Below are 72,089 nucleotides of genomic sequence, written 5' to 3'. Positions count from 1 at the left end.
TTACCTTATATAGTTAATACAGGATCATAAAAAGTGGCACTGGAAAACATACAAAATTACTTCATTTTTATGAAGAAAACATTTAAAAATCATCTGAGGGTTGTTTATAATAATAGGTATAAAAAAATCAAGGGATCTGCCTGAGTCTGCCTCACAAGTGTTGGGACTAGAGGCAGGGAAATCTCTGTGAGTTCGAGGCCAGCCTGGTCCACAGAGTGAGTTCCAGGACAGCCAGGGCTACACAGAGAAATCTTGTTTTGAAACAAAACAAATAGCCAGGGGATAATTAGCACAGTTTGAGACCGTGGTTACTTTAGCAAGAGTGAAAGATGTAAGGATGTCATCAGGGTGGGTTACTGAGAGTCACAAAGAAGAGATTGTCATAACCTCTCTCTCTCTCTCTCTCTCTCTCTCTCTCTCTCTCTCTCTCTCTCTCTCTCCCCCACCCCCCATGCTAGGTATGTTCTCTGCCACTGACGTACCCAGACCTTCTATTAGGTTTAAAAAAAAAATAAAACAGCACAATAGAAAGAAATGAAAATGGTTCCTTTGATGAAGGGCAGCTGCAAACTAGCCCTTCACACAAATTCACCAGAAGATCAAAGACTGATTGAGGGTCTAAGAGATGACTCAGTAGGTAAATGTGCTTGCTACTAAGCCAAACAGTCTGAGTTCAATCCCTAGGACTTATGGCATAGAAAGAACCAAAAGATTTCCTCAGATAGAACAGTGGGATAGTCATGGTTTTAAAAAAGTGAAAGAGAACATTGAGCTAAGCATAATATCTCATATTAAATTAACATAAATAAAGCTTTATATTTGAGAGCTAATCTCAATAGGATATAATTTGTACACCAGCAGATTCATACAGAATGACCAATCATCAGACCTAACCCTGACCACACCATCCAGTGAGAAGAGAAATGGATATACAAGTTGAAGAGAGGAAGGCAGGCTGTACATGGGAGCTAATGGACTACCAAGAGGGAAATACAGGTAAAGAAGCAGCTCTCTTTTATCAGTGTTTGTCACCACACAAATCTAGATCTGTGAAAAACTGTATTGGCATAAGAAAGAACCCATGAAACAGAAATTGTAAACAGAACGTAGATGACAACAGTGTAGATCTACAACCTGAGTACAATAATATAGTACATTTACACTTCTTCATTAGCAACATGACTACCTAGACCCAGCTTGCATATTTTTATGGAGGTCATTGTAAATATATGTATATATTTCATTCAGTGAAAGAAGTTGCCATGTCATGGTGTTGTATACCATTATACCAGCACTCAAGAGACAGAAGAATGCAGATCTCTGTGAGTTTGAGGCCAGTCTGGTCTACAAAGTGAATTCCAGAATAGTCAGGGCTACATTAGAAACCTTGTCTTGAAAGAAACAAAAGGGTAAAAAGGGCTCCACATACCCAGTCTTACTAGGCAGCACTGGCACATGCCTTTAAAAACAGTACTTGGAAAACAGAGGCAGGTAGAGGTAGGCAGAACTCTGAGTTGTGGCAAACTTTGGTTACAAACTTCATGAGAGTTGGGACTACACAGAGAAAAACTGTCTCCAAATAATTTAATAAGCAAATAAAATATAAAGGTTTGCATTATTAAAGGGGGTGTCTTAGTGGTGGCTCAGTGTTTAAGGGTGCTTGCTGCTCTTCTGGAAGAACCAGGTTCAGTTCCCATGACCCATGTCAGGCTACTCACAACAAGGGGTTCTCAAATCTTCTTCTGGCCTCCACAGAAACCTATACACTTATGGCATTGAGTCAGAGACACACATACATACACATCAATAAGCACAGCAAAAATGAATCTTTCATTTTTTTATTATTTATTTTTTTAAAAAAGGATCTTTTTTCATTTTAAATACCAATCCCAGTTCCCACTCCCTCCCCTCTTCACACTTCCTCCACCACCACTCTTATGCCCATCCATTCCTCAGAGATGATAAGGCTTCCCATGGGGAGTCAACAAAGTCTATCACATTGCTTTGACGCAGGAACAAGGCTCTCCCCACTATATCTGGATTTAACAAGATATTCCTCCATAGGGAATGGGCTCCAAAAAGTCAGTTCAAGCGATAGGAATAAATCCTGGTCCCACTGCCAGTGGCCCCACAGACTGCCTCAGCCATATAACTGTCATCCACATTCAGAAGGCCTAGTTTGGTCCTATTCTGGTTCCATGGCTGTCAGTCCAGAGTCAGTGAGCTCCCGTTAGCTCAGGTAAGCTGCTTCAGTGGGTATCCCCATCATGGTCTTGACCCCTTTGTTCATATTATTGTTCCTCCCTCTCTTCCACTGGACAATAAGAGGAGAAGGTCAAGGAACAGGATGGTCGAGATGGGGAAAGGACAGAGACGGAGAGCAAGGAAAGAGATAACTTGATTGAGGGAGCCATTATGAGGCTAGCAAATAACCTGGCACTTGGGAAATTCCCAGGAATTTAAAAGGATGACCCCAGTAAGACCCTAGGCAATAGTGGAAAAGATGCCTGAACTGGTCTTCCCATGTAATCAGATTGATGATTGCCTTAATTGCTATCATAGAGTCTTCATCCAGCAACTAATGGAGGCAGATGCAGAAATCTTTCATTTTTTTAATTTAAAAAGGAAGTCACTTACCCGTCCATTTGTGAAGACAGAATAGGATTCCTTCACAATTACATTCTTGATCATGTCTGGATCTGTGATAGTTAACAGGGGTGTTGGACTATCAAACTACCTGTATTGGAAAATAAGTTCATTAACCTATAGTGATATTTTATAGATTGTTTTATAAATAAAGCTTTTCTGAAGACAGATGATAAAACTAATCTGCTAGAGGTAAGGCAGTATTGTTACACACCTTTAATCCCAGGATTTAGGAGACAGAGGCAGATGGATCTCTGTGAGTTCAAGACTTCCCTGGGCTACACAAAATAAATGCAGAAACAGATCCAGCTGGTAGTGGCTCATACCTTTAATCCCAGACCTAGGGAAGAATATAAACTGGACCGAGACAGGAAATCACTCTCCTTTTGTCTGAGTATTTCTTCGAGTTATGAGCTCTCTAGTGACTTAGCTGCTTTGCTTTTCTGATCTTCAGAATAAAGCCCAATATATGTCTTTAGATTATTATTATTCATGCTACATTTGGCACAAAACTCAAGTCCAAATGGATTAAAGACCTCAATATAAATCTGACCATACAGAACCTGATAGAAGAGAAACTGGGAAGTAGACTGAAACACATGGGCACATGAGATCACTTCCTACATATAACCCCAGTAGCACAGACAGTAAGAGCATCAATGAATAAATGGGACCTCCTGAAACTGAGAAGCTTCTGTGAAGCAAAGGACACTGTCATTGAGACAAAAACGCAACCTAATGAATGGAAGATTTTCACCAACCCTGCATCAGACAAAGGCCTGATCTCCAAAATATATAAAAAAAACTCAAGAAACTAGATATTAAATTCTGAAGAATCTAATTAAAAAGTGGGTATTGAACTGAACAGAGAATTCTCAACAGAAAACAAGAGCAAATGGTCAAAATATACTTAAGGTCATGTTAAACTTCCTTAGCAATTGGGGAAATGCAAATCAAAACAACTTTAAGAAACCATCTTACACCTGTCAGAATGACTAAAATCAAAAGCACCAATGATAGCTTATGCTGGAGAGGATGTTGAGTAAGGGGAACACTCACCCATTGCTGGTGGGAATGCTAACTTGTGCAACCACTTTGGAATGCAGTGTGGCATTTTCTCAGGAAACTGGAAATCAAGCTATGTCAGTATCCAGCAATTCCACCCTAGGGAATATACCCAAGAGTTTCCCAGTGCTACTTGACCTTTTTTATTTGCAGCTCTTAATATTTTTCTTTATTCTGTATGCTTTGTGTTTTTATTTTTACAAAAAAGCTAAATTATAAAATGGAAGAAAGAAAGCATCTTTAACAAATGGTGCTGACATAGCTAGATGTCAACCTGTAGAAGAATGAAATTAGATCCATATCTATCATCATGTACAAAACTCTAGTCCAAATGAATTAGGGACCTCAACATAAATCTGACCACACTGAACCTGATTAAAGAGAAAGTGGGAAATAGTCTGCAATATATGGGCACAGGAGACCACTTCCTATGTACAACCCCAGTAGCACAGACAGTAAAAGCAACAATAAATAAATGGGACCTCCTGAAACTGAGAAGTTTCTGTAATGCAAAGGACACTATCATTAAGACACTATAAATAAAGGGGGAAGAGGGCAAAAGACTGCTTTAACATGACACAAAGGATAACCAGAAGAGTTATATATTTCAATCCTTGAGACATCAAGTCATTATTTACTGATAAAACTTTTAATGTTTTGGGCAGGATACGCAGCAAATGTACCATAGACCAAATATTCTGTAGAAACCACTTCCTATGTCAAACATCCTATTTCAAAATTAAGGAGCAGGAATAGATTTGAACTTTGTGACCTTTGTTCAGGGTGGAGGAGATCCTCTGCAATGGGCTGTCTTAATGTCGAAAACGCAAAGTAACTACATACTAGGTGCTGCGTGAGTACCTTCTGCTGCTTCAGCCAATAGTCGCTGAAGCACGAGCCCCTGGTGCTGCGGGAGTGTCTTCCGCTCCGTCAGCCAATAGCCGCTGAAATACCAGCCCACTGGGACGTGGTATATTTCTCTTTTAAAAAGAGTCACAAGTCTCGGCTCAGGCCTCTTGGTTCCAGCGCTTGTTTCGGCTCCTGCTCCCGGCTCCGGCTCCAGCGACTAGGCTCCTTTCCTGACAGTTTATGGTGTATGTAAGTTTTACCCCCCAAAATAAATAACCCCTTAAAACATAACTGGTGTGGGATGGATTCGCCATTATTTGGCTCCCGGATGTGGGCCCTTTTCCCACCTTGTGGCGTGGGCCTAGCAGCCTGAGCACACACAGCACCTTGGCGGCCCCATGGCCTTTACAGTAAAGCCTGCACTGGATCCCAGCTCCATTCAATAGAATCAGGCCGGGGACTTTCAGGCTTCTGCAAATACCGTGGAACTCGGGCAAGTGGTAATTCTACCCCCACTCAGGCAGTGTATTCCCTGCAGCCCCGGCTGAGTTTGTCTTGCACTGCTAGCCTGAAAGTAACCTCTGGATTTGAGTGTATATATATTTCAGAATCTTTCCGGATCGGCGCCATTGCCACGTGGATTCAGGTGCATCCCCGCTTCCTACTGGCAGGCAAGGGTCATTACAGGTAAGATTTTTCTTTTCCGTTGAAAACAAATAAATAAATACAATTTGTTTTGATTGAATATGTCAAAAAATATTACTATTCAAAAATTCAATGGCCTTTTTAATTGCGCCATGGAGGATATCCTCCATGAGGTTTCTGATATTCCTCTTACTTGGTTATTCCTGGGATCTCTCGCTTTTCTGGTGTTTGGCTATTTTATCAGGAGGATACAGTCCTTACAGACTGAAACCACAATACTGAGGGCAGAGATTAAAACCTTAAGGACAATTCAGGCTGACACCAACCTCCTCAAAAAAGAGTTTGGAGTTTTCAAGCAGGAGACTAAATCAGAGTTTGGAGTTCTCAAGGAGGAGACTAGATCTTTCTCTGATATGACTCGGTCAACTGACCAAAATATCAAGAAGGTACAGTCTGATATTGCTTCTTAAGAAGGGAGCTTCACTGCTCTGGAGGAGGGGACAACCAAAATGACTCGTAACCTCCAGTCCATGACTGTAAGTGCTGAAACATTAGCTGAGAGGATTATAATCATTAAATGTGAAAATTGAACTTTATCAAAAGGGTATGATAGATTAATTGACAGGATTTCCATGCAAGAAGGCACAGTACATGCCATGAGGATTATGTCCAAGGAGGATATGGTATCTCTAACGGACAAGCTCCACACCTTAGAATTATCAATGAAGGCGATTTTGTCCAAGGAGGAAATGGTGTCTCTGATGGACAAGCACCATGCCTTAGAATTGTTAATGAAGGCTTTGCAGCATAATACTGGACAGGAGATTCAGGACTTACAGAAAGCAATGGTGATCAGATTTAATAAGATTGAGGAAATCATAGACTCTGATGAACAGGAGCAAAAGGTAGAAAGGCAACATTCACCTCAAAAAACTCTCAGTCTACATAGAGTTTTACCTGCCTTTCCAGTAATAACATCAGAAAAGATAACCGGCTCCAAAAATCCTAAGGTCATTAAAGAACATACATGGGAGCCTATACGTATGAATGATCTGAAAGAATTTAAACAAGCAATTGTGAATTATGGACTACATTCATCCTTTGGTAGGGAGATGTTAAAATCCTGGGCTCTGAGCATCAAAGCCACCCATCAAGATTGGAACCAGCTCACGTCAGCTGTCCTCGAGAAAGGACCTTTATGGCATTTCAAATGCCTATTCAAACAAGAGGCCAGACTTTTACAACAACAAGAATCAGTGAAAGGAATTGAGGTTTCTCTAGATCAAATTCTAGGAGAAGGACTTTACTCTGATCCTCAGGAACAAGCTCTTTATGATGAAAACATTTTATCCATATATGCTATAGCAGCTCTAAGGGCCTGGGACAGGGTTCAAGACTCAGGTCCGAGAGTAGAATCGTATATCAGGGTCAAACAGGGTCAGAGAGAACCCTTTAGTGACTTTTTACAAAGACTAACTAAGGCTGTACAAATAGGGATACCTGATCCAGAAGCAAGAAATATAGTAATTGAGTTTTTTGGCTTATGAGAATGCCAATGTAGAATGCAAAAGGATCCTGGGGCCTTTAAAGATCAGATCAGTGCCTTTGGATGAATGGGTTTTACATACGAGGAATGTTGATACATTTGATTATGGCAATGAAACATGGGTGCAAGAAGCAATTTCCAAAGGTATAAGGAGACATCAGATTACAAAATGCTTTCAATGTGGCAAAATGGGACACATGAAAAGGTACTGCAGACAATGGAATTCCAGGAATAATGCCTCTTCTAGGAATAACAGGAATAGGAGGACTCAGCCTTCAGGTTTATGTATGAGATGTGGAAAGGGCAGGCATTGGACGAATGAGTGTAGGTCAACAAGAGATAAACAGAGCAACCTGTTGCCTTTGGGAAACTCAATAGGGGGCCTCTCGAAGGCCCCCATGGCAAATGTGGTCCAGTCATTTCCGATTACTGCAGAGAACATGCCTCTTCAGGGAAATTAGAATGCCCCATGCCTGCTGTTAAAAGCAATAACAGCCTGAAGGATGAGTTAAATATGGTGAATGAATCAAGAAATCTAAGAGGACAAAGTAAACGGATATTCTGGCAGACATCTATCAATGAACAAAGACCATAGCTAAGAGTGTGTATAAATGGCAAATTTATTACTGGCTTACTGGACACAGGTGCGGATGTAAGTATCATTACACCAGAATCTTGGCATCCACATTGGCCTCTTCAAGAGGTAGATATTGAGTTCTTAGGAATTGGAACCCTATCTCGAGTAAGATCAAGAAAGAGATGGGTCAATTGTATAGATCCAGATGGACAAATAGGAAAACTAAGGCCATATGTAGCAAATATTGCAGTGAATTTATGGGGCCGTGACCTATTGCAGCAATGGAATACCCAAATTAACATTCCTGCTGCTTCCAGAGCCTATATTTATGAGGACAATATTACAAGATATTACAGATCATGGAAACCAGCCATTAGAGTTATACAAGAACACAACACAACTGATGGTCCTTCGGAGGTACCAACAGCCATGCCTCTACAATGGTTGACTGAGAAACCAATATGGACTAAACAGTGGCCTTTAGCTAAGGAAAAGTTACAGGCTTTAGAACAGCTGGTACAAGAGCAATTAGATGCTGGTCATATAGAAGAATCCACCAGCCCTTGGAACTCTCCTGTATTTGTTGTTAAGAAAAAATCAGGTAAATGGAGAATGTTGACAGATCTTAGAGCTATCAACAAGGTTATTCAACCTATGGGCCCTCTGCAATCTGGAATTCCTTTGCCCTCCCTGTTACCAAAGTGATGGCCTCTTATAGTTATTGATCTGAAAGATTGTTTCTTCACTATACCATTACAAGAAAAAGATAGAGAAAAGTTTGCCTTCACAGTGCCTATTTATAATAACTCTCAGCCTACAAGGAGGTACCAGTAGACCATCCTCCCACAGGGAATGTTAAACTCTCCCACCCTGTGTCAATATTTTGTAAGCCAACCATTGAAAATTATATGCAAACAATTTCCTAAGTCCATAATATACAACATAATTCAACTATATGAATGATATCCTGATATCTGATCAAAACAAAGACACCTTAGAAAGGCTGTTTGAAGAAGTAAAAATAGTATTACCTAAATGGGGATTGCAAATTGCTTCTGAAAAAATTCAGAGAGGAGATTCTGTTAATTATTTAGGTTATAAAATAGGTTTACAAAGAATTAAGACTCAAAAGGCACAAATCAGGAGAGACAGGTTGCGAACTCTTAATGACTTTCAAAGATTATTAGGAGACATTTCCAGTCTACGACCAGCTGTTGGGATAACACCTGATCTAATAATTCATTTAAACAAAACCTTAGATGGTAACAAAAATTTGAATAGTCTCAGAGAGTTGCTACGTGTCTCTTCCTGTTTTAGCCACACTACCCTTCATTTCACAAGACTCCAGTGGCTTCTATAGTCAGAACTTGAAGTAGGGGTTCATATTACTGTGCTTTATAGAGCTTGGGGTGTGGCCTGTGCTGCCTCAGGAGTGTACTCTGGAGTCCAAGGTTTAAATCCAGGTGAACAATCTGACTTCTGAGGTTCAATCTATCTGTTTTCCCACCTCAGGTTATATGACAGTCAGCAGCCTGTGCTGGCTATCACAGATCCAGAGATCATCAAAATAGTGCTGGTGAAAGAATGCTACTCCATCTTCACAAACCATCGGATAGGTGTTCTTTTTGAAGAGACATAAATCTTTACTATTGTCTTATTTTAAATAACGTTTGATTGCTGTGAAGAGACATCATGATCATGGCAACTCTTAATAAATAAAACATTTAATTGGGGCTGGCTTACAATTTCAGAAGTTTAGTCCATTGTCATCATGGTGGAAAGCATAGCAGCATGCAAACAGACATGATGCTGGAGAGGTAGCTGATAGTTCTACCTCCAGATTGACAGACGGTAAGAAGAAAGAAAGACTGGGCCTAGCTTGGACTTCTGAAACCTCAGGTCTCATCTCTTGTGACAGACCTCTTCCAACAAAGCTGCACCTCCTAATCTCTGTCAAGCAGTACCATTCCTTAATGACCAAGCATTCAAAACTATGAGCGTATGGGGACCATTCCTGTTCAAACCACCACAATTATCCACTTTTGTAAAGTAATGGTTTAAGATGTGTTACATTTGTTTATGATGTGGACCATTTGTTTAATGATGTTTAGATGTGTTGCATTCTTTTATGTTGCATTTGTGTAACTCTGTGAAGCTGTGTTATTTTGCCTGTTTAAAATACCTGATTGATCTTATACATAGCAAGGGACGAGAAAGGATAGTTAAGGATGGCAATCAGAGAAAATAAATAGAAGGAGAAAAAGAGATATAGAGAGATCAAGCAATGAGAATAGGAGGAGAGGAGGATGCTGGGGACCAGTCACTCAGTCACACAGCCAGACATGGAATAAGAAGGAGAGAAAAGATTTACAGAAATAGAGAAAGGTAAAAAGACCAGAGGCAAAAGATAAGTGGGATAATTTAAGAAAAGTTGGCAAGAGACAAGCCAAGCTAAGGTACAGCATTCATAAGAAAGAATAAGACGGGTGATGGTGACACTCACCTTTAATTCCAGCACTTGGGAGGCAGAAGCAGGCAGATCTCTGTGAGTTCAACAACAGCCTGTTCTACTGAGTAAGTTCCAACACACCCAGAGCTCAAAAATAAAGAGATAGAAAGAATTAGACTCCCTACATGTTTTTTATTTGGGATTTGGGTGATGGGCATCCCAAAAGAACAAAAAACCAAAAAGTAAAAAGACTAAAGAGTCAAAACAAACAGCAACAATTCACCACAAAAATTTATATTTAATTAAATTTTAAAGATTCACCACCATATGGGCTCAGGAAAGTTCTTGGTACTCTTCATGTTTTGCTCTTTTTTATTATATTATAAATATAATATAGTTCTGCTTTTTCTACTTTCCTTTCTGTTGTTTTGAAAATACACTCTGACCAAAAGCAAGTTAGCAGAGGAAAGGGTTCAGTAGCTGACACTTCCAAGCCACAGTCTATGACTGAACAAAGTCAGGACAGGAGCTCAAACAGGAGGCTTGAAACAAAAACCATGAAGAAAATCTACTCAGTGGCTTGTTCAGACTCACACTTAGCTAGTGTCCTTATAAAACACAAGGTCAACTGCCTAGGAATAGTTCTGCCCACAATGGACTGGTCCTTACTGCATCAATTCCTAGACAATTTAATCTCCTGCAGACGTGCCCACAGTCCAGTCTGATATGAGCAATTCCTCAGTCCTGGTCTGCCTCTCAAATGATTCTAGGCTGTGCCAAGTTGACAATTAAAGCTACCTAAGGCACAACTGCTATACCAAAAAACTGACATTAATATCATCCACAGCTTATTTCCATTGCTATGAGTTGTGTATGTATGTGTGTAGCTCTCTGAATATTGTCACTTATATAAATCTATGTGACAACCACACAGTAAAGACACAGCACTGTTTCTTCACACTTTACTAGCAACTGTGTTATAATAGCCATGGATCATCTGTCTTTTCTTCGTCCTGAAGTCTAATCCATTTTTCTTTTCATGGTTGTGCTTCTGGGGTCAAGTATGATTGTATTTTGTTTAGCACTCTTCTTTTAATAAGGTTTTATATGTCCCTGCCTCAACTTTCATCCTCTCAAGTGCTGCTATTGCAGACTTGTGCCACTCTACTTGGCATATGCAGCTCTGAGGATCAAGCCCAAGACTTTATGCATACTATGCAAGCATGCTGCCAACTGAGCTACATCCTCAGACATACCTAACATTCTATCTTTTTAAACAACATGTGCCTGTCATTTCTTACTTTGCAGTAATTATCTATGATGTGCTTGGAATTTGGGGTATAAAGTATGGAACTCCGGTAAAGCGTCATGTTGTGCCATCCATGTCCAGTCCTTTACCTGTTTTCTGAGGCAAACTTTTCCCTCCATAGAATTCTTTCTATAGAATTATCAAAACTTATTCAGGGACTGAAGAAATGACATAGTGGTTAAGACTACGGTTCAATTCCCAGAACCCACATGACAGTTCCCAACCATCTGTAACTCATGTTCCAGGGATCTAATGCTGTCTTCTGGCATCTGAAGCCACTGCACAGGTGTGGTGTACAAACACACATACAGATAAGCACACACAAAAAATATAAAAATAAAAAATCGACAAATTTTTAACATGTTGATTCTATTTGTATAATACATTTTCTCATGCTATATTTTCTTCCATTGAGCACAAAGTCTTTTTATACTCTAGGGCCACACTTTCTTGAGAATTGAATATTTAAATCATGTGAATATTTACAACATGATCTCAATTCTTTAAATCTTTGGGTTGACATGAGACAATAAACATTTTCTGTGTTCAATTTTCTAATGCATAACTATTGCGTTCTCTACACTTTTAGATTTATTTTGATTGCCACATGGAAATTTTTCTTTAACTGAAAGACTTGAATATACTTTGTTATACTAATATCTTTTTAAGTATAAATAACTTATAAAATGTCTGGACATGGTTGACTATTATGTACTATTCTTGAGATTTTTTCAATATAATTGCAGTTAAGTACAAACACAAATGATTTTGATTTGCTATTGTATCACAGAATAATTGCTAAACTCATTATTATTCCTATGAATTTCTCTGTGAGTTATTTGATATGTGGTACACAGACAATTATGTTGACTGAACATTAGAATAACTTTGCTTATTACTTTGGAATTCATATTCTTTCAAGCATTATTGCATTAGTTGGTACTTCTAGGGTGGTACTAAATAAGAGGTGACAATAGACTTTTTTTTGGTTTTTTGAGTCAGGGTTTCTCTGTATAGTTCTGGCTGTCCTAGAACTCACTGTATAGACTGGGCTGATATAGTAGACATTTTAAAGTTGCTACAGATCAAAGGATGAAACTTTCAAAATTTCACCATTAAGTGTGAAGTTAGTTGAAGAACTTTGTATCATTCTGTTTCATGAAGAGGTAGAAGTCTGTGTGTATGTCCTATCTTAGACTTTTGTCATGAAAGAACATTGAAAGTGTCCCTATTAGCACAAAATACAGTTCTGGGAGCCAGGTGTGGCTTTAATCTCAGTGCTTAAGAGGCAAAGGCAGGATGATCTCTGTAAGTTCAAGGCCAACCTGGTCTACATAGTGAGTTACAGGACAGACAGAGATTCATAGTGAGACTCTGGCACAAAATAAAACAAAACAAAACAAAACAACAACAAAAATTGTGTGTGTGTGTGTTGCATTGATCCAGTGTTCATAGATATACATGGTTAATGAACATTTTTAGCAGTGGATAGAATTAGTTTTTCTCATGCCCTTATATAGAAAATAGAGATAAAACAATTTCTATACCATGACATTATTTCTTGAAATATCAAATAAATATTTTATATCATCTATAGCTTTTTTAAGAACTCAGCTTCAAAGCATCCAATTGTTTGTACTGTTTACAGATATCAATGAGAAACTGACCTGAGCTACTACTTTGCCAAGGCCAGTTGCTGTCTGTCACTAATCTATTTTTGTCTGCATAGCTTTGAAGAATGCTATAGGTCTGTCCTATCTGTTCTTCTGTATTCTGAGAAGGTGACTTTCATTTAAAGTGAGACAGTCATAGAAAGATGTGAAGCAATACCAGGTGTATGGTGTCACCTCCATGTATAAGAATTACAGAAATATTAAAGAAGATTGTTGAGCATCTAGTAATGTCCAGACATTTAACAGTCAGAAATATTTGTTAAGTAGATTATGCTTGGTTAACAAAATTTATAGAATTGTGAAGATTACCATAACTTTAATATGATAAATATTCTTTCTGTTGGAACTCTAGCCTTTTGGGCCAGTGGGATTTATGAAAAAGGCCATCTCTATATACGTGGATGAAGGATGGAAGAGACTACGAACACTGCTGTCTCCAACATTCACCAGTGGAAAACTCAAGGAGGTGATGATGGAGAGGGCATTTACTGAAATGAATCTAGGGACAGGTAGAAAACTAGCCCATAGTTCTTTTCCAAGGATCGGTCCTGTGCATTAAAGTTCCTATAAGATGGTCTTTCATCTTCATACCCAGAGGATCCATTATAAAATTCACTGTAACATCCTGCTCATTGCTATGTTACTGGGAACAAGTTGTCTTTCTGGTACCTGAGTTTCCACATTTAGCTACAAATGTTGTGTTTTTTGCTTAGATGTTTCCCATAATTGGACAGTATGGAGATATGTTGGTGAAAAACTTGAGACGAGAAGAAGAGAAAGGGAAGGCTGTCACCGTGAAAGAGTAAGTGGTTGATGGCACTGCAAGCACTTAGCATCGCTCAACTATAGGAAAACGACATCCGCAAATCAACCACAGGCAAAGGTCCCATGTGTGAGTGTTATAGAAACCTTGACTCACTGCCGATGCAGCAGGAGGTTCTTACTGTGTGGCTCTCTGCCTAGGTAGCTTAGAAGTAAGAATTGCCTCAGATGCAGATGTTGATTCTCATGTCTCTATTTATTCAGCGTCCTTGGAGCTTATAGCATGGATGTGATCACTGGCACATCATTTGTAGTGAATGTTGATTCCCTCAACAACCCACAAGATCCCTTTGTGCTGAAAGCCAAGAAGATCTTAAAGTTTTCAGTTTTTGATACATTTCTTCTTTCTATAGGTATGTACACTATTTCTTCTCTTTTTTTTTTGTCCTGGATCTCCTTCTGTAGACTAGGCTGGCCTTGAACTCACAGATAATTTGCCTACCTCTGTCTACCTGTGTGCTGGGATTAAAGGTGTGTGTCACCACCACCCTGCTTCTTCTTTCTTTTTATTTCTTCCTTCTACACACCAATCAAAATAACACCATAACTGAGATATAAGTTCACATGTAAAATGTTCAACTATTTAAAATGTATAATTCAATTTTTCTTCACCATTGGGACATGTACCCTTCACCATTGTCAACCAGAAAAAGTGTTTTTCAAGCAAAACTACACCTTTTAATTTTCATCTCCCATTTCTCCTCACCATAAGAGATGTTCCATTAACTGTCTGATCCTATAGAACTGCCTATTCTGAGCATAACATCAAAACACAATACAAATATTTTATAGAATATATGGAATTTGGAAACTAGTTTCTATCATTTAACTTCATATATTCAACAGACCTGTTTGTTGCCACTCCTATGTTCCATCATATTCTAAACCATCTGATGACTTGACATTTTTTTCATGGTTTTTGAGTAGGAAATTGGTGTGGAATTAGTGACTTAGAGAATATTTTTATCTGGCATTTTGGGTAACTTAAATTTTTTCAAGAGATTTGTTTGTTTTGCTGCCAGTATGTCACAAGGGTTCCATTTTTCTCCACATTTCACCCACGTTGGGGGCCAGATGAAAATGGAAGTTACAAAATCATCCCGCACTAGCTCAGAACTGCATGTAATAAAGGGTTATTTATTTAGGAGTAGACTCAAAAATCACAGTCTTCTGCACAAACAGGGAACAGGAACCAAATCCAGAAGGCAGAAGAGAGAGTGGGCGCTTGCCTTACATAGGCATTTATAGTATAAATGGCCACACCTAAGTGAGCTGGTGTCTTAAAGGCTACTGGCTGAAGGAGTTCTTACAGCACCATCCCATCTGAAACTTCACTTTTTTTCTTTATGATTTTTTATTATTGCCATCTTAGGGTACATTTAGGAGTCAAACATTATGGGAGATTATTTAAAGTACTTTTTTAAAAAAAATTTATACATGAGTATATATTTTCATTATTTCTAGTATTCCCAATTCCACTCATGTCCCAAACTCCATAAATTCATGACTCTTCCCTTATAACTATAATGGTTATATATAGATATATGCACATGTATATATCCTACAGAATTCATTTCGTATTGCCCTTATATACATGCTTTTGGTTAACTACTTGGGATTGGATCACCTATCTGGGACTCATTCTTGGAGAAAAATCATTCTTTCTCCCAATAGTCATTAATTTCCTGTGGCTCTTCATCTAGACGTAAGAACTGTCAGGTGTTCTACATCTACATATTCATGTCAACCAGTGTTATCATTGCACGGATATTATTTAAACAAACATATTATTGAGATTTCATGGGTCCAGTTTTTATGTTGTGTCTGCAAGATGCAACCTCACTGCAGACATTCTCATATTTTGGTTTTATAGCCTTTCTACCCCCTCATACATGATTTTCCCTGAGTCTTAAATATAGAGTTTTCATTGTACACATATCAGCTGATGTTGGAAAAACCTTGGTCGCTTATTTTCTGCATTTATTTTTTCTCTGTAGTTCTGTTTCCATTCTTTACTCCAATAAATGAGTTACTAAGTCTCTCCATTTTTCCAAGACAATCAGTGAACCTTTTCAAAAAATTTGTAACAAGCGTGAAGAAAAATCGCCTTGATTAAAACCAGAAGGTAAATTTTGTTGCTGCTTTCATGGTGCTCAGGGTTTGGTCTTGGTGCTCAGGACTTATCAATGGAGCTCAGGATTTGGTCATGATGCTCAGAGTTTGGTCATGATACTCATGGTTTGGTCACAATGCTTGGGGGTTTTGGTCACAATGTTCAGGGTTTGGTAACAATGTTCAGTGTTTGGTCATGATGCTTGGAGTCTGGTGATAATGCTTGGGGGTTTGGTCACAATGTGCAGGGTTTGGTCACAATGCTCACGGTTTTGTTATGATGCTCAGGGTTTAATCACAATGCTCAGGGTTTGGTCGTGCATCAGGCTGTGAGTGTCTGATTTATGTACTTTACTCTGGGTTCTCTTAAAAATGAATAAAGAAAACTACGCTTAGAGTAATGTAATGTCTACATTTTAGGGAGAAGAAAAATATAGAAGATAGGTGACTCTATATGACAATGATTGAGAGAAACAGTTTCACATTTGTCAAAAAGAGTGAAATTGCTACGCTCTAAGATAAGTACTAATTAAGTAAAAACATTGCCACTGCACTTCATTGGAAGAAGTTAAAAAAAGAATTCATACTTAGAAAATATATCTACTACTGTTATTCTCCCCTTAAAGTTTATATCATCAAAGGAGTGTTTTTAATTTTAAACCTCTTATTTTGATATATTCTTCGAAAGAAGCATGGTCATACCTGGTGGAGACTGGCCTATTGTTAAATCTGAAAACCTCCAACTTCGTGTATAGATATTTTCTTGACAGTGAGATCAGAAGTCATTCACCCAGTAGGTAAATACTTTCTCTGAATAATCAATTTTCAGGCTGCTTACCTAGTTCTGCACTATGTGCCCTGGAAGGCACAAAAATGTTTTCTGAAGATTATGGAGAACGACACTTGTTATGAAACTTGTCATTGTAAAGTGTGTAGAGTGTGTGAGAGTCAGGAGATGCTCACCCAAAACTTGGCAGTGAGAGTAGAGATAGAATTAATCAAGGGTGCTGCTGACTGAGTACTGTGGTGAGAGAACAGAGAGAGTTGGCGTTTGGGGACTTTCCTGAGCAAGCATAATGAGAGAAGGATACAGCAGCTCTTTAGCCAGGAATCTACTCAAAAACCAGAGAAACTTATGTCAGGAGAATAAAGATCAAAAGCTGCATTTCTCCCAGGAAATATATTGTTCTCCAAGGCTTGATGACAGAGTCTTTAGTTTTCCTTTAAATTTTAAGTGTACAGGTGTTTTGCTCACCTGTATGCCTGTGCACTTCATGTGTGCAGTTCCTGTAGAGGCCAGAAGAGGGTGTAAGACCTCCCTCCCCCCTGGAACTGTAGTTACAAGTGTTTGTGATTCACCTTGTGGGTACTAGAAACTGAACTCAGGTCCTCAGCAAGAGCATTCAGTGCTCTTAACCACTGAGCAATTTCCTCACCCCATGGATGCTTATATTCATTGGTGACTCAACCCATACTTGTGGAATTTAGATAGCCATATTTTCAGAAGGAAAGTGAAGTTCTGAACCCTTGTTTCAAGTCTGACCTCTCAACTAAATATTTATCATTGACTTGTCTCGTTCTGCTTCCATACATGAGTGGATTTTCTTCAGCTAATGATGAACACTCAGAACTCAAATGGCAAAGAGTCGCAGAAAGGTAACCCAGGATATTTCACAGTGTGTGAATCAAGAAACCCAGAGAGAAGAGGGTATCAGAATATATCTATGGGGTGGTTCAGGATGGAAGCAATTCTAACAAATTTCAGAAAGAAGTTCACATTGATTATATCTATGGTGAACAAGGTAGCTTTATAGAAGTACACTGGTGTAAATGGACCAGAGCCTGTAGGACTGCCAGAAAGATATATTTTGTTCCCGGTAGTCCTCATTCTCTTCTGAAAGAGAAGAGTATGATTCTCAATTCCTTTCTATCCCACTAATTCTGTATCTATGCTGGGAATTTGCAAATCAAAGAACACTGTCCAGCAATGAGAGTAATCTCTGGGAGAGAGTGGTGCAATAGTGTTCAACAGCTTCATCTCCAATTTATTCTACTCTGTGTAAATAGCATCTGGGAAACTAGATACCCTGCTCTTCTTAATTCTTTTAACACCGTGATTTCTAATCTCTGTGAATACATTGTGATGAAAACTATTATTGTTATAGCTATAGAATAATGACTTTTCTATTACCATTTACTCTATGCTTACCAATTATTACCTAGTGTAAAGGAATGTCCTCTTCTTTACTTTCTAATTCTATCAATTATCTAAATTTTGTTCAGTTGTTTCTATCACTGTGATCTCATGCATTCCCTGTTATTTTCCTTTAACCACTAGTTACTTTGCATTAAATTATCTTATTCATATTCACTTAGGGCTGTTTTGTATGTCATGGTGTGTCCTCTCTGTTATTTTTTAGTTTTTCTGTGTGTGTGTGTGTGTTTGTTCATGCGTGCACATGTGCACATGCATGCAGGCTTACAAAGACCAGAGGAGAATGTTGGCATTCTGTCATGATACTCTCTGTATTATTCATTTGGTGCAGGGTCTCTAGATGCATGTGGATCTGTTCTGGCACCCAGTGACCCTCTTTGCTCCATTTTCCTTCCTTGATGGGGTTGCAAGAACACATGGTCACCTATTTATATGAGTTCTGGTGATTTGAACTCAGAACCTCCCATTGGCACAAAAGGAACTCTTACTCACTGAACCATCTCTCCAGACCTCTTTAATTTAAATTTATTATTATTATTAATCATTTGTGTGGGGGTATGAGGAAGTACACCTGCTATGTTGTGCATGTGGAGGTCACAGGGTAACTTGTAGAGTCAAGGTTTTCTATCCACCCTACATGGATACAGGAATCAAATTCAGTCCATCTGACTTGCTCAGCAAGTACCTTTATTCACTAAGCAATCTTACCAACCCTTATTTAATTTTTGATTCCTATAAGAGACCTTAATTTGTAGAGCAATTTCTGGTCATAAAAGAATTGGGAGGAAAACTAAAGATCTCCAATAAACTCCAGTGAGTACATGTAATGTCCACCACACTATCCATACCCCTTCACTTCAGAGGTTTGGAATTGTGTGCCTCTAATAAGCTCCTAGATGCTGCTGATCCATGGACCACATTTGAATTGCAGGAGTTTCCCTGTAGCCACATGTTATTCTTTGAGTCTCCTCTAAAGTGTTCAAGGATTCCTATTTTTTTTAAAGATTTATGTCCAGTTTATATGTATAAATGTTTGCATATATATATGTACCATTTGCATGCTGGTACCTATGAATGTCAAAAGAAGACATTGGATCATCTGGAACTGGAGTTACTGGCAATGTTGAACTGCCATGTGAAGAATGGGAATCAAATCCAGGTCCCCTGCAAGAGCATGAAGTACTCTTAACCACTGAGCAATCTCTCCAGCTCTCTCAAAGGTGTTTGGATGGAAAATTCCTGAATTTTCCTTCTGTGAATAATTGACATAACAGGCAAACTTTTGACACCTATATTTTAATGAAAATCAGTTAAATATTTTTCTTGGGTAGCAAAGGGATTCCATATTTTATTGGTAGCTACAGTATTTGAATTAGTTATTTATATTATTCCTCTGTCAAAATAATTGACAGAAGCAATTTAAGGAAGGGTTTTTTTTTGACTCACATTTTGAAGGTATGGTCCATCAGGGTGGAATAACCATGACAGCAGAAACTTGAGCCAGCTGGTCACACCGCATCCATTGTCAAAAAAACATGAACTCAGTACTCAGCTTGCTCTCTCCTTTTTATTAAGCCCAAGAGGCCAGCTTATGGAATGGTAACACAATTAAGATAGATCTTTCAGGAGTGACGAGGTGACTCAGCAGTCATGGATACTTGCTGCTCTTCCAGAGGACCTGAGCTTGTTTGCCAAGACTCATGATAGGCAGCTCACAATCACTTGTAACTCCAGCTCCAGGGACCTGACACCATTGTTTGGCCTGTGCATGCACACACTCACACAAATAAAAATGAAAATAAATACTTAGAAACAAGATAGGTATTTCCATGTCAGTTAACCTAAAAAGACAAACCATACAGGCCTATCAGGAAACAAGTTAATCTAGATAACAGCACAACATCATGCCTGGAAGCTCATCTTCTAGGTGACTCTAGATCTTGTCAAGTTGTCAATCACTGTCAAGTACTGCAATACTTTTGTTTATTATTATTATTATTATTATTATTATTTTTTAATTAAAAATTTCCACTTCCCTCCCTTCTCCTCCCCCATCCCTCCCCCCCTAATTCTCCAGGTCAAAGAGCAGTCAGGGTTCCCTACCCTATGGGAAGTCCAAGATCCTCCCCGTTCCCCCCAGGTCCAGGAAGTCTCCCACAAAGTCTCCCACAAGTCTCCCACAAAAACCGACCATGCAGTAGAATCAAAGCCCAGCGCCACTGTCCTTGGCTTCTCAGTCAGCCTCCACCATCAGCCACATTCAGAGAGTCCGGCTCGATCACATGCTCCATCTGTCCCATTCCAACTGGCCTTGGTGTTCTCCCATTAGATCTGTCCCACCATCTCAGTGGGTGACACATCCCTTGCGGTCCTGACTTACTTGCTCATGTTCTCCCTCCTTCTGCTCCTCATTAGGACCTTGGGAGATCAGTCCAGTGCTCCATTGTGGGTCTCAGCCTCTATCTCCATCCATCACCAGATGAAGGTTTCCTCTGGATGGAACTCCTCAGCACTGAAACAGAGAGAGCTGGTAGCCAAGGACACTGCAGACAAGAGGGCGATCGTGGGGTCAGGGCAGGGTCCAGCAGAACACAGAAGACCCTACAGCAGGAGCTGGGGGGGGCCTGTGCTCTCTTCCGGGACAGTCTGCCCCCGGATAGCACACACTCACCCCTCTGGATGGAACTCCTCCAGTACTTTTGTTTTTATTCCACACTATGATAATAGTATAGGTTAGAAAGAATTATTTCTCTTGAAATTGCCCAGTTGTGATGATATGAATTTGGCCTAATATTTCATCACCAATAATATAGATCTTACCTCAACCTGGATTAAAATAATTTGACCTTGGTACTGAGGAGATGACTAGCAGTTAAGAGCACTGTCTGCTCTTCCAGAGGACCTAGATTCAGTTCACAACACCTACACAACAGCTCATAGTCACCTGTCATTCCAGTCGTAAGGTATCTGGTGCCCTGTCCTAGCCTCTGTGGGCACCAGGGTTGCGTGCGGTACACTGACTTATGTACAGATAAAACACCCATAACCATAAAATTATATTTAAAAATAATTTAACCTTTTCCTGACATATCAGACAGACACCAGAGTGGAACTCAGCTCCAATGACCCTGTTGTGCTTTTCTCTGTTCTTCCCCAGACAATGAGAGGTGCCATTTGAATTTCTCTTAATATCAACTGTGATGTTCTGCTTTGGTCTTCCTTATCTACAATGTTCTTTTCCTCTTAGTTTTTTCTGATCTAGAAATGGAAGCACAATTTGCTGGCTATGACGCCACAAGCACGACCATTTCCTTCATCATGTATGAGCTGGCCACCCACCCTAATGTGCAGAAGAAACGTCAGGATGAGATTGACAGAGTTCTGCCTAATAAGGTGAGTGGATAGTACCCAGAGAGGGAGGGCAGATTTAAAGGACTAACAAGCACATGTAATGAGAATTTTTATGGAGGGCCATGTAATAGTTCTACAACTCAACAAGAGGCTAAGAGAAACAAAAGAGGGACAAAGGAGATGAATGCAACCCATAGAAATACACAATCTTTAATACAGTACTGGCTCTGATATATCTTTGTCTATTATGACAATAATTCTAAGTAAGAGACACCAAGATAACCTCTGTGACACTTGAGAAAAAGGAATAGTCCCTCAGTGTCTGAATAATTATTTCTGCTGATGTCCTCGGGGTGCAGTCCCTGATATTAGGCTGACCTTCACTGGTCTCAGCAGGCTGGTCTGTCACTACTCTCAATGGCTCTGTTGTTCAGTCCAATAGCATGATATTTATATATGTGAGTATGTGGACTAGCTAGGGGATTCTTTCCTTTTCTGTGGTTTAGATAGTATATCAGACTACTTACTCTCTGAAGCCTTGAGTGCTAACTCGAATCACTTTAATAATTTGAGTGTCGGTGCTGTCTGATGACCCTTGCTTGTATTACAGTCAGTGTTTTGGATAGGTTCTCTAACCCTCTTGGAAGTCTCCAGGTCAAGTCCTCACAGATAGATAATGTTCTAGCTCCAGCTGTATGGGAATACACTCAGTGGTGCAGCTAGAGGTGAAGAAGCCAACGATGAGCTCGTGTCTCTAGCTCCTAAGTAAAAATATTATTATAATGAATTTCTCTCTCTCTCTCTCTCTCTCTGTCTCTCTCTCTCTCTCTCTCTCTCTCTGTGTGTGTGTGTGTGTGAGTGTGTGCATAAGTGTCTTTGCCATTGCTCATGTATGGAGGTCAGAGAATAACTTGCAAAAGTCATCTTTCTCTATCCACAATTTGGTCTCTGGAGTTTTAGTTCAGGCCATCAGACTTGTCAGCAAACTCCTTTACCAACTAATCCATATCACTAGCAGCCTAAACCAAACTCTAAATATCTACAGGATAGTCTTTTGAATGTCACACTAAATAACAGCCATAATGCTTCATAGTGTCTTCTTTGTTCCAACCACAAGGTTTGGTAATGTGAAGTTATCCAGGTCTTGTGTGACTATTTGAGCAGAGTAGTGCAGAATGCATCTCCTACAGAGCCCCTTGTCAGGTTCTAAAGCAACAACTGATCCACTGATCCAGTTACCAAAGATGGTAATGAGTGTGACTTTTGGTCCCCACTGAAAAACGCTTTGAACATTTTAAAATGTATACCCTTTTTAAAGTTAGCACACAAAGCAATGCGCTTCACTCTGGCATTTTTATATACATGCCATTAAAATTGATTCATGTTAATTCTTTTCCCACTTTGCCCTCCCTCATTCTCCCTGATATCTTTTATCAGGCTTCTTCCTTCCCTTAAAGAGTATGCAGAGCTGCCTTCATTTCACATGTACTCCCCTCCCTTCCCTCCCTCCCTGTGTCCACACTCTATCTGAGTCTGGTTTGTCTTGCTTAACCTAAAGATCTTGACTTGCACCTGTTTCCAGCAAATTTTATGGTGTCATGCATCTCTGTGGTAGAAAATCTTTCTGTTTTCCATAAGTACCACATTTGCTTTCCTCATTCACCTTTAGCTGGACATAAAGTTTGGTTCCTTTTCTTAGCTATTGTGAAGAGTGCAACAATAAACATCTGTTCACTAATATCTCTGTAGTTTGTTGACTTAGAGACTTCTAGATATATACTAAGGGTGTGTGTGTGTGTGTGTGTGTGTGTGTGTGTCCCAAATGGGATGAATTGTCACCTATGTATAGCCAAGAAACACCTAAAGAATGCAAATCTTGTGGTTGTGCCCCATTGGCTGGCTCCAGTGACTGGCTATTTTGCAATAATAATTTCCCTGAGTCATGCTGAGCGACTCTCTCTGTGTCATAGAAACAATTGTTATCTCACCTAGATCCAAACTGGATTTTAGGCTTGTGAGAGCTAGGAGCTTCTCTTGTAGATAGCGCCCCAGTTTCTTTCCATCAGAATGCCCACTTTAACTTTTGGACTATCCCTGACTTACCTTCCTCCCTATGTTAGAGCACAGGGCAGCTGTAGCCAACTTCAGCTTAGCTTCTTTTCCATGAGTTCATCTATCTTTCCCTTATACTTTTCAACTGTCCTGCCACTTCCTTTGTGTGTTGCAGAAGTTCTTCTTCTCTTTCTTTCTCTAGAAAAGATATTTTTTCCCCTTTAAAATCTTCTCTGTAACCAACTCACTCAGAAGCAGCTTCTAAGTCTGTCATCTTACCCAGAATTCTTTATGGAACCGTTCACTGGACTAATCCCATAATCAAAAGGAGCTACCAAGATTTGGCATTGTCAGTTTTCGCCTGGTTGGACCAGGAGTGAGGCATTTGTTCCTTGCCTTGGCATATTTCCTTGGTATAGACTGATGAGCTATAGAGATGTCTGAGTCTAACTGTCATATTAGTCATATATGCTCACATGGGAAAGAAATCAATGCATGACAATGAGGGGATCTGGCCAGAGGAGTGCCCCAAATGACTTCTGTGCTAAAAATTATACTTTACATTCTAATGGGTCATAATCAGGATGAAGGTCACCATCAGTGTAGAGTGATAAAGATAAGCTTTACTAATTGAGGTTGGCCCTTTGAGATTCTAATATATTTGAGATGACATGACTCCAAATTTCATCTGGACACATCTGTTTCCTCTTCCCAGGCACCTGTCACCTATGATGCCCTGATGGACATGGAATATCTGGACATGGTAGTAAATGAAACTCTCAGATTGTACGCTATTGCTAATAGGCTAGAGAGGGTCTCAAAGAAAGATGTGGAAATCAACGGAATGTTCATTCCCAAAGGGACTATAGCTATGATACCAATCTATCCTCTTCATCTAGATCCTGAGTACTGGCCAGAGCCTGAGGAGTTCCGCCCTGAAAGGTACAGAGATTCTATAAGAAGAGAGAGACACTGGATCTGGCATGAATTTTTGAAATCTCAAAGCTACTTTCAGTGACACTATTCTTCCAACAAGGCCACACCTAATAATCCTTCTAATCCTTTCAAATAGTGACATCCCCTAGAGAATAAGCATTCAAATGTACAAGTCTATAGGGGCCATTATTATTCAAACCACCACAATTCCTCTTACAAAAAAGCATATACATGTGATTTTCTACCCCTTAACATCTATGAATCCTTTTGGAAATATAGCATTTGTGTGTGTGAGAGAGAGAAAGAAATGTGTGTGCAGTTCAACAGCACATTCCAGGGATCTGTTCATCTCAACCTCCTATCTTGCCACTGCTAAGACTAGAGGCACACCCCATCATGCCCAACTTTCTGTGTAAGTTCTGGGCAACAAACCCAGGCTCTCACACTTACTGGACAAGTATTTTACTACATAAGCCACCTCCCAAGTCCCATACAATTACTATAATACACCTCGTGTTCACCTATGTGAACTCTCTATACACACACAACCTAATTTGTCCACACTATCCCATTATTTCATAGCATTTCATATGTAAATACCTCCTTTTTCTCTACAAATTAACAAAACAGTTTTAAAACACCAATTATTCTTGTTCTTGCCATTTTTTCACAATATTTTCTTTTCATTTATATAATCAATCAATGAAAAGTCAAATTTCAATAAATTCAGCTCTACATGTTTAGTAGATATTTTTTAACTTAGTGGAGAATGTAGACGTGGATGTCATTCATGATGCTATAGTAGAGACTCATCCTGTGTGTCACAAAGGTAATTGACTTGAGCCATTCTCTGGAGGGAGTGGGGGAAAGCAAAAACAATTCTGAGGAAGAAGTGGACAAGGAAGAAGTGGACAAGGAGCTACAAAGAAAGGAATGTAATGAGAGGAAAGGGAAGTAATGGGGGAGGGGAAATTTGTATTTCCAATAGTGACAGAGAGAGTTTTTGTTTCCCCATTCCTAAGTGTGAGGCAGGAGACTACTTGGCCATCAGTTTGGCCAATCCCAATATGTCTTTCAGAACAGAACACTTCACCATCTGGAGTGGAATATTTTATATTTAAGGATGTGTTTTCTTTCAAAAAGCATTCATTTCCACTTGTCTCAACAACACAGAAAAATGCCTGTTTGGGGTGGAATGGAGGGGCCTTTAGCTCACAATTACTTGGTCAGACACCTCCAGCAAGGGTTCTGTTGTAAGTCCATAAATGTACACTGAACCAGTCTGGTTGAGGGTGTGATGACTCTAAACAGAGAGCTCTTTGGATTGATGTTCCATAGCCTTGTTCTTATCCCTACTGTGTCTCCAGGTTCAGCAAGGAGAACAAGGGGATTATTGATCCTTATGTATACATGCCTTTTGGGAATGGACCCAGAAACTGCCTTGGCATGAGGTTTACCCTCATCAGCATGAAACTGACTGTCATCAGTGTCCTGCAGAACTTCACCCTTCATCCTTGTGAAGAAACACAGGTGAGGCAGAAAATTCTCAATAACTTTTATTTAAAAACTTATAGTGTTATATACACAAATAAATTGCCTGTCTTCATTATTTTTTCTATTGCTGTGATAAAACACCATGACTAAGACAATTTATATCTTAAAAGGTGCTTGAATTAGCTTATAGTTCCAGAGGATTAAGGTTTATGGTGGCATAGTGGCATAGTGAAGGTATAGCAATAGGTACAGCTGAGAGTTCAGAGAGAGAGAGAGAGAGAGAGAGAGAGAGAGAGAGAGAGAAGGAGAGGAGACTGTAAATGAATGGCACTAGTCCCTCGGAATCTCAAAGCCCACCCCCAGTGACACACCTCCTAAAGCAAGGCCACTCCTCCTAATCCATCCCAAGCAACTGGGGGACCAAGTAGTCAAACATAAACTTGTGTGTGTCATTCTCATGCAAACCACCACTCTGTTCACTGACATTTTAATAATGTATATAAAAAATGTATTTGTTGTCTGATATGAGTCCTTTCATACTGAACTTCATCTGAATAAAACACAAATAAGGCATTCATTTAGAGTTAGTGCAGATAGTGGGAAATGACTGAATAAAATCTCCTTGACATTGAGTTCAAATAAACTGGAAATGAGATATTGTGCACAGAGCATGTGATAAAGACCTTATCTTGATTTGTGACTGGTGTATGTCACTATGATTTAAGAGAAGTTTCCACACGTCAGGGTCTCCCAATCACTGGCTGTGCTTTAGAACTGCTAAAGAGCCTTAAACATTCAAAATGTCTGGCCATATCAGCTATGTTGAAATGATTCACCCAGAGTGTGGCTGTTAAACATACAGGTTAGTCTCCTTCACAACCAAAGTTGAAAGTCACTGATGTGACACAGGATATGTGTGTCACTAAGGATGACTTTTGAGGTGTTTAGAGCCCACACTAGGCCCAATGCTGCTAGTCTCTCTGCTTGTGGATTAAGATGTAGTTCTCAGCTCCTTTTCCAGCACTACACCTGCCATACCTGCTGTCATGTTCCCCACCATGATGATAATGGACCAAACTTCTGAAATTGTATGAAAGTTCCCACTTGAATCCTTTCTTTTATAAGAGTTTACATGGTCATGGTGTCTCCTTATAGCAAAGGAATGGTGACTAAGTCTATGAAAATGCTATGTAAATCACCACCTGATAATTAAGTTCTAACACACATGCATGAAGTATACATTGTTTCCTGTTCCATTGCTTTTCTTCATGGGAGGCCAGAAGGATATAAGTGGCCGACAGTTGCAATGTAGATGTCCTGTAAATGTGTGAGGGTTTATTTAGATGAATAGATGGACAGAGCATTTATCTTGGAAGCAAACAATGCTCTGGGACAGCTGTCAAGCTCCAATCACCCACAGTTTGACACCCTTCTCTGATGACAATTTTCTTTCCTTTCCTGTACTAAGACCAAACAGCTGTTTTGTATACATCATCATCCCCTCAAGACTGAAGAAACTGAGGCAAATGAGTGTATGAAAACATTGAATTACTCAAGCTTACCTTTCAAATTATTCTTAGAAGCTAAGAGAACAAGGGCCGATGCTTTCTGGAGTCCTTGTCCACCATCAAACAGAATGGCAAACCTGGTGTCCAGGCATTTAGATAATTGAGTCACTTCATAGGAACAAAATTGTGATACATGCTCAGGATTACCTTATACTTCAATGAATGCAAAAGTAACTTTATATTGCCTTCAAAATTCATTTTCCATATGTATATGAAATAATCTAAACTTTTAACTTGGCCTTTTGACTTAAAATTTAAATCACTAAAGAACACAAACCAACATAACTTTTTCCCTGGCTCTGTACACACAATAGGTGCTCAGCTAATACTTGCCAGATTAAGAAGATAGATAAGTGCTTTCCCCATCCAGTCTTAGTGAATAGTTAGGGATAAGAAACTCAGGATATAGGATACTGATATATAGGGCTTTTATGTATATAAGGCATGCTCCTTAATGTATCTGTTCTCTTTGCTTCTATCATTGCTGGTGTGTCACCCATTGTTTCTCACTGTGATTGTTGAACTACTACAGATCCCACCAAAGTTGACCAGAAAACCAATTCTCCAACCAGAAAAACCCATCATCCTGAAGGTTGTGTCAAGAGATAACCCAATAACTGGATCATGAATTTCCCCCAGGAACCATGTTATGTTCTTCAGGAGAGCTGTACGCAGAACACTAGCAAATTTAATATACCATACAATGATTGTTCAATAATTCATTGGACACGCTCAGTGTCTATACAGCGTATCATCTATTGTGTAATTCAACACAATTAAGTGATTGATAGGTATGGAGATTCACTTTCTGATTTTCTTGGGACCATCTACACTGATTGCAATTGATTTCTTCCATTCTGAACTCTAAATGTAGTAACTATTTCTCTAAAGTTCTATCAATAAATTTTAATGAAAATATAAACTACCATGTTGACTGTTAGTAAAAGTATATCAAATTGTTATTTGGAAAAATTTTATGTTATTGAAAATATAAATAAAAATCTTTCAAAAATATATAATATCATTATACACATTAAGGGGAAAACACTAAATCAACAAAACAAGATGCTAATCTTTCTAATAAACATGGTCACCCATTGTTTGATACAATTGGGGATCCACACTTGACTCTCAAGATTGGTGACACTGACCCATTTTGAAATGGCATATTGCTTAAGAAATTTGTTCATAGTCCAATTTTGTAGTCCTTGAAGGGTTTTTAATATAACTGAAGTGAAATGTTAATATTCTTTTTTTAGGCTTGATTTATTTTACCATCTTCATCTCCTCTTACTTCTCTGATAGTCTATGTTTCCTCAGTCTTCTTTGGATTGCATGGTTGTTGCTATTGTCAACTTTAGAGACTCTGGAATCATCTGGGATGGATAAGGACCTCAAGGCATGCCTGTGGGTGATGGGTGTTTGAGTTGGCTAAGGTGTGAAGGAGCGGTGCCATATGGTGTCCAGGATTATATAAGTAAAGAAAGGGAGCTGTGCAGCATGGAATCATTACCATTTGCTTCCTGGTTGTGGAGCACATGACTAGTCTTCTAGCTCCTGTCCCTGGCTTTCCCTCAGTGACCTACTCTCCACTAGAACTGTAAGACAGAATAAACTCCATTCCCCTTATCGTGCTTTTCTCAGGGTGTTTATCATACTAACACCAAGATAGAACCAATCTTGAACTCCTCCCTGTCCTATAACAATTAGCATAAATAAAAATTGCTGGATAATCAATGGATTGGGCAACAAAGATTGTTCCATCTTATTCAGTATCAGAATCCTCACTGGATTCTTCCAATTTAGTGTCCAACCTTCCACTCTCTTTCTGTGTCATTTAGTCTAAAACCATTGTGAGGGGCTCATGAAGGAGGGCTACTGCTGACTCCAAATGAGACCCAGTGGTTTGAGGAAGAGGTCTACATGGAAGGCAGCCTGGTTGGCTGTGAGGACAAGCCAGCTATAAAGCCACTACTGAAGCATGTCCTTACACAAGAAGCTTGTGCTTTGGTGAGTAGAGAGCCCATTGGCGACTTCAGTGCTAGAGTTCAGTGCTAGAGTATCTGACATTTCAACATTGTAGACGACTGTTCACCCATGCACAGGCCCACATAGGAACACACATACACAAGCACACAAATTTAAATAATTTTTTTGTAGGGATGAGAATTTGTTTACTGGGGGAGAGATTCTTTCAATTGAAAATAAATTTTTCCTCACATAATATATCCTTCTTATTTTTCTTTCCCCACCACTCCTCCCAGTTCCAAATATATACACTACCTATCTAGATTCACTGTATCTCTTTAGGAAACAAATAGGTTTTTAAAAGATAATAAAATATAATACAAAATTAAACTAAAACAAAGAGCTTAAGAGAAGATTCATTCATACACCCAAGAATCCCATCAAAACACTAAACTGGAAGCCGTTATGCATATAGAGAGGTCTTGGTGCTAACAGTGCAGGCCCTGTTCATGCAACCATAGTCTCTGTGAATTCATACATACATTGATAGAGGGCCTTATTTTCTGGGCATCCTCCATATCCTCTGGCTCTTATACTCTTTCTGCCTCCTCATTTAGAGGATTCCCTGATTCCTGAAAGGAGGAATTTGATGGAGACATCCCATTTAGGGATCAGTGTTCCAAGATTTGCAAAACATCTGGCTGTGGGTCTCTGTATTTGTTCCAATCTGCTGCAGGAAGAAGGTTCTCTGGATGATGGGTGATCTGCTTGCCTGGCCAGACACAAAGTAACTTTCTAAAAATGAATTGATCCTAAGAGTAGAAGATGAAGTGTCTAGGAAAATGAATAATAAGAGGGGAAGAAAGGAGAATATGTCAAGAATTGTGATGAAAGAACATTATACGCTTGAATGAAAATATTACTACATGCTATGTATAATGATTACATGACAGTAAAACATGAATTGACCTAACCAGGTATGGTGGTACTTGCCTAAAATCTTAAGACTTGGGAGGCAGAAACAGGCAGACCTCTGTGAGTTCAAGGTCATTCAAGTCTACTAAGTGAGTTCTGAAACAACAGAGAAATTCTTTCTCAAAACCACAACCAAAAATAAACTGACCAATTTACAAAGAATATCTTGAATAATGAAAGCCCAGTTTCTCAGTCTTGATTAAATAAAACTTGTTCAGAGCAAAAAAGAATCTTTGTAGGTAGGCAGGGTGGAGTAGGGTGTTTTGGTTGTGGAATCCTATTTCTCTAAATAGGTGGTAGATAAAAATGATAGAGGAGGGATGGGATGATGATCCCACTTCTCTGAAAGAGTTATGAAGCAGAGATAGCCTAGTTAACATGATCAGTCCTATTTCCCAACTCCTGGTTTAAATTGACCATGTTTTTGGTTCTTTGGAGAAATGCCATAGTCCGCGGTTGTGAAAATCCAAGAGGAGCTCAGAATTCCTTCCTGTGCCAGAAGTACACACATGCTCAAAGACAAGGTTTGTAAGATGGTACATGCCTGTGATTATAGTGATTGTAGGCAAAGAGAGAACCATTCCTGGAGCTTTCTGTACAGATAGTCTTCCCAAAGAAATGAGTTTTAAGACACTGAGAGACCTATCTCAAAAGATAAAGTGGAAGTCCAAAAAGATGACTCATTAAACATGGCAGGTGTCAAGAATTACAACTTAGGTTCAATTCCTAGGACCCACATTAGAAAGAGAGAGCCAACTCCTTCAAGTTGTCTTATGACTTCTACACAGGCACCATGATGCATATGCATGTTTGCACAGACACTAAAATATAATTTAAAAAACTAATAATAAAGTTAATTATTAATTATTAAATAATTATTAATTATTAAAAAACTAATAATAAAGAATTGAGGAAGACACCATCATATCAACCTCTGGCCTAGACGCATGTGCACACATATGTGAACACATAAATATATACACTAACATTCAACATACACACAAATTGTGACAGAATTAATGGATATATTTCCAAGAAAAAGGAAAAGTCCACAAGGATTACTCTCACCTGTATTTATAAGACTAGATCTCAACCAGAACCAAACTCCAGTGACTAAGAAGGTGAAAGGGTTTATTTTCTTGGTGTCTTCTGGACTTGAGAGGACAATTACACTCATGGAGTTAGAAAAGTTCTGGTTACCTGCTCAAGACCCACACAAGATCAGTCAGTTCAACTTTCTAGAATGGACGTGGAGGGAATCTTCAGCCCTAACCATGTAGCTGAGTAGCTCATGATAGTTTATGGTTACTCGAGAAAGGAGAGCCATTTTTCCCAGGAGTGAAGCCCCAGACAGTTGCCTCTGCTCCAGTGAATGATCCCACACTATGAACATATGGGCAACACTAATTAGACTCAGTAGTTTATAAAAGAAAAGAAGACATGACATTGGGAGGGGGACTTGGGAGGGTATTCAAAGAAATTTGATCAGAGAAGTAGGAGATATACATGAACAAATTACATTGTGTACATTTATGAAAGTCTCAAATAAACTTTTTAATTATATTTATAAAAAGTATTTTATTTCTGGTTTTTCTTGGTTCAGATTTATATCTCTCCTCTTGATGTTACTTTGAAGTATTCACAGTGGTTGAAGGTGGCATACACTATATTGGATGAGAAAAGTAATTAGCAGTGTCACCCAAGTTTGAACCATGTAAGTAATAATAATGTTCTGCCTAAAAGCTATGCCCACTGGTATAATTGTGTAGAAATGTTATGGGAATAGCCAAACACTTATTAAGTGGCATTTCAGGTTCATTCTATGACATAGAATAAATATCCAAAACTGAGTTCAATGACATCAAAAACCTGAGACTAGATATACCATGAGTCCTGGGAGCAAAACCTACCACTACTAATATATTAAATTAATATTGTAATAAAAATTCCGAATGATGTACTGCTAATTCCATAGAATTGGACATCACTCAACCCTCATCAGAAAAACTTCTTTTAGTAGATAGTAATTAGCAAGAAAACCCACAACTTATCAAAATAAAGAGAGGAAGAGACTTTTAAATGCTCAGTTCTGGCCATGATGTCTATATCATACCCATCCTCTGAAGCCTCAGGGATCTATGTGGAATAGAAGGCAAAAAGTATGTAGGAGCCAAAGTTAGTGGATGACTTCAAGGAAACAACATTTTCAAGACACAGCATTGGTGTAGGAGGTCCTTCTGTATTTGTGTTGCTTTCATTGGTTAAATAAATAAACTGCCTTGGCCTTTTGGTAGGGCAGAACTTAGATAGGTGGGGAAAAGAGAACTGAATGCTGGGAGAAAGAAGGCAGGCAGAGAGAGCTGCTGTGAAGCTGCCAGGTCAGACATGCTGAACTTTACTGGTAAGCGATGACCTTGTGGTGACATACAGATTATTAAAAATGGGTAGAATCAAGATGTGACAGTTAGCCAATATGAGGCTAGAGCTTATGTGCCAAGCAGTAATTTAATTAATACAATTTCTCTGTGGTTATTTTAGAGGTTAAACTAGCCAGGTGGTGGGACGTGACCCACTCTTACTAAAGATTGACTTCACAACATGGTTAACTGACTCCACATAAAGCCTGAGAGGGCTTGAAAAGGAATTCTAGGTACAAATATAGAGTTTAACACAGCCTTTTGCTGTTTGCTGGCAGGCTGCCACAGAGAAATTTTCCTAAGTCAGCAGCCACAGGAGGAAAAAAAGCTGCACAGTTTTAAAATGCAACTTCCTGGGCTGGGCCATCAGTACAAATGCCAGCTATTAAACACTTCAATGCCTTTTGTGGGATCAGATGTTTGTGTGCTCACTCGGGATAAGAAAGAAAATATTCTGAGACCATGCCAATGGCTCGGTGCTCCCTGCCTGGGCAGACAACAGGATCAGACTAAGGCAGGTGGGAGAGCATAATGGATTCCTGCTGCCATACACAGAGATGTTTCCAGGCTGTGCAGTGCTCTGCATGGCCGATTTTGCTGTAAGTCAAATAAAAAGAGTTTATGTGCTGCACACTCAGTCTCAGAGTGAAAGTGCTGAGTGTGGCTCCTACCTGGCAGCCCTAGAGCTAGCAGAAATGGTAGCTCCACCATTCTGAAATTAGAGAGAGGTGGAGCCAACATCCAAAGCAGCTGCAACCAAGTTGGTTAGCATTTTAAAAGCTCTTCAAGACAATAGAGAATTAAAAACAATACAATAGGACAGATTCAGACATAAAAGACCTCTAAATGGGACATAGTGTTAGATAGACATACATGGGCTTGGGAGAGAGAAGAAAAAAGTTTTAAAACGTCATAAAATAAAGTTAATGCTTTAAAAAAGGGTAAAGTCTTTAAAGAGACAGAGTACAGATAGTCACAGATTGAACGAAGTAAAGAAAAAAGAAGTCACGTAAAAATGGAAAATTCACAGAGAGTCTGGATTATGTTTGTTGTGTTTTCTTTAATTTTTTTTACTGTGAAGGAGCTAAATGCAGAGAGATATTTCATTACATAGACTGCCAAGCTAAACCAGCATGTATATTATAAAAATATCTTGACTTCAAAATTTGGGTCTAAGGATATGTTGCTTTAGAAAAGAGGTTCTTCCTTTGTCTTCACAGAAGATGAGAACCTGTGGATTGCCTCCAGGCCAGTATGGTATGATAGACCATGCCCTCCTAAAAGGTTGCCATAAGTACCCTCATAAACTTTGCTCAACTGCTGACTGAGATGAATCTAGCATGCAGGATATATCATAAAAGGCCAGATTAACAGTGCCCCCATACAGCAGGAAGCAGTTTAGAGAGAAAAAAACTGCACCCATATTCACAAATATTGTTTATAAATGTTCTTTTACATTTAGAGGGGAATATGATATAGATATAGATAATTTTTATTGGTATGGATTTTGCTTTAGTGATATAAATTTAAGGTCAATTTTGTTATATGCATATGTATTTTTGATCTTGATTAAGGTATTGTGATTGTGTAGCTCATTTAAAAACTGTAATTTATAATTAGAAATATAGGTTGTTGATGGATAATCATCAAAAATAGTCAAGCTTATAGTCATGTTAGTTAGATATTCTAGATATATAGAGATATATTTCAAATGGGTAGGTATTCTTCATATCTCTCAAAGGCTATAGAATATGGCATTTGTTGTTCCAATAACTTAGGGATTTTCATGACAGTGAGACCTGTTTGCTCCTGGCAGTACCTATCTACTTCAAGAGGAAGATGGGCATTGAAGGGGCTCCTTATGGAGTTGGTTAGCCATTTGGGCAAGAAACTGCTCTTGCCTGAACTACTTAACTGGGCACAAAGAACCCGTAGAGAGAAGATTGCTAAGCTTGCTTAAGGGTTAGATGGTCCTGCTTCATGAAAGAGTCTGCAAGACATTCTGCAGGATACAGAAGAAAGTGACTGAACTGTCTTTGAAATTTCCTGCATCATGAAAATGTCTGCTGGATACTATGGACCTGTAGGCTGAAGATGGATGCCCCAATGGTACAGAAGAACTTTGGGTGACTGTACAGGCAATGAGATGCCTCTGTCATTTCTAGAATTTTGGAAGTTGCTTACTTCTCATTTACTTAGGTAATACTAAATCCTTCTGGAGTCTTTGATAGAGTTGAAGAATAGATATGTAGGTATAGTTACAGTTTTCTTTTTTATGATCAAAAATAGATATAAATATTGTAACTGTAATTCTTGCTTGATAACAGTTTTGCTATATGTAATTTTACTATGTTAAAGTGAAAGCCTTTCTTTTTTGTTTAAACAGAAAAAAGGAAAATGGTGTAGGAGGTCCTTCTGTATTTGTGTTGCTTTCATTGGTAAATAAACTACCTTGACCTTTTGAAAGGGCAGAACTTAAATAGGCGGGGAAAAGAGAACTGAATTCCAGGAGAAAGAAGGCAGGTAGAGAGAGCCGCCATGAAGCTGCTAGGTCAGGCATGCTGAATCTTTCCCGGCAAGCCACAACCTTGTGGTGATATGCAGATTATTAAAAATGGGTAGAATCAAGATGTGACTGTTATCCAATAAAAGACTAGAACTTATGTGCCAAGCAGTAATCTAACTAGTACAATTTCTGTGTAGATATCTCGGAGTTTAAGCTACACGGGTGGCAAAATGTGGCCCGCTCTTCCTACTATACAGCATGGCAAATAAACATATGAAATCATAGAAACTGTAATAGAGTTCACATGAAGTGCACAAGCTCAAACCAAAAAAAAAAAAAATCCTAGCATACAGGGGCTCAGCATTACACCCCTAACCAAGGAGATATTGTCAACTTATAACCACAGAAGGGGGGAAAGTCCGTTTTCTTCAGTGGAGTGACACTAGGAATGTCAATTACATTTCATTGTAGGCCTCATACCTGGGAATAACTATTCAACATGAACTGGAGGCCATGGTTTGGTTTGGTTTGAAACAGTTGGAGAGAATATAAAGTGTAACATGAGGCCCACCTGACTTGTTGGGGTATCTGTCCCTCCCGGTACCCCACAGCTGGCAAGCCCAAAGAAAATCACACACAAAACTCCATAAGATTATAAACTGATTGACCCATTAGGTCAGGCTACTTATTAGTCCTTGTAACTTATATTAATCCATTATCATTATCTATGTTAGCCATAATGGCTCAGTACCTTTTTCAGCTGGGCAGCTTACATCTTTCCTCTCCGGTGATCTGTGCAGAACTGTGGAGGGAGCTTCCTGTTTTCCCAGAATACTCCCAGTCTCTTTGCTCCACCCCTACTTCTTGTCTGGCTTTCCCGCCTATACTGCTTGCCTGGCCAATCAGCGTTTTATTAAAATATGATTGACAGAATACAGACAATTCTCCCACACCAATAAAGTTGGATGGGAAGGAAGGTAGAGGAGGACATGGTAGGAGTTGAGAAAATGAATTCTTATAATCAAAATATGATGCTCTCAATTAGTATAAATGGAATTTTAAATAAGTCTTTATAGGTAGGATGCCCAGATATTCTGAGAAGGGGGAATATAAAAGATTTTTGTGAGTGGACTGAGGGTGGGTAGGTAAGGGAACATGAGCAATCAGATTGCAGGAATACAGAGGAGGAGAGTACTGAGACTACTGCAATTGGAAGGGCATTTCTGGGTAGGTAAAAATCTGAAGCAAGGTAATCAATCTCCCAGAAATTTACAAGGATGACTTCAGCTAAGACTCTTAGAAATAGCAGATATATACCTTGAATTGGTCATTTTCTGTGACCAGACTGGTTCCTAGCTCAATAATCACCAGAGAAACCTCATCCAACAACTGATATAAAAAAGATGCAGCTCCACAGACAAATGTTAGGTAGAGTTTAGCAAATCCTGCAGAAAAGGGGGAGAAATGATTGTAGGAGCCAGAGGAGTCAAGGGCACCACAATAAAACTCACAGAATCAGCTAACGTGACCTTGTAGGAGCACATGGAGACTGAACTGACAATGAGGGAGCCTGCATAGGACTGACCTAGGAACTCTGCATGTATATTAGAATTGTGTAGTTTGGTCTCTCTTAACAGAGAGAGCAGAGGCTGTGTCTGATTCTTTTCCTGGCTTTTGGAACCCTGCTTCTTATTCAGTCCAGCCTTGATGAATGGGGAGGAGCTTAGTCTTACTGCAACTTCATATCCCTTATTTTATTCATACTTCTCATGGGCATGGGAGACCTGCCCTTTCCTAAACAGAAACAGGGGAGGAGCGGACTGGGGAATGGGAAAAGAGCAGGGTTGTAGGGAAACAGACTGGGAGGAGAGGAGGGAGAAGAAACTGGCCAGGATGGAAAGCAAGCAAACAAATGTATGTATTTTTTAATAGAGATGTTTACATTTTCAGTGTAATGTTTATTGTAGAGTATTGCAACTAAAGCATCATATCAATTATACAATAAGAGTTGTCACAATGCTTCACAGTTTCATTAAAAAACTGTTATTGATCAAATTGCAGAGGCAAGGTTACTCTCAAAAGACCTCAAGAAACAGATGGAGCCAATGGATTGAGGTGGTTCCATGAGGACCAATGAAGATGAATTTCTCATTCTGTCACTGACTTAGTCATTTTTTTACATTTAGTATTGACACTGAGAAAGCTGAATTCACATATGAAAGCTCATAATGATCCATCAAGGCCACTCTATAAAACCCCATTATCACCTGGGTTTTATTCATAAAGCAAATTAAAGATTTCAGTGTTCTTAGACATCACCTTCTTGAGGAATACAACAGAACTCCTTGATGGAATGTCATGCTCCATTCATAGTTGCATCCCATGACACAACCTTTAAAACAAAGGGTTTATCTGGTTGAAGCATTGTTTTTTGCCTTAATTTCAGAGGGATCTGCAACAGTGTAAGAAAAATAAAAAAAATCAGTGAGTGAAGCAACAGCAATCCCCAAAAAATGCTTAAAAAGTTCAGGATGGTAATTCTTTGAAGAAACCTAAAAACTGCATTTAACATAAAATATTTCAACTTCCTTATTCTCCAAGATGTGTCAACTAGATGATGATAGCATACATCCAAACCATGCATTGAGTAAAATGTTGATTGAGAACCTGTATGCAGGACCTGAGATGAAGTCATATTGGTTTAAGTTATTTCTTTTCTGTGTTAATTCCGAATAAAACAGACAAGTTTAACATTTTAAAACCTGATTCCTAGTTATCTTGACATATTATTTTTCTAAGCTCTGAAATGCTATTTGTGGTTTGTTGATACTTGCAAGCTAACTATGAGAAGATACATTTCAAGTCTGTGGACAGTTCTCAGCTACTAGATTATATGTTGCCACTACAGTTGAACCCATTCTAGACAAGGCTTTAGGCGGAAAGATATTTGCTTGCTTATGTAGAGTTTACTCTTGTGTTCCAAGGATGGGGTGCATGAAGAATTCTGAGTTCTTCAGTTTTTTTCCATTATACTTTGGTCTCATGATATTCAGAGATGGTGGAGGAATGCCTCCAGCAGAGTTCTCTTCTGATCACAGGACAAGGAAGGGGAACAGAGTTGTCATGAAGATATAGAAATATTATGTTTGAGATGACTGAAGCTTTCCAGTGCATTTTCTCATATCAGGTGTATTATGGGCTCTCAAAACTAGAACCTTGCTTTGTCTGTCTAAATCCCTCTACATGCCTATGGTTTAAGTACTTCATTGTGAAAATAGTAGAATAAGTGAGGTTGTGTGGAGGTAAAACTATGCAACCACCTTAAGCCACAAATCACAAAATAAACATTTCCATTCCTCTATTCATCCACAAATAAAACTAATTGACAACGAGAAGTCATAGCCTAATACAGAAGTCCTGTAAATAAGCTATCCCTTTGCATGAATAGGAATAAGTTTTTCAGAAAAATATAAACTTTCTAAAAACGCTCCATCATATTCCTTTACAATTTTAAGTAGTTTTCCATAGAGGTATACAAAATACATGTGTCTTTTGTATTTTAACTGTTTTCCATAGAGATATATAAAATACTTGTGTAAAAAATATGAATACTAATGGTGTCTGTTTAAGGTTTTACTGGCTTAATGTTTTCTTGTAAGAAAATTATAATTGTTAACCATACTTTAAGCCATTTACTAAAGACTTTCAATGTTCAAACTTTCCTCAAAAACGATTTGTAGTTTGTGTAATAAAAATTATGAAGTGATTTAAAAGAGAAATTATATTCTTCCATATTGAGAGAACAAAAAGAATCAAACTGGTAGCTTTAATGATGAAAAATTGGCATAGGTGATGAAAACAGCCTGTGGAAGCCAAAAAAAGAGAATAAAATAAATAAGGAAAGAAAGTCAAGAAGAATATTGATTTGGGGAATGAACAAGTACTTAAGATAGAAGAGCAGAATATATGTGGGAAGATACTTGATTTATGTAACTATGACAACTAACTGTTTTCTGAAGAAAGAACCCCCAAAAATTGAGGCAGAATTGCCAAGATGCTCCATGAAGTTGGAACTCATCATAACTAGGAACTTTGGAAAGATATATTTATTTTCACTTTGTGCTTAAGAATGTTTTGTCTGCACATATGCATGTATACCACATGTGTGAAGTCTCACAGAAGTAAGAGAAGCATATGAAATCCTCTGTACCTGGAATCGCAAGTGATTGTGAACTACCATGTGGGACCTTGGGAGTGAACCCAGATCATTTCTGAGAGCACCAAGTTTTATAAATGCTGAGCAATCTCGTGAGCCCTAGTAATTGTGCTTTAAAATAATGATTCTCAAATTGGTCTTACATGCTGAGTCAGCAATGAGCTTTTAAAGCCATACTATGGGTGAATTATTTTAAGGTTTAAGAAATGGCCAGGAATCACAGGTTTCTATTTATCTTTTGAGGCCAGATTTCATGTAATCCATGCTGGCTTCAAATTCACTAGGTAGCCAAGAATTACTTGGACTTTTGATCTTCTTGCTTTTACCTCCTAAGTGCAAGGATTACAGGAAGGCAAAACCATAGCTACTTCATGCAGAACTGTGCATGGGAACCAGGGATTTGTGAATGCTAGATAAGAACTTTGCCAACTGAAAAACATCTCAGACCCCATATATGAGTTTTAAAGCTCCTTGGTGATCCTAATATACAGTCAGGCATTGACAAGATTGTCAGAGGAGGGCTCATTTTAGTTCTTGAAGAAGAGAGCACCACCCAAAGAAGTCATGATCACTGCACCTCTGGATAGCACATGATACTCAAACTCCTATGGGCATGATTAGAACTTTAAACAAAATACATATAATCTTTTCATACTTACCTGTACTAACTTATCAGAGTGTTACAGATTGACTCTTTATTGACACAGAACAAAAGACCCCTGGGTATAAATAACTCATTTGGCCGTAAAGCAAATTAGCAAAACTTAAAGAAGCAGATTAATTTCCCTACAGATAACATTCAATTGAGAACAATATTTATTGAGATAGTTTTCTCCCTCACCTGTGTTTCCTTATAAGACTGGAAGGAGAAGTTCTGCAGGACTTTAGTGAGAGCAAGTTTCATGCTCATGAGAGCAAACCTCATGCCAATGCAGTTCCTGGGTCCATTCCCAAAGAACATGTATACATAAGGATCAATGCTGCCCTTATTCTTCTTGCTAAACCTGGAGACACACATGAATGGCAAGTGAGCAAATGATAGGTACATAAAAGCTACATATATGAAGTTTCTTTCAGACATCTAACTAATAAAATACATGTTGTTTGAGAAAGATTTGTTGAACTTTTGCTTTCAGGTATTTGACTCTGAGAAACGTACACTAAAAGTCCTTCCCATTTTATTTGTCCTATAAGGCTTCCCATAATGTAGATGAAACAAATGCTGTTTGAGAGAAAATGCATCCTGTGTGCTCAATATGTATACAATAGTGGTTTTATGGGTTGGTGGTAATTAACCACTCTCTGATTGCATTTGCGTTCCAATTTATTGGGGGTATTAATGCCTGATATTGTAAATTTTGTCAAAATCCAATGGCTAGGGTGGTCATAGGCTCTCGGGGAGAATGTACTACTGTTGTTTTGTTTAATGAATTTTGCATCAAACTGTCTTCTAAATATTTGTTAATACAGAAAATAATTAGTCCTGCTCTCAGTTTTGCTCAGAGAAGCTTCTGATTTCCCAAGGAGACATCTAACACTGAAACCAATAACTGCTCAAAATGCTGAGGGTGAGTGATGGTGGAGTACTTAGCACTTAATGGAATGTCTAAATCATCCCCATGAAAAGCTATGGAACATCTCAGAAGAGGAAGCAGAGTAATGTAAGAGCCATGAAATGAAAGGGGTGCTGTGAAACACTGTTTCTGAGCCTGACACAGCCATTGTACTCATGAATTCCCAGCAGCTGTGGTTGCCTACACAAGGCTAGAATATGTTGATGTATTCCTTCATATATGTGGAATAATTTCAAGAAATTCCATCTCAGTAAAGAGCTTTTGACAATGAATAGTTGCCGGAAGAGGGGGAAATTCTCTTCAATGGTGCAGCTACAATGGGTGATTAGTCCATACTCCAGTAAATAACTCCTAGACCTACATTTATTCAAGCAACCCTAACTAAACTCATGAATCACAAGAAAAATGGAACTAGTAAAAGCAGGAGGAAGACTTCATGGCAACATGTAGAGATTCAACACGAGTGAGAGGGAGAAAAGGCAGGGCAATGTCAGACGGAAATGATCAAAAATACTTTATTTGTATCTATATGCATGCAATTGTCAATGAATGAAAAAAAGAGAAAACAATACACTTTTAAATCTAAAAGTTCATTCAGGATAATGCTGGGTCACCTGCCTGAAAAGCACACATCAGTTAGACTGAAGGAAAATGGGCTCCTGTCTCACACTTCAGTCATTTACTACTTGAGGAAGAAGGAAAAAAATCACTCTGTATTTAAATTGTCACATTTTTCCTGTCTCTCTCCCCCTCTTGTTGTTTTCTTCCTTTCCTTGCCATTCTCCTCATACAATGAAAATGTATACAAAGTCACATTTAAATCATCTTCCTATAAGAGATACCATAGCATACACAGTCCAACATAGCTCAGGGTGGGTTCCCATGCCTGAGATTCTGGTACCTTTCAGGGTGGAATTCCTCAGGCTCTGGCCAGTACTGTGGGTCATGGTGAAGAGCATAAACTGGTATAACCACTGCAGCCCCTTTGGGAATAAACACACCATCAATTTCCACATCCAGTTTACAGACTCTCTGAATTCTCATACCAACTGGATATAATCTGAGGATTTCATTCAACACCATGTCGAGGTACTCCATTTCTATCAAATTTTCATTGTTGGGAGGTGCCTGAGAAGAAAGAAAAAGATTTGTACTGGGATTTTACCTTAATGTTCAATAGGTCTGCCTTGTACCTTTGAGTTCTCAGTAGCTCCAAAGCTGAGCTCAGCATTTTAAATGACCTACGCACTTACAATACATTTTGAAGTAATCTTTAATTGTTTTATTTTATGTGTGGAGGTGTTTTGCTATTTATGTGTATATGAGCAACATGAGTACTGTGCCAACAAACTCAAAAGAGAGTGCCGTATCTCTTGTTACTGTCACTACAGACAGCTGAGAGCTGCCATCTGGGTGCAGCTCATCAGGAAATCAAACCTGAATTGATTCTCCAAAACAGCATCCACTGAGCCATCTACCCAGCCTCTTACAAGTTGTTAGAGTAACTAACTAACACTTAGGGCTGGGAAGAGCTTCAATTAGTGAAATGTCTGCTACACAAGCCTGAGGACCTGAGTTCAGATACACATCATTCATAAGCCAGACACAGTGGCACACATCTTAAATCCCAGTGGGTGAGAGACACACACATACACACACAGAGTCACACATGCACACATACACAGATACTCATACCATCCATTCACCTTATTTGGCAGAGCCAAATCAATCTCCTTCTGATGTTTCTTCTGGATATCAGGGTGAGTGGCCAGTGAATGCAGAGCAAAGGATAGTATGCTGCTGGTGGAATCATAGCCAGCAAAAATAAAGATAATTGCCTGGGCTAGGATCTCCATGTCAGACAGGGCTGAAAATAAAAAGGTATTTCAGGAAAGTCAGATTAGGGTGGACCAACACAGAAGAGATGAGAAGAAAATCAATGAGGCTCCAGTTTCCCTATAGATAAATACGGTGATGCTATTCAGTCACCCTGGGACTGTTATCACTTTGATGGCCATGTGACACAGCCAGAGAAAGGGACTATTGCTTTAGTCAGGATGTCCCATGGTTTATGATCTGTTTCTCATCATCATTAGGTAACTTCAAGACACATTATTTATTCTGCTTTTAAGATTTTTTCTATTTTTAATTTATGTGTATTCATTGTGTAGGGGTGCTGTATGTGGAGGGGTGCTCATGAAGGACAGAAGAGAACTTTAGTTACTCAGGAGACGGAACTTAGAAGGTTATGAGCTTTCAGGGGAAGGTGCTGGGTACTGAACTCCAGTCCTCTGTTAGAGCTTAAATTTTACGTGTGTGTGTGTGTGTGTGTGTGTGTGTGTGTGTTTGTGTGTGCACATGGAGAACAGAAGATGGTTTTGGAGCCCACAGAGCTTGAGTTACAGGCAGGTGCAAACCTTTTGCCATGAGTGGTATGATTCTATTCTTGGAAAATTCTATCTACCAATTAGTGTAAGTACTTGCTACTAAATAAAAACTGGACAATAAGCCACAATAAGGGGGTATTTTCAAAATTAACATCTTTTTTTACCTATCAAAAAATTAAACATAAGGGCTGAGGAGTAGGTGGAGCATCAGCCTGGCATGTACGAAGCCATGTGTTCCATCTCAAAAACTATATAAACTAGGCATGGTAGCATAGAAGTTAAAACGTCATTTTCAGGCACACCATGACTGTGAGGTAAGCCTGGGCTACATAAGACCTGGTCACAAAAGGAGAAGGAGATATAGAAGAATTTGGAGTTAGCTGGACACATGAAAGACTTTCAAGTGAAAAGACAAGAGAATATTTTAACACAAAGTGCATGATGACTTTAGAAAGCAAACCTGGGACCCTAGAAGACAATATTGCTATATATAAGTAATTATGTGCACTAGAAATAAGAAGATATATAAGAACAGAAGACTTACTGTATATTAGCTACTGATACACACATGTAGAATTAAACCTGGAATTGGGATACTGTCATTTGCAACCATGACAGTAATAACGGTTTTAAATTAAAACAAAAACCTAGAAGGGAGGCTAGAGAGATGGCTCAATGGGTAAGAGAACCTGCTGTACAAACATGCAGACCTGAGTTTGAATCCTCAATTCCCATGTTTAAAGCCAAGTGTGGTAACACATGCCACCTGTAACCTCAAATTCACGGATCACTAGGACCTGCTGACTGCCAGACTAGCTCCAGGTTTAATAAGAGACCCTGTCTGGAGGAAATAAGGCAGAGAGTGATTGAGCAAGACACTTATTGCCTTCCTCTGACACCTATTCACACACCTCTTCATATGCACATGTGCACATACAATAGGCACACACATACATATGCCACCTGAAAAGATGAATTCTTTAATTTCGATTTAAGTGTGCAAAATAATGAAGAGAACCAGTGTGTTTGTACAAAGAGGGTTTCCTCAGATGCCACTCATTCAACATACAAAGAAAAGTAAACCTTAACTCTGAATTAAGGTAGAGTCCTTTACACCAGTAACTCAAAGAAAACATCAACACTATTTGGGTACATGTCTTCTGACTGGATGTAGACTCAGTTATCTAGGCAGTGTTCCTAGTGAGCTTCTACTCTGTCTTTCTGGGAAAGACAAAAGTAGCACCTTACAGACCTAAATAATACAGAGAGACCAATGAAGACTTCCATCATGGCTACCCTTCATGTTTGGAATGAACTTGTGCCCATGTACTTCTAGACAATTCCATGTAGATAATGACCATGTCCTTTTTTCAGTTACCTGACAGAAGGATTCTTAAAAAAAATCTTTCCACACATTTTCTGAATGAACTTCCCAGTTCATGAGATCTTCCTTGTCCCTAGATCAGGGAGTCATTGGTTACCTTTATGAGACTCCTTGTCTTTGGAATTATTTTGAGTGTTCATCATCAGTTGAAGAAAATTCACTCGGTGCTGGAAGCAGAAAGAGAAGTTGCAAAAATAGAAGGTCAATGGTAGGTAAGGTCAGAGGTCAGAGGTGGACCAGGAGTGCAGAATCTTAACCTCCTTTCTGAGAATGTAGCTCCCTTTAATTCACAAGTGTGCCCAGTGTTGCTTCAGTCATCATAGAACAAAAACACCAGTGGCTAAACCGGGAAGGAATACGTGTACACTAACAACTACTCTTGCAATAAATTACAATAAGTACATTGTAAAGCAATAACTGATTCTTTGAAAATAGTATCCCCCATTTTAACCATTTTTGTCTATTCTTAGATAATTTCATAAATTTATTTAATAAAATATGGTCATATCTACCCCACCATTTGCTCCATTCAATTCCTGTTATATGCCTTGTAATGCTTCTTCAATCAAACTTCATGACCTTTTCTTTTTAATAACCCAGTGAGTCCAATTGGTACTGTTTATATGTTCTCACCTGTGGTTTCACACACTGGTGCATGGGTAATCTACTGCTGGACACACCTACCCTCTGTATTTATCAAAAGCCAATAGTTATCTTACAGGGGCAGGAATTGAAAAGTTCTCTCTCGTTTAAGGATGATATTTAGTGGTTTTTATCTGGCACAGATCTTATGTTTTGTGATTATTTTATTTCAGTCCTTATGCAGGGTGCGCTTGCTTTTATTTTTACTTCTAGGGGTTAATTTCTGTATTATTCTCAATCAATTTTTCAAAACTCCATCTTCTCATCCTCCAGAAAAAAAATAAGTGCTCCTTCTATCTCTCTAAATCTAGCCTTCTCTGGATAAATTTAGTGACTGATTATGAAAAATACACAGCTGACATGTTCACAGTTCAACCCACTATCAAATCCTGTACCTCTCATGAGGCCACCACTTTTTACCTTCTGGTTAGAATCCAGGCGATTTTCTTTCTCTCTGCCCACAAATTTTTTTAAAAAATGCTACAGAATCCTTTGGAAAAATGGAGACATTTGGCATTTCATATATTGGGATGAGAAATGGAAAGAGTTCTGAAAAAGAAAGATAAAAATGTTTTAGTGGAAATGCAAGTTTCATTTAGAGAAATCATGAAGCAATCCAAAGAATAAGTCACCAGTGTCTCAAGCATATCATTCTTACTATGACCTTGCTCACACTGGGTCACCATCATAGTTCTCCTTCTGCACTCTGGAGTAGCCATAGGAATAAATCTTACTCTTGGTTTTAAATCTGCTCCTGAATTTTGTGTGGATCCAAAATATAGAGAGGAACCATTGATATGGTTCAACATGTAAATAGTAATGCAGAAAAGCTTAAAACCTGAATTGATCCCTGCATCCCATAGTGTGGAACGAGAGAACAAACTACTGTAAGTTGTCCTCTGATCTTCACATGCCATATACCACACAAAAACCAAGGCTGACACACACACACACACACACACACACACACACACACATTGTGGAATATTCACTTACACTGTGTGAAGATATGTCATTATGTTTGGTTTAAAAAAGAACTAATGGCCAATAGCTAATAGTCAGGACTTATGGGGGAAAAATAAACTATAAGAAGGAGTAATGCAGAGAAACACCAGGGAAGCACTGAAGATGTCAGACATACAGTACCAAGGATATCTAATAAAGCCATATGATAGAACACAGATTAAAAGAAATAGGTCAATTTAAGTAGTAAGGGCTAGTTGGGTAAAATATAAGCTAAACTTAACTTTTTATAATTAATACTGAGTCTCTGAGTCATTATTTGTGAGGTGGGAAGTCACAGAAAAGTTTAACACACAACCACACACACACACATACAAATAAATAAATAAATTCATTACTATTGAAAAAATAATAAAGAAAGAAGAGCCAAAAATCTCATTTGTTTCTCAACTGACATAATATAGTTTTGTTTAAACTAGTACCATAAAAGATCTGAGGAAAGTCAGAGGTATGTCCAAATTAATCAATACACTCTTATCAAATAATAATATGTCAAAGAACTCCAGGAAGTGATGGGAAAATTTTTTGAGATACAGTTCATGATAGAGTACATGCCTAGCATGCATGAGATTCTAGGATCTCCTCCACACAGCAAATGAATTGAAACTGTCTCAAAAAAGTATGAAATGAAGATACACCAAGATCATGCAGAGAAAAGACAGAGAGAGGTATACAGTTTTAAATCTCAAAAATCAAACTTTGTATTATAAAATAAAATTTTAAAACAACTAACTCCAGGGCCGGAGAGATGACTCTTTGTTAAAGCATTTTCTAATTAAGCACAGTATCTGAATTTGGTACTCAGCACTCCTTTAAAGCCAAGTTCATAGACAGGTGACCCAAACTCACATAGAAAGTAAAATCACACAATCACCATTTCTTCCAGAGACTAGCCTATAAGGAATGAATGCAGAGGACCCAGGTTTGACTCCCAAAACCCACTTGGCTGCTCTCAACCAAGTGTAACTCCAGTACCAGGGGATTCCATGCCGTTTTATGGCCTCAGCAGGAAATTCATGGATGTGGTGAACATTCATACAAACAAAACACAGTATATACAAAATAAAAATATATAAATCTTTTTTAAAATATCAAAGCAATTCAGCGATGTAAGAAAGATGATTTTTTTTTGTTTTTGTTTTTTTTTTTTTTGAGACAAGGTTTCACTGTAGCTTTGGAGCCTGTCCTGGAACTAGCTCTTTTAGACCACTCTGGCCTCTAACTCACAATTTAAGCAGACAGTAACACATCAACTTTGTTTATTTACTGAGTTAGAACTGGGGAAATTCTGTCCTGATAATCAAAGCTACAGGTCCAACATTTAGCACATCTACTAGGTGGCAATGATCAAAGCCAGGGGCAAGCCAAGTGTTGAGTGGGACATGGAGAAACCTAAACTCTCCTGCATTTCTAGACGACTTAGAAAATGCTGCTGCTACTGTGAAAAACATAAGCTCAGTTGTTTAATATTTTTAAAATGGGGTTACTTTGTGACTCAGCAACAATGATTCTGAAGGTAAAACCCAAAAAACATAAAAACAAATATTGAAATACAACCTTGTATACAAATGGTCATAACAGAAAAATATCATAGCGAACATGGAATACTTGCTTCAGTGCCCATTACAGCAGATGGGAATGTTGCTTGTTCATAGACACCAGAGACAGTGATGCTTGCTTCTGTTAATAGTATACTAAATGACAGAGGTCTGTCACAGAGACAATATAGTCTAAGGTCCCACTGATGTGAAATACTCAGAATATGTAAATATACAGAAAGTGAATTGGTGGTTGCTCAGGTCAAGGCTGCTTGAAGGATGATGGTATAAATATGCAACATGGTAGAACAAATTACTCTGCAGATGACATTGATGATGGGCCATATGGACCATCAGTCAGTGCAGACCCCTGAGTGATCAAAGAGTTGAGAATAAGTGACTGTTGAGTGATGAGCCCTACATGGAGCATCTATATCAACACCACCAGTACGCTAGGCTCGAGGACCATCATGAGGAAGTGTATATAAATAAAGTAAGAGCCAAAGAGGGGTGGTGTCAAATGCTATATCCAGGACATAGCATGGTCCACTGTTTAGCTGACAACCTGCATGAGATTGTACCAATTATATTGGTCAGCAATCTAGCAGACAGTGCTGATTTAACTGAATGGGTGACTAAAATAGAGAATGGGACATAAGTTGGGAGGAAGATAAGTTGGGTTGTCTCAGGGAAGTGGGAGGTGGGAATTAGGGGAGGGTATAATAAAGATAGATTGTCTACCTGTATGATACTGTCAGAGGATACATAAAATAATTCCAAAACAAAGCCAGGAGTGATGGCTTAAGTCTCTAATCCCAGCCCTCAGTACACAGAAGTAGAGGGATCACTTTAAGTTCAAGGTCAACCTGGTCTACATAGTAGTTTTCAGGCAGGTTATAGCAACACAATTAGAACCTGTATAAAATGAAAATAAAGTTCCAAAATATAAGTAATGGGCTACATATCTTTGAATCCATTAAAAATATTGGATTGTGCCATTAAGGGAGTGAATTTTATCCCAATAGAGTTGTTAGTTTTGGTAAATGGGAAAGAGAAAAGCAGAAATGAAAAACATGGTTGCAGACAAGAGCAGTGGGTCCAAAAGCAGAAAACCCATCATACATACTTGATGACATGAATAATGGGTCAAAAAAATCTATTTTTATGAGCTTCCTGGCATTTTCTACAAAAGGGTCCTTTGGGTTGTTGAGAGAATCGATGTTCACACCAAATGCTGTGCTTGTGATCACATCCATGCTGTAGGCTCCAAACACTCTGAGGAGAGAGAGACATGGAATTTAACACAAGACCAAGAAGCCTGAAATATTAAGATTCGTGGCCAAGACAGGCTAAGCCACCTCACCTCAATATTGACCAATCACCTTCCCCTCCTACCCACCCTCTATCCTTGTGAGCTGAGCACTCTAATGTTTCTTTCTCAACTGTACATTTGTCATCCAGTGTCTAAAAGGGAAAAAGAAGCAGCTGGACATGTGAGACACACAGAAGGATGGCCCTTCTGCCCCTGCTGCCCTTCCTCTCCCATAACCACAGTGCATGTACCACTACTCACTCTTTCATGTTGAGAGGCTTGCCTTTCTCTCCCTCTCTTCTCAAGTATTTTACCAAAATATCTCCATAGTGTTTAATGAGGGGGAACATCTAAGCACAAAACACAAAGGCATCCATGATTGTTGGGTGTGGAAACTCAAGTCACACAAACATTTCAGCTAGAAGTCTTTTTAGTCACCTCTTCGAGTTTTCTGCTGAAGGTGGGAGACAGCAAGGATCGAAGTTTCTTCCACTCCTCATCCTTAGATATGGAGACGGATTTACTCATTATATCCACTGGGCCCAAATCCTAGAGTCCAAAAAATACAAATATTTATCTCTCTAAGTCCAGAACTTCTCATGGTTACAAGAGTGCTAAGTGGATATTGGTGTATAACAATTAGTTAATGACTATTTACTATGGATCAAGCCTTATGCCAGATGCAAAAATAGTCAGAATTTCCTACAACCTTTAAGAAATCAGGTGCTCACTGGTCTGACTGTTGAGATTTCAAACCTTTTGATTCCAGGAGCCTTCTAAATGTAGATCTCTCATTGTTTGGAAAATTAGTTCCATGGTTGATGTAAAAGATGGGTACAAAAATTTTAGTAGATTCTCCAGAGCTATGTAGATGGAAAATGGACAGATAGAAAGTTAACTTTGCATCAAACAAGTTCTCCAGCTCTGTATTCACAACATAAGCTACAAAAAAAGGGATTTCTTGATAGGGTATGTGTGTGTGTTTGTGCTTGTGTATCTGTGTATGTCTATGTGTTTGTGTGTGTATAGACTAGAGTACCAGTCTGCATGCTCATTTAAACATCAGAGGTCTGGAATCTTCCTCTACGACTCTCCATCTGCTTGTTTGAGACAGGGTCCCTAAGTAAATCTAGAACATTCTGGTTTGGCTAGGGTAGCTATCCAGCAAGTCCCTAGGACCTATCTGTTTCCAAACAGAGTTCTGAGGTAACACATGCCTGCTGCTATGCCCAGTTTTTATGTGATGCTGGGATCCAAACTCCGGTCCTTTATCCACTGAGCATCTCCTTAGCCTAAGACATTAAAAGGACTCGGAGTTTGAGTTTTAAAGATGCATTTTAATATTTTACACATGTCTGTCTGTATGTGGTGTGAATGTATGCACATGCGTGTGCAGTGTATTGAGAGGCCAAAGAGGGTAGGAACTTCTGAAGTAGGAGATACAAGTACTTGTTACTCACTAGATATGAATGTGGGCATCAAACTCCCAACATCTTTCAGAGCTGTCAGTTGCTAGGTCATCTCTTTAGACCCTGGTTTGTTTGGTTTGGGGTTGTTTGCTTATTTAAAAGTAGTGCTGAAGATGTCTGTTTCCTTAATTCATTATTCAGTGATAAGAGGGAAAATATAATTTCCCTGGTGATGACTTCCTTCTACTCTGATGTGGGATTCCCCTCAGAATGATGTGAATACCATTGGCTGATAAAGAAGCTGTCTTAGGCCTGAGCAAGGCAGAACTTAGGTAGGTGGGGAAGACTAAACTGAATGCTAGGAGAAAGAAGGCAGAGTTAATGAGAAGCCATGGAGCCACCACTGGAGACAGACATGCTGGAACATTGCCAGTAGGACCTGAGCCTTGTGGTAAAACATCAAATAATGGAAATGGATTAAATTAAGATGTGTAAGCTAGCCAATAAGAAGTTAGAGCTAATAGGCCAAGCAGTGATTTAATTAATACATTTTCTTTGTCATTATTTTGGGAGTCTGGGCAGCTGGGAAACATACAAGCAGCCCCCTTAATACAATCTTCCACACTTATATTTTATACAATGTGGAGTCTCCCACCTGCTCTTATATTAAAGCACTCAGCACAACGGGAAGCAATGGAAGTTGTTGACTGAGGTTTTTATCTTGCCTGATTCCCACAATTGTTAAGTCCCAAAGAAATCACACAGTGGTCTACATTAGTTATAAACTTATTGGCCTAGTATCTCAGGCTTCTTATTAACTCTTACTATTTATATTAACCCATTATTTTTATCTGTGTTAGCTAAATGGCTCAGTACCTTTTTCAGTGAGGTAGTCACATCTTGCTTCTTCCATGGCTGGGCCAGGACTGCATCCTCTAGGACTTTCTTCTTCCCAGAATTCTCCTGTTCTCATTGACTTGACACTACTTACTGTCTGGTTGTCCCACCTACACTTCCTACCTGGTTACTGGCAAATCAGTATATAACTAATGTAGACCTCTGTGTAATTTCTTTGTGACTTAACAATTGTGGGAACCATGCGGGACATAAACCTCAGTCAACATAAGGAAGTGTCTTCCCTTGATGAAGGGTAGTTGCAAACTAGCCCTTCAGTTAACTTCACCAGATCACCAAAGGCTGAAAGATGGGCAGAAAATGACTCATTAGATAAATGTGCTTGCAGCTAAGTTCAACAACCTGAGTTCAATACACAGGACCTATGGCATTTAGAGAACCAATAGGTTTCTCCTGATAAAACAGTGGGGTAGCCATGATTATAAAAAAATAGAAAGAATATTGAGCTCAGAATCATATCTAACACAAAATTAACATTAGATAAAACAAAGATTTGAGAGATAATCTCAAAGGGGTATAATTTGCACACAAGCAAATCCACACAGGCAGACCAAGTAAATAATCATCAGACTGCACACTGACTGCATAATCCACTGGGATTGGAAGTGGATACAAAAGGAGAGAAGAAGGCAGGACATATGTGGTGTCTAATGGATTAGCATGAGGGAATGAGAGGTCAAGAAGATGCTTTCTATTCTGAGTGTTTGTCACCACATAAATCTATACCAGTGATAAACTGTACTGTACCACACAGACATAAGAAAGGACCCGTGACCTTTAGTAATGTGGCAGGATACAAGATCAACTCCAAAAAATAGGTTGCCCTCTTATACGCAAAGGATAAAGAAGCAGAGAGGGAAATCAGAGAAACATCACCTTTCACGATAGCCACAAATAGCATAAAATATCTTGGGATTACTCTAACCAAGGAACTGAAATACCTATTGGACAAGAACTTTACGTCTTTGAAGAAAGAAATTGAGGAGGATACCAGAAAATGGAAAGACCTCCCCGGCTCTTGGATTGGGAGAATCAACATAGAAAAATGGCAATTCTACCAAAAGCAATCTATAGATTCAATGCAATCTCCATCAAAATCCCATCAAAATTCTTCACAAACCTTGAGAGAACAATAATCAAGTTTATATGGCAAAACAAAAGACCCAGGATAGCCAAAACAATCTTATACAATAAAGGAACTTCTGGAGGCATTACCATCCCTGACTTCAAACTATATTACAGAGCTACAGTATTGAAAACAACTTGGAATTGGCATAAGAACAGAGAAGTCGACCTATGGAATCAAATAGAAGACCACAAACCTATGAACACCAAATTTTTGACAAGGGAGCTAAAGGTATACAATGGAAGAAGGAAAACATCTTTAACAAATGGTGCTGGCATAACTGGATGTCAACCTGTAGAAGAATGAAAGTAGATCCATATTTATCACCATGCACAAAACTCAAGTCCAAATGGATTAAAGACATCAACATTAATCTGTCCACTTTGAACCTGATAGAAGAGAAAGTGAGAAGTACTCTACAAGATATAGGCACAGGAGGCCACTTCCTAAGTAGAACACCCATAGCACAGACAATAAGAGAAACAATGAATAAATGGGACCTCCTGAAACTGAGAAGCTTCTGTAAAGCAAAGGACACTGTCAGTAAGACAAAAAGGCTACCTTCGGACTGGGAGAAGATCTTCATCAACCCCTCATCAGACAAAGGTCTGATCTCCAAAATATACAAAGAACTCAAGAAACTAGACACTAAAACACTAATTAACCCAATTAAAAAATGGGGTACTGAACTGAACAGAGAATTCACAACATAAGAACTTCGAATGGCCAGAAGACACTTAAGGACATGCTCAACCTCCTTAGCGATCAGGGAAATGCAAATCAAAACCATTTTGAGATACCATCTTACACCTGTCAGAATAGCTAAACTCAAAAACACCAATGATAGCCTATGCTGGAGAGGATGTGGATTGAGGGGAACACTCATCCATTGTTGGTGGGAATGTAAACTTGTACAGCCACTGTGGAAATCAGTGTGGCGGTTTCTCAGGAAACTGGGAGTCAACCTCCCTCAGGACCCAGCAATTCCACTCTTGGGAATATACCCAAGAGATGCCCTATCATACTACAAAAGTATTTGTTCAACTATGTTCATAGCTGCACTATTTGTAATAGCCAGAACCTGGAAACAACCTAGGTGCCCCTCAATAGAAGAATGGTTTAAAAAGGTGTGAAACATATACACATTAGAGTTTTACTCAGCGGTAAAAAACAATGACATCTTGAATTTTGCATGCAAATGGATGGAAATAGAAAACGCTTTACTGAGTGAGGTAACCCAGACCCAAAAAGAGGAATATGGTATGTACTCACTCATAAGTGGATTCTAGCCATAGTTAAAGGTCTTTGAATCTATAATTTGTGATCCTCGAGAAGCTAAATAAGAAGGTGATCCTGAAGAAAATCATATAGTTATCCTCCTGGATATTAGAAGTAGGCAAGATTGCCAGGCAAACTTCGGTGCACGGGGGTGGGGGGTGGAAGTAAGGGGAGATGGTTAGGGAGAGGGGAGAGGGGGAGGATTGGGGATGGCTTGGGGGAATGGGAGGCGGGAGGGAGGAAGGATGGTTATGGGAGCAGGGAAGTTTATATCTCAACTAAGGGAGCCATTTTAGGGTTTGCAAGAGACTTGATTCTGGAGGGGTTCCCAGGACCAAGGAGAGGTCCCGAGATTGTACTCTGGGCAGCAGAGGAGAGGGTGCCTGAACTGGCCTTGGCCCATAACCATACTGATGAATATTTTGCATGTCACCACAGAACCTTCATATGGCGATAGATGGAGACAGAAACAGAGACACATCTTCGAACACTGGACTTAACTCCCTAGGTCCAAATGAGAATCAGATGGAAGGAGATCGTGAGCAAGGAAAGCAAAATCAGAGCGGTCCTTCATCCGATGATGGATGGACATAGAGACGGAGACCCACATTGGAGCACTGGAAGTCAGGACCGCAAAGGGTGCGTTCACCCACTGATACAAGGGGACTTATCGAATGAGAGCTCACCAAGGCCTGCTGGACTTGGACTGAAGGAGCACTTGATCAAACCAGATTCTCTGAATGTGGCCTACATGGGGGCTGTCTGAGCCCCCAAGGTCCAAATGAAGACTGAGAAGCCATTGACAATGGCACTGGGTCTTGTTTCGTCTGCATGGACTGGCTTTTTTGGGATCCTGGCCTTTTTGGATGATCACCTTCCTGGACCTGAAGGAAGGGGGAAGGAACTTGGATTTCCCACAGGGCAGGAAACCCTGACTGCTCTTGGGAATGGTGAGGGAGGAGGAGAGGGAGTGGGGGGAGCAGGAGGGTATTGGGAGGAGGGAAGGAAGTGGAAAGTGTGTTTTCGGATACTTGAATACACAAGTTTAACGGAAAAAAAAAGTCTAATAACCATCCTTTTCTTAAATTTTATTTTCTAGTAAAGGATAACTTCAGATTTAGTCCAAATTGTCATAAGAAATCATATTTTATAATTTGACCTAGACATAGTTATTATACATTCATTCTAATTACTAAATAATTTGCATGTTTATCCCATATGCTAGGAGTAATTTACGAATGGTGCTGTAATCTTTATTGATTACTTATGTGGGATGCTCCTTATTTCTGCTTCTTGCCTATAGACCATAATTCCAGTCCATTACATACAAATTCATTACCTCAAAATCTTAAAAGTTAGGTAACATAAGTGTTGGAAAAAATTTATTCCAACAAATTTAAAATGATGTGTCTTGCATATGCCATATCGATACTGTCACCTTTATACATAAACGGTTTTTCTTTTTAATAAAGCCCAATCACAAACAAAAAAAACCAAAATTTGAATAATTCATCTTTATAGACACATAACTATTTGAGAGTTAAGGACCTCTTTTACAGGCTTTTAGCACTCAGTCTTTAGAGGATACTTTAGTTCAAATCCAGGTGACCTTTCAGGATACCAATATTTTTTTTCTCCCATTGCCAGAAATATTTCACACTGGCAATTCATAGCCAAGTTATTTCTCCACAATTATCTTTTGCCACAGTAAACTATCTTGCCCAGGTTATATATTACTCCGAGGAATATTTTCTTATGATTGATTTTTACTGAGGTACAGTTTTCTTAGCCTCGCTCACAGTCCTGGAAAGAGCAGCCTGGACTCAGCGTTGTGTGCAATCCATGGAGGCTTCTGTTTCTACTGGCTTGCAGTTTATCTTCTCCTGCATGATCTTGCTTCCCCAGTCCTTCACAGATGTCATTCCTGGGAACATGCTAATAAATTGCCTGTACACAAATCTCTATCTTAATGTCTGTTTCCAGAGGAATAGAACTTATAACCACAGAAATTAGGAGTTTTCTTTGAAAGTGGACACTAAAGGGATACGTTGGATGTAGATCACCAGATGACTGGCAATAAAGATCTTGTCATTTGAAAAAAAAAAAAAAGGACCCGTGAAACAGGAAATGTAAACACAATCTATATGACAATAGTGTCCATCTATAACTAGATCAAAATAATATAGTATATTTACACTTCCTTGAGTCATAAGTATTAGCAAAATGCATTCCTGGACCCTGCTTGTATATTATTATGGAAGCCACTGTGAATATATATTATTCACATTTTTCAATTCATTTTTTAATTAAAGAAGAAGCCAGGTCATGGTGCTGTACAATTTTATACCTGTACTCAGGTGGCAGAGGAAGGTAGATCTCTGTAAATTTGAGGGCAGCCTAGTCTACAAAGTGAATTCCTGGGCAGCCAAGGCTACATGAGAAACCCTGTCTTGAAAAAGAAATAAGAAAAAAAGGAACCAAATACCCAGTTTTGTTAGGCAATGCTGGTACATGCCTTTAAACACAGCACTTGGAAAGGTGAGGCAGGTAGAGACAGGCAGATTACTAAGTTGGGGCAAACTTTGTCTACAGAGTAGGTTTCATAAGAGTTGCGGCCGCACTGTCTATAAAAAAATTCAATGAGTAAAATATGAAGGTTGGCATTATTAAAGCGAGAGCTTTGGAAGATGGCTCAGTGGTTAAGGGTGCTTGTTGCTCTTCTCTGGGAGCCAGGTTCAGTTCCCAGCACCCCTGTCAGGCCACTCACAACTGGTTAAAATGCCAGATCCAGGGAATCTCACACCCTCTTCTGGCCACCCCAGGAACCTACACACATGTGGCATTCAGCCATATAGACACATCAAATAATATAGCAAAATGAATCTGTCTTTTTTTTTTTAGTTAAAAAAGGAAGCTACTTACTTCCTTTTAGTTAAAAAAGCACGTTACTTACTTGTCAGTTTTTTAAGACAAAACAGGATTCCTTCATTAGTACATTCTTTATCATGCCTGGGTCTGTGATAGTAAACATGGGTACTGGACCATCAAACAACCTGTGTGGAAGAGAGACAGAATAGGATTCCTTCTCAAGTACATTCTTGATCATGCCTGGGTCTGTGACAGCAAACAGGGGTGTTGGACCATCAAAAAACCTGTGTGGTAGAAAACATCTGATCAATTATACCGATATTTTATTAATGTTTTATAAATAAAGCTTGTCTGAAGACCAGAAAATAAACTAAGACACTAGAGGCCAGGCAGTGTTGTCATACACCTTTAATCCCAGAATTGGGGAGACAGAGGCAGATGGATCTCTGTGAGTTCAAGGTCACCCTGGACTACACAAGATCACTGCAGAAACAGGTCCAGACAGTGGTGGCCACACCTTTAATCCCAGCACTAGAGAAGAATATAAATTAGGATGAGACAGGTACTTTCTTTCAGTCTCAAAGTTTCTTAGAGTTAAGAGCTCTCTGGTGGCTTGGCTGCTTTGATTTACTGGTATACAAAATAAACCCTAATTATCCATCTCTGTTTTCTGTTTTAATTATTCCTGCTACATTTGGTGCCCAATATTTGGGGTACAAATTCACAAAGTAATTATTTGCCTGAGGCTTTTTAATGCTGTGGAATAATGCTCTTGTACACTATAAGGATTTGTTACTTGCATTGGTTTAATAAAATGCTGATGGTCCAGTAGCCAGACAGGAGGTATAGGTAGGGCAACCAGACTAGGAGAATTCTGGGAAGAGGAAAAGCAGAAAGTCAGTCACAAGCAAGACACAGAGGAAGCAAGATGAGAATGCCTTGCTGAGAAAAGCTACCAAGACAGGTGGCTAAACATAGAGAAGAATTATGGGTTAATTTAAATTGTAAGAGCTAGTTAATTAAAAGCTTGAGCTAATAGTCCAAAAAGATTATAGTTATAAAATCCTTTGTTTGTTTCTTTGGGACTAATTAACTGTGGGACCAAATGGGACAGAAAGTTCTGTTTGCATTAAACCAAGCCAGGTTCTGAGTGGAACCCCAAATCCAGACATTGATTCTCATTTTACATGACCTTTACTCTGGTTATAAAACACATTATTCCAGGAGGTCACAGTTTAATTTAAGGAGTCTGTGGATGAATACAGTGGAGTCTTTCTAAAGTCATTCAAGACACAATGAGTCATTTAAAGACCTCAGTTCCAGAAGACATCATAATTAGAAATTACAAGTGGAAAATTTAAGTCTACATATGAATATGTAAAAGTTGCCTATACCATTTTACATAATTTTATATATTTCAAATACTGCAATGGTCTGGAGAGATTGAGCCACAATTAAGAGCACATTTTGTTCTTGCACAAGACCTCAATTTATGGTTGCTAGCACCCATGTTGGTTGGCTTACAGTCATCTGTAACTGCAGCTCTTGGCTAATCTAATGCCTCTGACCTTCATCATCATCAGTGCTCATGTGCAGACACACACATACAAATATGCACAAATATAATAAAAGTAATATTAATAGATTTTTAGCAATAAAATATTAAACAAAAATTCATTATTAAACGCTTAAAATAAAATGTTAAAGTAAAAATTAAATATTTTAATGTGAAAAATCCTCAAAACTTTAGAATTCTAATGAAAAAAATTATCTTGATTAACCCAGATCCTGTGAGATGAGCATGGTATATACTCACTCATAGTGGATACTAGCTGTAGAGCAAAGGAAAATGAGCCCATATAGTCCAAGAGCCCAGAGAAGTTTAGTAATGAGGAGAACCCCTAGAGAAACATATATAGATCCCCTTCGAAATGGGAAATAGAGAAGATGTCCTGAAAAAAATTGAAAGCATGGTGTAGGGAGAGGCAGGAGGGTGGAAGGCAAGTAGGAGAGGAGTAAGATAGGGGGAGGAGAACTTGAGGGAATGGGATAGTCATGATGGGGGAAGGACAGATACAGAGAGCAAGGAAAAGATATCTTGATTGAAGGAGCCTTAATGGGAATAACAAGGAACCTGGCACCAGGGAAATTCCCAGAATTCCACAAGGATGACTCCAGCTAAGATCCTAAGCATTTTGAAGAGAGTGTCTGAACTAGCCTTGCCCTATAATCAGATTGATGAATATCTTATACGTTACCATAGAACCTTCATCCAGCAACTGATGGAAGCAGAGGCAGAGAGCCACAGCAGAGCCCTGAGTTGAGCTCCCAAAGTCCAGTCAAACACTGAGAGGAATGAGAATATAAGCAAAGAGGTCAAGACCATGATGGGCACACTCACTGAACCAGCTTACCTGAGCTAATGGGAGCTCACCAACTCCAGCTGGACAGAGAAGGAACCAACATAGGACCAAACTGGGTCTCCGGAATGTGGTGACAGTTGTATGGCTAGGGCAGACTGAGGGGCCATTTGTAGTGGCACCAGGATTTATCCCTACTTCTTGCACTGGATTTTTGGAACCCATGCTCTTTGGGGGAATATCTTTCAAAGCCTGGATATAGTATGGAGGGCCTTGGTATTTCCTCAAAGCAATGTGCCTTACCTCTCTAAGGAGTAGACTGGGAGAAGGTGGGGGAAAGGTAGGGAGAAGGTGGGAGGAGGGGAGGGAGTGGGAACTGGGATTGGTATATAAAATATAAAAGATAGCTTTTTAAAAAATAAAATTAAAAACATAATAGAATATTTCAGTATCTGGGCTTAGGATGTAGCTCGGAGGTACAAGGACTGCGTAGAGCACCCCAGGCCCTGGCTTTGATACCGAACTAAAACACAGATGAAATGAAAGTCTTCCTTGAATTTAACGAAAATAAAGACACAACATACTCAAACCTATGGAACACAATGAAAGCAGTGCTAAGAGGAAAGTTCATAGCACTAAGTGCCCAAATAAAGAAAACAGAGAAAGCACACATTGGAGACTTAACAGCACACTTGAAAGCTCTAGAAAAAAAGAAGCAGACTCACCCAGGAGGAGTAGAAGACTGGAAATAATCAAACTGAGTGCTGAAATCAACAAAATAGAAACCCAGAAAACAATCCAAAGAATCAACAAAACAAAAAGTGAGTTCTTGGAGAAAATCAACAAGATTGAAAACCCCTAGCCAAACTAATCAAACGGCAGAGAGAGAACACTCAAATTAATAAGATCAGAAATGAAAAAGGGGACATAACCACAGAAACAGGAAATTCAGAGAATCATTAGATCTTACTATGAAAGCTTATATGCGACAAAGTTGGAAAATGTACAAGAAATGGACTGGTTTTTAGATAAGTACCATTTACCAAAGTTAAATTAAGACCAGGTGAACAATCTAAATAGACCTGTTAGTCGCGAAGAATTGGAAGCTATTATTAAAAACATCCCGACCAAAAAAAATCCCAGGACCAGATGGTTTCAATGCAGAATTCTACCAGAACTTCCAAGAAGTGCCAATGCCTATACTGTTCAATGTATTTCACAATATAGAAACAGAAGAGGCATTGCCAAATTATTTTTATGAAGCTACAGTTACCCTGATACCAAAACCACATAAAGACACAACCAAGAAAGAGTATTACAGGCCAATCTCACTCATGAACATCGATGCAAAAATTCTCAACAAAATCCTGGCAAACCGAATCCAAGAACACATTAGAAAAATCATCCATTATGATCAAGTAGGCTTCATCCCAGAGATGCAGGGCTGGTTCAACAAAGGAAAATCGATCAATGTAATCCATCATATAAATAAACTGAAAGAAAAAATCATATGATCATTTCATTAGACGTTAAAAAAGCATTTGACAAAATTTAACATCCCTTTATGATAAAGGTATTGAAGAGACTGGGGATACAAGGATCATACCTAAATATAATAAAAGCTATTTACAGCAAGCCAACAGCTAACATCAAACTGAATGGAGAGAAACTCAAAGCCATTCCATTGAAATCAGGAACACGACAAGGCTGTTCAATCTCCCCATAAATCTTCAATATAGTGCGTGAAGTTCTAGCAATAGCAATTAGAAAACATAAGGGGATCAAGGGGATTAGAATTGAAAAGGAAGAAGTTAAACTCTCGTTATTTGCAGATGATATGATAGTGTACATAAGCGACCCCAAAACTCTACCAAAGAACTTCTACAGCTGATAAACACCGTTAGTAATGTGGCAGGATACAAGATCAACTCCAAAAAATTGGTTGCCCTCCTATACACAAAGGATAAAGAAGCAGGGAGGGAAATCAGAGAAACTTCACCTTTCACGATAGCCACAAATAGCATAAAATATCTTGGGATAACTCTAACCAAGGAAGTGAAATACCTATTTGACAAGAACTTTAAGTTTTTGAAGAAAGAAACTGATGAGGATATCAGAAAATGGAAAGATCTCCCGTTTTCTTGGATTGGGAGGATCAACATAGATAAATGGCAATTCTACCAAAAACAATCTATAGATTCAATGCAATCCCCATCAAAATCCCATCAAAATTCTTAACAGAACTTGAGAGAACCAGAATCAATTTTATATGGAAAAATAAAAAACCCAGGATGGCCAAAACAATCTTATATAATAAAGGAACTTCTGGAGGTATAACCATCCCTGACTTCAAACTCTATTACAGAGCTACAGTATTGAAAACAACTTGGTATTGGCATAAGAACTGAGCAGTCAACCTATGGAATCCAATAGAAGACCCAGATATTAACCCACAAACCTATGAACACTTGATTTTCGAAACGGGAGCTAAAGGTATGCAATAGAATAAGGAAAGTATCTTTAACAAAAGTGCTGGCATACCTTGATATCAACCTGTAGAAGAATGAAAGTAGATTCATAACTATCACCATGAACAAAAATCAAGTCCAAGTGAATTAAGGACCTCAACATTAATCTGACCACTTTGAACCAGATAGAAGAGAAAGTGGGAAGTATTCTACAAGACATAGGCACAGTAGACCACTTCCTAGGTAGAACCCCAGTAGCACAGACAATAAGAGAATCAATGAATAAATGGGACCTCCTGTAACTGAGAAGCTTCTGTAAGGCAAAAGACACTGTCAGTAAGACAAAAAGGCTACCTTCCAACTGGGAGAAGATCTTCATCAACCCCTCATCAGACAAAGGTCTGATATCCAAAATATACAAAGAACTCAAGAAACTAGACCCTAAAACTCTAATTAACCCAACTGAAAAATGGGTACCGATCTGAACAGAGAATTCTTAACAGAAGAACTTCTAATGCCCAAAAGATACTTAAGGTCATGCTCAACATCCTTGGCAATCAGGGAAATGCAAAGCAAAACAACTATGAGATGCCATTTTACACCTGTCAGATTAGCTAAGCTCAAAAACACCAATGAAAGCCTATGCTGGAGAGGATGTGGATTGAGGGGAACACTCATCCATTGTTTGTGGGAATGCAAACTTGTACAGCCACTGTGGAAATCAGTGTGGCGGTTTCTCAGGAAACTGGGAGTCAAACTCCCTCAGGAACCAGTAATTCCACTCTTGGGAATATACCCAAGAGATGCCCTATCATACTACAAAAGCATTTGTTCAACTATGTTCATAGCAGCACTATTTGTAATTGTCAGAATCTGGAAACAACCTAGGTTCCCCTCAATAGAAGAATGGTTAATGAAGGTGTGGAACATATATACATTAGAGTTTTACTCAGCAGTAAAAACAATGACATCTTGAATTTTGCATGCAAATGGATGGAGATAGAAAACGCTTTACTGAGTGAGGTAACCCAGACCCAAAAAGAGGAATATGGTATGTACTCACTCATAAGTGGATTCTAGCCATAATTAAAGGTCGTTGAGCCTATAATTCGTGATCCTAGAGAAGCTAAATAAGAAGGTGAACCTGAAGAAAATCATTTAGTTATCCTCCTGGATATTGGAAGTAGACAAGAGTGCCAGGCAAACTTGGGTGCACGGTGGGGGGTGCTGGGGGGGAATGGAAAAGCAGACTGTTAGAGAGAAGGGAATAGGGGAGGATTGGGGAAAGCTTGGGAGATTGGGATGTGAAGAGGGATGAATGATGGATATGGGAGCAGGGAAGTATATATATCAACTAAGGGAGCCATTTTAGGGTTTACAAGAAACTTGATTCTAGAGGGGTTCCCAAGTCCAAGGAGAGATACCAAGATTGTTTCCTGGGCAGCAGAGGAGAGGGTGCCTGAACTGGCCTTGGCCCATAACCATGCTGATGAATATTTTGCATATCACCATAGAAACTTCATCTGGCAATGGATGGAGATAGAGACAGAGACACAAATTGGAACACTGGACTTAACTCCCTAGGTCCAAATGAGGAGCAGGAGGAGGGAGAACGTGAGTAAGGAAGGCAGGATCAGAGTGAACCTTCATCTGACGATGGATGGAGTTTGAGACAGAGACCTACATTGGAGCACTGGACTGAGAGCTCACCAAGGCCAGCTGGACTGGGTCTGAACAAGCACGTGATCAAACCTGATGCTCTGAATGTGGCTGGCACCGGGATTGTCTGAGAAGCCACTGATAATGGCACTGAGACTTGTTTCCTCTGCATGTACTGGCTTTTTGGGAGCCTAGTCTGTTTGGATGCTCACCTTCCTAGACCTGGAGGGAGGGGGGACGAATTTGAACTTCCCACAGGGCAGGAAACCCTTACTGCTGTTAGGGCTGGAGAGTGAGGAGGAGAGGGATTGGGGGGAGTGTGAGGGTATTGGGAGGAGGGGCGGCAGTGGAAACTTTTATAAATTAAGAAAAAAAATAAAAAAAAGAAAATACCAAATTTACATGAGTCTCCAAGACTTAGATAACATAGAAGCAATGTCAGAATGAACATTAGAGCCAGGAGGTGGAGAGGAGAGCTGCAATGCTGTCTTTCATGTTCTAGAAATCCCTGCATGTAGGACTACCTCAGCATCCCTGTGGGTGATTTGACAATCAACACTACAGTAGGAAGCTCAAGGTTCTGAACCTGTCTGAGGACTTGCACACAGCTAGCTCCTGGAATGGAAAAGCAAAATGGCTCAGTCAACACCAGTCCAATCCCTGGGATCTACAGGATGGCATGAGAGAACTGACTGCCACAAGTTGTCCTCTGACCTTAACATGTGCTCCATGGAAGACATAAGCACATATAATAAAAAATGAAAGAGAAAATAATTGCTGAGGAAGGGCAAGAAGTCAATGTCAGTTGTAAACATTGCTAAGTTGTTCACGCTCCTGTAAATACCCACTTGATCACTCATGGTTCTGTAAGTCAGTCCACTTAAATTCTTTTTATACACACAGTCACACAAAACTAATAAGAATTGTTAAAAGTTATTCGGTCCAGGCATGACACATACCTTTAATCTAGGCACTTGAAAGGTAGAAGGAGACAAGCCTGATCTACATAATGAGTCCCAGGACAGTAGGGCTATATAGAGAAATCCAGTTTATTAAAAAGCAGTGAATGAATAAATAAAATAAAAAGATATTAGGTCTGTGAAAAGCTAAAGAAAACACTATCAAATGTTGACAAGCAAGAAAATTGCGAGGAGACATTCACACAGGTCCATTGCACAGATAACAAAGCCTGATGTTGACTCTGAATGACTTGGTCTTTATGGGCTATGCATCTCAGAAGACCCCTCTGTTAAGGATGGATGAGAAGCAATGAAGAGGCAGGAAGATCCAGAGTTTCCTCCCACTTGTTTCTGTCTCATAGCATAATGATGACACCTACTCCAATGCTCTAACCAAACTCCAGCTTCAGTGATAGAGAAGAGTTCCTGCCTCTGCTTCAGACACTTTACAGAACCATTAAGAACATAGACCCAAGCAAGAACACTTTGGTTTCTAAATACATTGGATCTCCAAAGTCATCTCAAGAAGACAGAACAAAGTGATATACACTTCTATCAAAACTTTTGGCCCAAGGTAGTGATAGCACACACCTTTATTTAATTCCAGATCTCAGGAGGCAGAGGCAGGTGGATCACTGTGAGTTCAAGGCCACCCTGATCTTGTAGATCTAATTTCAGAATAGTTAAATCTGTTACACACAGAAACCCTGTCTCTGAAAAACAAAATCTTGACAGAGGATGTTAGCTAGCTCAGCAGAAAAAAAGTACTTGTACCATGCCTGGTAACCTGAGTTCAATACCCTGGAAGTATAGGACCAACTACCACGTTTCCTCTGACCTACATATGTGCACCGTGCTACATGCTCCCCAAGAAGGAAAATAAAATATAAACAATAATAACACAATATCTACATTTCAAAGGATATTTAAATGTTAGGCATAAATTTTTTCTCAAGGACTTAACTATGTCCTCCCTTCCCTGATGTCAATGGACATGCTAAAGTCAACATTAAGTAAGGAGTAAGCACTTCTAAAGGGAAATGAGTGAATATGACAAAGAGATGGTATCACACACTTGTGTAACCCAGGTTGGTCTCAAACTCATGATCTACCTGACTCTGCCTCCTTCAGCAAATCCTTCCAGCAACCTCCACCACAACCGGTGGTATCACACGTTTATCAGAAGAGATAAAGGGACTTAAAACAGTGCATTACATGTAACAAAAAGTTTTTAGAAAAAAAATAAGATGCCTGTGCTGGATAAAACACAAGACCTTGCTGGCCATGGTAACCCATGACTTAAATCCCAGCCAGCACTTAAAAGCAAAGGCAGGTAGATCTCCATGATTTTGAGACCATCCTGATCTATAAAGTGATTTCCAGGACAGCCAGAACTGTCACAGAAGAACCCTGCCTCATAAAATTAATAAATAAAATAAAATACTAAAAAACTGAGTCAGGATATCCAGAGTTCATGGAACCTCAAAGCCAGTCCAAAAGCCACAGTATTCAATGTTCTCAAAATAATTAGACCTGTAATCCACAGCACTTAAAGACACAAAGTGTCACCATTGCAACAGAAAGGTACAATACTACAGTTCTGGGCTTGCTTTTTCTTTGAGCAAGTATTGTACATCCTTTTAAAAAGAGTCAACTCACAGAAATTTCCAGAATTACTCACCCTCATATTTTTCCATACTTTTTATGGCACTCAACATCAAATATCCATACACCCTGTAAAGAGAAATAACATGTAATCCACTATTGTCCTGTATGCACTAACACTTCTATAGCCAGAAAACCAAGCCCTCAAATCCTGTGAACCAAGGTTTATCATTTCTGACAGAGAAAAATTCTTTAGTTACATGTAGTGGCACCACCAAGATTGCTCAGTGGGAAAAGGCAGAGTGATAGGGTAGGATACCTGACACCTTCCTGTGACCTCTGCATGCAAAGTCATATACATACACATGTGCACAACACCAGATACATACCACATACACCTAATGATGATGATGGTTATGATGATGATAATAATAATAATATTAATAACAATAATAATTTTTAATGAATGTGGTAGCTAAACATAGAAAATTTAGGAAGAAAAAACTGAGAAGATGGCAGAGCAAGCATTGCCTCTAGCCCTCTGGATGAGAGCTTAGGAAGGTCTACTGTGGATCGACCATGGGTCAGGTATCAAATGAGGTTTGTTACAAATGATCCAACAAGACTTAAATGTGACAAATGACATACTTATTACTGACATTTCTATTTTGTTAAACCATCCTTTTCTCATTGGTTTTGCCTTTAATATTTTAAAATGAAAATACAAAGCACATTGTTTATCGCGGTGTGTGAGGTGACTGACAGCCATGATCTTGTCTCAGAATTTTACACTGGCTGCTCACACTCATGCACGGGCTGCTGAAGCAGCTGTAGGTACCCTTTAGTGTTAGAGCACTTGCCTGTGATGTCTAAAGTCCTGGATCACATTTTCAGCATGATACAAATAAAACAGAATAGAAAATCTGTCAGTAGGGCTGGAGATGTGACTCTTTGGTTAAGAGCAGTTGTTGATCTTCCAGTGGGTCAAATTTCTGAACCCAAAACCCACATCTAATAACTCATAACTATCTGTAACTCTGACTCCAACAAATTCAGTGTCCTATTTTAGCCTCTGTAATACTTCACTTATGTACATAAACTCACTCAAGGGTACAAGTAAAATATTTTTTAAAGGAAACAATCACTAATCTGGACACAAGTTCCTACAAGTAGAGACAAAAGCAAAGTGCTAATTCTCAAGAAACTCCACCATGCCATGAAGATCTTACCATGGTGAGGTTGGATCTAGAGATATGCATTCAAGGCATGATTATGCAAAGAACTCAAATATGTGTTATGAAAACTTCCCCTAAAGACTTGTATGTAGCTCAGTGTTATGCTGATGTGCCAGAAATATTCAGCAAAAGATAAAATGTCGCTCATGAACCAGATACAAAAAGGAGAATTTTAATCTAGTGAATACAGATCAATGTCCTAGAAACTAGAAACTCCCTCAAAAATTTCTTCAAATAAGTACAGAAGTGTCTTCCCAGAATCTACACTAGGTAAGAAACAAACTTTCTTTTGCTCACAAAGTCTGAGCAACATGTCCTGAATATCAATTTTAAATGGGCTAAAGATCTGTGCATTTTACCTAATGGAAACTTGAGGCTCAATAAACTGACATTAGAGCCAGTGAGATGGTTCCAAATGAAAACATACTTGCCACCAACTCTGACACCTTGACTTTCATTCCTAGAGTCCATGTGGTGGAAAGAGAAAACTAACTCTCACAAATTGTTCTTTGACCTACAAATGCATGTGGCACATACACACTCACTGTAGAATTAATAAACATGGGGGTAAATTGAGTATGGTAGCTGTGGAGATGATTAAGAGGGAAGAGAACACCATAAAAAACAGAGTTTGGATCCCCAGTAACTGTGTAAATTACAGTCAGAAGTTAAAGCACTCCTGATGGGGGATTTCCCTCTGTATGCTGCGATTATCATTAATGATTAAAGAAACAACCTTGACTTGTTAATAGGTCATAACTTAGGTAGGCGGGGAAGACTAAAAGGAATCTTTGGAGGATTAAGGACAGAGTTAGAGAAAAACCATGGAGCCGCTGGAGACAGACATGCTGAAACTTTGCTAATAGGCCACAACCTCGTGATGATGCACAGATTAATAGATATGGTTTAAATTAATATAAAAGTTAGCCAATAAGAAGCTAGAACTAATAGGCCAAGCAGTGATTTAATTAATACAGTTGCTGTGTTATTATTTCAGGCCTAAGCCAGCCAGGTGTTGGAAGCTAAGTAGCAAGCAGCCTCCACCTACACACTCCAGTATCCCCACTTGTAAGAAACAGAGCCAAGGGATCCCTGGAGTGAACTGGCCAGCTAAACTAGTCAATTCAGAGAGAACTAAGTTCAAGTGAGAGACCCTGCCTCAAAGTATGAAATAAAATAAAAAATACCAACCCCCAGCTTCTGCATGCAGATGCATATTCATATATATGTACCTGCATGGATATGGCACTCATATACACGCAAATACATAAATACACACTTAAAAACACACAACAATGTATTATAGTTTTAAGTTGGCAATATATCCCTGATAAATCACTGGACATTCTATAGCCTCATCAGAACACAGAGTATGAAGATCTGGAATCTCAGAGTTTCTACCCAAGGAGCATTTAATAGAACTAAACCATTATTTACTATCAAGAACCAACACTTACCTTGTAGTAATTCAGCAGAGTCCCTAAAATTAGCAGAGATTTGGGCCCAGGAATTCCTTGTTTCTTAAATATATCATGTTTTAGAGTGTCAAATCTATAAAGTGAAACAGAAAGACTTATCACCACAAATACAGAAGAGAAGAGATAAATATGTCCAAAACTAAAACATAAAATAAACCAACAACTTAGCTGCCTCTCCAGGTCCTAGAGAGCTTATGAAATGGGTGAGGGGTCCAGTGACATTGCAGCCTATGGTTGTGTCTGTTTTTACTGAGTCCTGGAGGATATAACGAGAACCAGAAAGTCAATCAGTGGTGTGGGAGGTCCTTCTATCTATGTGTTACTTTTATTGGTTAATGAATAAAGAAATGGCCTTGGCCTGATTGGGTAGAACTTAGGTAATAGGCAGGGAAGACTAAACCAAATGCTGGGAGAAAGAAGGTTAGAATCAGGAAAAGCCATGGAGCTCCTGGAGGCAGACACTGAAGATTTTTGCCAGTAAGCCACAGCTTTGTTGTGATATACAGATTACTAGAAACAAGTTAAACTAAGATGTAAGACTTAGCCAATAAAAAGTTAGAGCTAATGGGTAAAGCAGTGGTTTAATTAATACAGTTTATGTGTGATTATTTCAGGGTAAAGCAGCTGGGAACCAAAAAGTGACTTCTTGAAACAAATTAGCACCCACATGGGCCTGATTAACAGTGCCCCAAATCAGAAGGAAGAAATATGGTCAAAACTACACCCATATTCCCAAATATTGTTTATAAATGTTTGTTTATATTTAAAGTTGGATATGTCATAGAGATTTGCATTGGTATGGATCTTGCTGTATTGATAGAAATTTAAGGTCAGCTTTGTTGTACTGTGTATATGTGTTTCTGCTCTTGATTAAGGTATTGTGTTTTCATAGCTTATTTAAAAATGGAATGTATATTTATGAAATATAGATTAATAGATAATCATTTATAGTAGATATGCATATCGTCATGTTATTTAGATTTTCTAGATGGATAGATATGTATATCAGATGGATAGGCATTCTTCAAACCTTTCAAGGACTACAGAAAACAGCATTTAAAATGCTTAAGAATTTACTATTTTTTATTACAATGGGACTCATTTGTTTCTGGCAGCACAAGTCTACTTCAAGAGAAAGATGGGCATTGAAGAGGTTCCTTATGGAGATTGCTAGCCATTTGGGCAATAAACTGCTCTTGCCTGGACTGCTTAACTGGACATGCAGGAGCAACAGAGAAATGACTGCTAAACTTGCCTAAAGGTGACAGTTCTTTGGGGTTCCTTCTTCATGAAAGTGTCTGTTAGACATTCTACAGGACATGGAAGAAATTGACTGACAAACTGCCAATATAGGCAGAACTGTCTTTGAAGTTTCCTGCTTTGTGAAAATGTCTGCTGGATACTATGGGACTGTAGGCTGAAGATGGATGCCCCAACGGTACAGAAGAACTTTGGGTGACTGTCCAGGCAGCAAGATGTCTCTGTCAATTCTAGTGTTTTTGAAGTTGCTTACAATGCGCTTTCTGTTTACTTATGTAATATCATACCCTTCTAGAGTCCTTGATAGAGTTGAAGAATAGATATAGTTTTCCTTTTGTTATGATAACAGATAAATTAGATATAAATATTGTAACTGTATTTCTTGCTTCTTAACTATTTTGCTATATGTAATTTTACTATGTTAAAGTTAAATCCTTCCTTTTTCTTTAAACAGAAAAGAAGAAATGTTGTGGGAGGTCCTTCTAGCTATGTGTTGCTTTTATTCATTAATGAATAAAGAAACTGCCTTAGCCTGATAAGGTAGGACTTATGTAGGAGGGGAAGACTAAAATGAATATTGAGAAAGAAGGGCAGAGTCAGGAAAAACCATGGAGCCTCTGGAGACAAACACTGGGAATTTTAGCCAGTAAGTCACAGATCTGTTGTGATATACAGATTACTAGAAATGAGTTAAACTAAGATGTAAGAGTTAGACAACAAGAAGTTAGAGCTAATTTGCTAATTAATTAATTAATACAGTTTTTGTGTAAATATTTTGAGGATGAGCAGCAGAAACCAACAAGCAACTCCTTGCAACAAATTTCACCATATGAAGAGTAAATATTGTCAGTAAACTTTCAGACCTCAACAAGAGGGAGTTGACCGTGTATGAGGGTATCTCTAGAAGATCTGTAAACTATCAATATTAACTTTAAGAGTTAGTATCACTGGGTATATAGCTCTGTAGTACAGTGCTTGCCTAGCACATATAGACTCTCACATGACTATCATTCCACCAAAAATAAAAATGCACAATGAACTCGGTTGTCACTTCATTTCTGTTCTTCAAGCTGCCTTCACCATAAAGGTTCTGGATACCAATGTTCATAATCTGAGTTTCACCTGAAACTGTAGTTGTAGGTGATTGTGAGCCACATGTGGAAGGCAGGATACAAAAGTGAGTTCTCTAGAAGAGCAGTCTGTGTTCTTAACAACTGAGCAATCTCTCCTAGCCCCACTTCTATGTCAGTTTTGACCTAGTCAATATCAGAGTGCATATGTCAGAATGTCTGTGTCATACCAAAGACACAGTGGGACAGGGACGTAGGTGGTTACTCACAGGTATAGGAGCATCAAACTGATTGTCAGGAACACCCAGGTTTCCAGTGAGAGAGCTGAAGTCAGGTCCATCATTGTTTGTCTGTCAACAATATACCCCTCTGTGTTCTGCCACCAGTTGTGTGCTGTCCATTGCAGGGCTTGCCTTCTTCCCACTTGTGCTGAAGTGTTCCCAGCCTGTGGTATTTATACTCTAGAATGATGGGTGGGGCAGGGCTCCAGTCAGTAGATGGCTCACATCTGCATCATCTGGAATTTGATATTTTCTTAGCCTTGACAGATTATAAAGTACATGTACTGCTTATTGATTCTGGGAAGAACCAATAAATGATATTGTCATTTTAGGAAGACCAAAGGCTCTTATTTTTCACCAAAAATTAAACAAATTTATTGACATGAAATGCCTTCCCTCCAATACTTTCTTTATTCAAAAATACTTGAAACAAAGCCAACATTTTCCATCTACACAGAGATCTTTGCAGAATGTCTTTGTCCCTCACTAAAAGATATTTTGTCATTTTTGACAAGTCAACTTAGCATAACGATAGCAATCCGTTAGAATCTGTCCTTACCTTGTTCCCTATCAAATAAAGTCACTTCAACCAAGGTATGACTCACACACATGCAATTCCTTCCCTATAGCCCATCACTAAGTGTCTTCTTGTACATGCAACTTACAAGATTGTGTGAATATTATTGGTGGTAGGCACAACTATGTAAAAGAGTATTGTATAGTGGTCATTCAGACCTTTCAAAGTTAGTTGGGAGAGGAGGCTGGTTCTAATATGTTCCAGGGGACAAGATGCTTTACACATTTTAATGATGTTATGTTTTACAAAAGAAAAAGCTCTAGGTGATCCCAATAGCTATGGGTCAGTAA

At 38.9% G+C, this 72,089-nt stretch overlaps 1 pseudogene; it reads right to left on the bottom strand.

Moving 5' to 3' along the window:
* Nucleotides 1-37,531: 37,531 nt before the first annotated feature.
* Nucleotides 37,532-71,288, bottom strand: LOC125399867 (cytochrome P450 3A31-like; annotated as a pseudogene).
* Between the last annotated feature and the right edge of the window lie 801 nt (nucleotides 71,289-72,089).

The sequence above is a fragment of the Myodes glareolus genome, chromosome 2, assembly GCF_982192425.1.
Source record: "Myodes glareolus chromosome 2, mMyoGla1.1, whole genome shotgun sequence".
Taxonomy (NCBI): Eukaryota; Metazoa; Chordata; class Mammalia; order Rodentia; family Cricetidae; genus Myodes; species Myodes glareolus.
Note: the sequence above shows the minus strand (reverse complement) of the source record. Positions and strands in the feature narration are given on the sequence as shown.